This window comes from Leptodactylus fuscus, chromosome 6, assembly GCF_031893055.1.
Source record: "Leptodactylus fuscus isolate aLepFus1 chromosome 6, aLepFus1.hap2, whole genome shotgun sequence".
Lineage (NCBI taxonomy): Eukaryota > Metazoa > Chordata > Amphibia > Anura > Leptodactylidae > Leptodactylus > Leptodactylus fuscus.
The window spans coordinates 46,159,288-46,222,599 of NC_134270.1; the positions used below are offsets into that span (position 1 = coordinate 46,159,288).

The 63,312-nt window shown below is 43.6% G+C and overlaps 1 protein-coding gene across 1 annotated transcript; it reads right to left on the reverse strand.

The window, feature by feature from the left end:
- Positions 1-18,945: 18,945 nt before the first annotated feature.
- LRRC38 (leucine rich repeat containing 38) lies at positions 18,946-39,922 on the reverse strand. Its single transcript, XM_075278502.1, has 2 exons — positions 39,020-39,922; positions 18,946-19,322 (listed from the first exon to the last, which is right to left on the reverse strand). The coding sequence occupies exons 1-2, from the start codon at positions 39,645-39,647 to the stop codon at positions 19,081-19,083; spliced, it is 870 nt and encodes a 289-aa protein (XP_075134603.1). The 5' UTR covers positions 39,648-39,922; the 3' UTR covers positions 18,946-19,080.
- Positions 39,923-63,312: the final 23,390 nt, after the last annotated feature.

Here is a 63,312-nt window from a genome sequence, read left to right on the forward strand (position 1 = left end):
TATATGTGTACTTTTCCATTAGAAGCAATGTCAGTACACGTGTAACCTACAACTAGAGGTAAATGTATGTGACTGGGGGCAGAGTGAGTAGGATTGTGATACACGATGTACCTGGATGCTGCATGATGTGAACCAGGCTTACGAGGTCTCCTGCACATAAATGGCACGGATATGGTTATCACTGACTTATACATTAAAAATGAATTGACAGAGCCAAAATTGCAGACAGCTATAGGATAGATATAGGATAGATATAGGATCTGCTTCATAATTTGCAGCGCTTCAGTTTGTCAAAAAAATTCCACAAAAAGAATGTCTGTCTGTACAGGACCATTGAAATGTACAGGTCCTTACTTTTATCCTCAGTTGTGGATATAGAGTCAGGTCATGTGTATTACAGCTTAGTAACTCCATGTGCCTCATAGTAATAGCAGTTAACCCCATCATGTCCCTCACATTAACCCCTGTGCTTTACATGTGGGTTACTGATGTGAGATATATGGAGGTAATAAGTAAGGACCTTCATTAGTACCCCATATATCTCACATATTAGTAACCCTTATGTGAGGTACACAGGGGTTAATATGAGGGACATGATGGGGTAAATTGCTATTAATGTGAGGCACATGGAGTTACTAAAACTAAATTAATAACCCAAAATGCCTGACATTACTAGGAATAGTAACCCCCACATGTACCTGGTGTGTTTTTCTTTTTTACTTTCAATTTCCTGTACGGCGCTCTCCTCCTCTCCTCTCCCCCTGGGGGAGACTTTTCATACAGCACCCGCAGGCCTTGCTGAACTGGAGGCTGGGGCGGAGGTGGGGCTACTACCTCATACAGCATCTCATACAGAGCCTTTCCCGGAGTCCCTGCTAGAACGGCCGCTGCGCAGCTACAAGAGATTACACAGCCCAGAGGCTGCTGCACAGAGAGTGACCCGACTGTCTGTCAGTGAGAACAAACGGTCCGTCATTCCATAATAATAGTAGTGAAATATTAGGCAGAGCAGGGGGCCCCCTTAAGCTGTGGGGGTCCTGGGCTATAACCCAGTTTGCTCCCCCCACTAACGCCGGCCCAGGGACCACCACTACAGCTACCGTCACCAGTCCAACAGCTCAGCTATCAGAGGTACCACTACCCCTATTAGGTCCTACTATAACACCTGCATCCTCTGGGATACCACATTTTTCCCCCCATGGACACCGTAAAGTAGCGCTTCTGTTCTGCATATGGACACTGCACAGTGCCACTTCTCTTATTCTGTAAATGGACGCTGCACTCTGCACTGTAAGCTACACTCTCTAGTTGATTTGATAAATGGGCTAATACTACTATTATCAATGTGAAAGTTTGTATGTTTGGATATTTGTTACTCAATCACAGCAAAATGGCCAAATGGATTTGGCTGCAATTTTACACACATATACAATGGGTCCCCGTTTGAAACATTGGCTGCATACTAGCCCGCTGCATGCCCGCACTTCCTGACCACAAACAAAAATTTGCAGGTCGGGCTACACTCAAGGACCTGACATGACGTCATCACAGGTCTTTGAGCTATTCCCCAATTGGCTGGCCCTACTGTGTGGGCGGAGCTATCATCCAGACTGCGAGCCGAACATAATGGCGTCTCTGCACACGTTAGGCTGTGGAGCGCACATACTAGCTTCGCTAATGGTTGGCCGAGCACACGTGCGGGACTGGATCGCACATGCCGGCTTAGCTTGCGGCTGCGCGAGCACACGCTCGGGAAAGGACTGCACATTCCGGCATAGGTAGCGGCCGCAAGAGAAGTGTATCGCCTCAACTTCTTTTGTGAGTACACCGGGGCCAGGTGCTGCCCAGCCTGGGCCGTGGTTGGTGGTGCTGCGCAGCATAGGCTGTGATCTAGCAGTGCCGACACCCGGTGTAGGAGTGGGGCATGTATGGGGGGGGGGGGGTTGGGGTGGTAGTGGTGTGGGGAGTTTGAGGGGGTTGCTTGGGCGAGTGAGGGGGGTTGGGGTGTGGTGGGGGGAGTTTGGGGGGGTTGGTGGTTTGGGGGGCCTCCAAGGGGGGGGAGTTAACCAGTGGGGGCCAATGCCGCGCGCCTCAGGGGGGAGGGGGAGCCTGTGAGTGGGAGGGGCAGCTACAGTTGCACCAGAAGGGAAAGAGGGGCATGGGCGCAGGCAGGCGTGCGGGGGGGAAAAGGGTGCAGGAGCGCGTGCAGGGGGGGAAGGGCCCAGGTGTGGGGGGGGAGTGGTAAATAGGGAGGGGACCCAATGGTGTAAGGAGTGCGGCGGATCATAACCACCATGAGTTCGCTACATATAAGCGGCTCAGCGCCACAACCAACCCACAGACGAAGTCGCGGCACATGCTAGTGTTATATAAAGTACAATTGTCTGTTATCTTAGATCTCTAACAATCTCAAACTAGTAAGTCCCAGTCCACTATTAAGTTTAGGAGGTGACATGGCCTTGCATATGTGAGTAATGTGCTTTATACCAATAGAAAGAACATAAACCTTTCTTAGATCTCATGCTTACTCTTCTCTTTTGTTTTCAAGCCTATTATGACAATGTGGTTCAAGCCCTGTACGAAAAAATGCACAACAAACCATGCACTCGCTCCGGCTGCGACATTGTGGACAATGACTGTAAATGTGAAAGTAGCGGATGTAACCGTACTTTTCAGTACCCGGACAGAAAGAGTTGCCACAAAGTGATGAGTATGACATTTGTTCCCTACCTGATGTAAAGTGTTATATACAGTATGTAGCTAAAGTGCCAGACTGTAGTCAGTAGAATGAGGACACATTTAACCTTGTCCTTGCTGGAATACATCTCTCTTGGTGACTCCCAATTCATTCCTCTCCTTGGAGCAATTACCAATACTATCAATCAGGACAATCAGACCTAAACGAGATCAAAGTGGAGAAAATAATCAAGAAATGAAGGTTCCAATTATTACTCAATATGCAAATAGTGGGGTTCTCTGTAAGACAATAGTGAAGAGGCATTGTCACATGTAAAGGCAAGATAAGGTGATGGGGAAATATTACTTAAAAGGCTTAGCAAAAAATATTGGGAGCTTGGGCTTGGTGCAATATCTTTTGACATATCCATATTGGAGCACAGTAGAGTTGTGCCTATATCTCCTTATTTATTTCTTAGAATTGTAATGTTATACAAATATATCTGTTCTTACCTTACAGTGGAGCAGCTCTGCGCCAATGTGACTTGTCCTGAAGTAGTACCACTGACGTGCCCACGTGATTCTGTGGCTACAAAGCCCCATACTCCTTACAGACAGTGCTGTCCAACTATACCCAGTCAATGCACGTGCAACTTCAAATTATGCAATGATAAATGTCCCAGAGGAAAAAGGAAGACGATCATTTGGAAATCAGATGGGGCCCCTGGAAGATGCTGCGATAAAATTCTCTGTTTGCTTTAAATAAAGAACTGGGCTAGTCCAGAAATATAAGGTGGATCTATATAAATACATCAAGTGCTTACATACAGACACATCTTTAACACTGTAGAACCTATAATTCTAATTCATTTTGTCATGTATCGTCCATTCTCAAAATTACTAGATGGATGAAGGGTAACCTTGCTGCTGATTTCTATGGTCACATATTATGTTCAACCTGTGTGATAGTAGCTTTAAGACATAGCTCTATATATCCAAAGATCCGAGAGGTTTCTACATTTCAATAAAGCGTTATTGTATAATAACAAATTTTGCTGCTTTCTACTTTGTGTATCTATTTTAACACCAATTCCCCTGTTAATTCCTAGATCCTGTTCGTATCTAATCCTGATCATGTACACCTCTGATAGGGCCCATTAGTGAATATTCATACCTCTGTTACATTTTACTTATGTTTACGTACTATTGGCTTCTACTAAAGGATGTACATACCTTACATGCTGCAAAACAGTGCTTGATAATGAGGACCTCACTCCTGGTTGTTTCCATCCACCTTGTTACTGTGTAGCGAGAATCTCTACAGGGATCCCCATTCTGGAGGATTTGCCCTGGGGATACCAAACACCAAGTCCTTACAGCTAGAGACTAAAACATGGAGTCATAATATTGGAACCTATTTCCATCTTACTTTGGGCTCCCTGCATTTCTAAACACTTTGCTTTTTGCTTCTGCTACCCTGTAAAGAATATAGTTTGCTGCAAGCCACCACCGTTAGTTGCTTATAGTCTTAATGGGCAGGATCTGGTGTGATGTGCTACACTGTTTCTATATGGAGCCATATAAGGCTGCCATATATGCCCCACTGCATCACCAATGTGATCAAGCCTGAGGAATTTCATTATTGTGAAAGAAACATTGTGTGAAATAAACCCTGATCCTACATTACTATTCTGTTACTATATAATTATTTAACATGGTGTTGTGATGCATGAAACCATTTAACTTAGGCCTGGTTCACATCTGTGTTCGGTATTACGTTCAGGGAGTCCGCATAAGGACGGAATATAGAACGCATTGGCAAGCAACGCGCTTATGAAAGCACACGGACCTCATAGACTATAATGGAGTCCGTGTGTTTTCACGTGGGCAGGAAAGTACTTCATGAACTACTTTTCTGTCTGCATGACTCGTGCGGACTTCCTGCAGAAAGCACACGAACCCCATTATAGTTTATGGGGTCCGTTTACTTCCACTGCTCACCACTTGTCAATGGGTTCAGTATTCTGTTCAGGGGGTCCCCATGCAGACTCCCTAAACGAAATACCAAACCAACACCAATATGTGTCCCCTCTCTGTAGACTTGTATGAACTAGAACCTGTCTGTGGGGATAACGTCTTTCCTTAGGGAGAGACCACCTTCTCAGGTGTGTGGAGACTTATACAGCCATAGTTGCTCCATTGCAAGTGGAGCAACTATGGCTGTATAAGTCTCCACACACCTGAGAAGGTGGTCTCTCCCTAAGGATAGACGTTATCCCCACAATCTGGTCTTTCAGCCTCTCACTTAAATCAAATCAATTCTCTCTAGGCTGCGCTGATGAAGTCCAAGGAGACAGAAACGGTGCCGTCCGTAGCTGAGAAATTGATTTGGTTATAACCTCGCATCATGCAGTAAAGGCTTCTGGGAAGTCGGGCATGTTGTTCAGGGTGCTTGCTATAGAGGGCAGCATAACAGAGGCACTGTCTCCCTGTTTTCATCTTGGGAGACAGATTTGCATATTCTTCCCTAGAACCTGTCTTCAGTGAAGTCAGATTTGGCAGTGAATTGAGCAGTTTAGTAGACAGGAAAGGGTTAATATGAGGATGTAAAAAGCATTGTCCACTGATAAGATTTATTACAAAGTTTCTTACATTCACCTGAACTATTAATTTACAAAAAAATACTTTAAGAAAAGTGTTGAAAATAAACATGAAGAGGCCAAGATGTAACAGGAGGAGTATTATGCTGCGAATCATGAAACACCAGATGTCAGAGAAGTGAGGATTTATTTGTACAAATAAGGGCAGGTTCACACCTGCGCCCGGTCTCCCGAGAAACTGTACAGGAGACGGAAACCGGCAGGCAGTTTTAAAACCCATTCATTTGAATGGGTTTGCAAAGTGTCCGCCCATGAGCCCCCGTGAGAGTCTTCTGCCTTCCGCGGCGAAACCGTTTTTTTTTTTTTAATTCAGAAGTTTTTATTGGTTTTTCAAAAAATTTTATGGGGGTACAGAAAAGAAAAAGGGAGGGGGAAGAGAACATTACAACAGAAATTCAAATCAGCACACATAGAGCCATCTCTAATATAGACGGTACATAGCTACAACTAAATGGGCCAAGAATGTCGGATGTCAAAATGTACCTAGGAACCAGAAACTAAATAAGGTTCATACCTAGTTAGTTTTACTGTACCGGTGTACAAGCAAATCGGCAGACACGAAAGAAAGAAGTGGTGAGGGGAGGTGGGGGGGGGGGGGGTAGGTGTCTGTTCCAAGAAAGGCCAAAATAGCTTGGCGGACCTGTCAGAGAGGTCCATTCTGTCATTGCGTACAACTACTGGTAGCGCGTGTTGTATTCCAGTATTCAAGCCATGGCTTCCAGATCTTGACATATTTGTCATGATTCCTTCGAGACCAGCTGAGTAGTTCCTCCAACCTCGAGATCTCGTTAACAGTGTTCTCCCACAGTGATAAGGGGGGCGTGGCGGTTTGCAACCAGTACCTTGGAATCAGAAGTTTAGCTGCAGCAAGCAGTAGCGTAACTAGCTTGTCTTTTTCAGGCTTATAAGTGGGGTTTGGATGAGCCAAGAACAGTGTCGCAGGCGTGAGGTCAAAGGGTGCTGCTGTGATGGTTCTAATACGATCTGTCACCTCAGCCCAGAAATCTGCAATAGAAGGGCATGTCCACCACAAGTGTAAGTACGTGCCTACTTGCTGCGAGCATCTCCAGCAATGCGGATTATCACTCAAACCACGTCTAGCCATCCATTCAGGTGTCTTATACCACCTCGAGAGAATTTTGAAGTGGTTTTCTTGCATGCGCACACATGAGGACGCGCCGTGTGAAAACTTCAGGATGTTAGCTATTTCTTCAGAGGAGAACTTGAGTTCTAGGTCCATCTCCCAGGAGGTAATGTAGGCCGGTTTGTAATCTGCAGGGGGTGTAACAAATCTGTGGAGCAAGGACGAGATTTTTCGCAACATCCTAGTGCGGGAGGTTAAAACTTTCTCAAAAGCGGACAGACGAAGTCTCAAGTCAGGAGTGTCTTTCAGTTGCGTAAGGAAGAATCTAATGTGCTCCTTGTGAAGGAAAGACAATTGTGACAGTTGTGGGAAGCGAGACGGGTCAGTGATCAATTCCTTTGCATCTTCATCCCATAGGTCTCTCAGTCGGAGATCCCCAAGGGCCGTCCACGCTGAGGCATACTGCCTGACTGGATCACCGTATAGGGCTGGAAGGAGGGCGACAGGCAGTAGTGGCGAAGGACCTGGGGCTAGTTCTGGTCCAATAGAACGCCAAGTTTCGATCGCACCTCTAAAGAGTGGATTGAGGGAGTTCGTGTGTGGTTTTTTCTTGTGAGGTAGCCAAAGATCTCTCATCAAGGAGGGGGGTAGGCAAACTGTGCTAGTGGAGATCGGGAACAGCAGATGCGACCACCAACCCAGTTGGATTGCCCGGTAATATAGTTGGACGTCCGGGAGGCCAATCCCACCTTGCGCTTTCGGTTTCACCATCAGTGACCATGCTATTCTAGGTGCTTTGCAACGCCATATGAACTTCGTGAACATGGAGCGTATAGCAGTGAAAAAGTCTCTCGGGACATAGATGGGGAGCATAGACAGCTTGTAGACGATTTTCGGCAGTAGGTAAGTCTGTATAAGCGCTTTTCTGCCAAACCATGAAAGTGGTAGTTGCTGATAAGAATCGAGGTCAGCTTTGAGAGACTTAAGGAGGGGCTGGAAGTTCGCCGCATACAGGTCTTCAATGGCTGGCGTAAGTCGAATGCCTAAATATTTAAGTGAAGTAGTGGTCCATTGGAACGGAGTGCTAGCCTGAAGGAGGGAGGCGCGGTGCTTCGGGAGCGAGACATTTAAGATCTCGGATTTTTCTAAATTCGCTTTGTATCCCGAGATTCCCCCATAAGCCTGTAGGATCTCCATAATGCGTGGTAAGGCCTCTTCTGGGTTCGAGATAACGAACAAGACGTCATCTGCGAACGCCGTTGCAGAGGTGGTGACTTCTCCGGTCCGGATGCCTAGGACGGATGGATCTTGGCGAACCCTTTGAAGGAGCGTTTCGAGGACTAAGATGAATAAGGTCGGTGAAAGGGGGCAACCTTGTCTAGTCCCGTTACGAATCTGGAACGTTTCCGAAAGCGTTCCATTGACCTTGAGTCTGGCGTAGGGAGACTCATAAAGAGTCAGAATCGCATCTACAAAAGGCGGTGGAAATTGGAAACGTAGCAGCGTCTCTTTCATGAATGTCCAGGATACCCTGTCGAAGGCCTTTTCCGCATCTACGCCCAGTAATATGAGGGGGATGTTGTCTTTTTTCGCCTTGAAGATCAGCGGTAGCAGGCGTTTCGTGTTGTCCCTGCCTTCTCTTCCGGCTACAAAACCGGATTGCTCCGGGTCAACCAGCGCTGGTACCAGCGGCTTCATCCGTAGGGCCAGCAGCTTGGCCCAAATTTTCAGGTCTAAGTTTAGCAGGGAGATTGGCCTATAGTTGCCACAGAGGGTGGAATCTCTACCTTCCTTGGGGATGAGAGTTATATGAGCTTCCAGCGTCTGGGATGGGAGAGAGTCGCCAGAGAGCAGGGCATTGCACATTTTCGCTAAACGAGGTACAAGGATGGATTTGAACTTTTTGTAATACAATAGCGGGAGACCATCAGGTCCTGGACTCTTTCCTACTGGGAAGCTATTGAGAACGCCAGATAGCTCTTCATGCAAAACCGGGTCCAAGAGTGAAGACACTTCGTCTGAAGACAACTCAGGCAACACTAGAGAGGATAGGAAATCTCTGATCAAGTTCCGCCGCTCCACTTCCACATATGGGGCTTCACCATCTGCCAAGTTGTAAAGCTTGGAGTAAAACTGTACGAATTCCTTCGCTATTTCAGGCGTATCAGCAGTGGGCGTACCCTGGTCAGTCATAATGCTGGTAATATACGATTTCTGTTTTGCCTTGTGGAGGAGTGACGACATGAGGCGGCTGCCCTTATTGCCATGGGCGTAAAGCAGCTCCCGAAAATGGAGATGATGTTTGGCCGCTCTCATGTTGAGTATGTTCAAGAGAGTCTCCCGAAGACTGAGCAAGTCTGAAAACGCAGCTTCCGCCTTGGTTCTTTTATGAATGCGCTCCAATCTCGCTATATTGGCGAGAAGAGAATCAACCTCCGCTTGCTTCTCTCTCTTCACTCTCACCGCTAGGGAGATAAGTACACCTCTAATGTATGCTTTGTGTGCTTCCCAGACTATTGGCGGGGAAACCTCTGGCGTCTCATTGCTGCGGAAGTATTCTCTCAAGTGTTCCTCCAAGAAGTCGACATTCTTCTGCGAGTCAAGCAAGGATTCATTCAGGCGCCAAGTCCACTGTCCCTTAGAGATCTGCTTGAGTTGAAGAGAGATGAAGACCGCTGAATGATCAGACACTGCTATTGGACCAATTTTAGCGTCTGAGGAGAGAGGGAGCAAATCTTTGGTGATGAGCAAATAATCGATCCTGTGGTAAGTCCCTGCGGTGGTAGAGTAAAAGGTGTAATCTCGCCCAGTGGGATGTAGCATGCGCCATGAGTCCACTAGGTTCAGCTCTTGTAAAGCCCTATGGATCGTGCTAATGGACCTCTGCGATAGAAGCGACTTAGGGGAGGAAGAGTCTAATACATGGTTCAATGCCACATTGAGGTCTCCGCCTACCACCAGCTGTCCTTCCGTGAAGAGGCTTAGGGAATGCAAAGTTCGGACAAGCCATGACGTCTGGTTTTTGTTCGGGGCATATAGGGATGCAAAGGTGTATGGAACTGAGGCTATGCTGCCTTTAACGAATAATGCACGACCATCAGAGTCAGCATATTTTGCCTTGAGGGTGAAAGGCGCGGAAGGATCTATCAGGATGGACACTCCTTTTGACGCTGAGTTGGGATGGGTACTGTGGAAACACTGGTTGAAGGCTTTAACCGGAAATTTGGGAATCTTGAGACCCTTGAAATGTGTCTCCTGGAGGAAGACTACATTCGCCTTCCAACGTCTGAGCAGGAACATAATATGATGCCTCTTATTCGGGGAATTGAGGCCATTAGCATTCAGTGTCACACATTGGAGGGTAGCAAAGATGGAAGCCGATGAGGAAGGCATTCCACCGCAGTAGGTTTACAAGACACCTAGGGGGGGGAATAAGGGAATCAAGTACAGGAAGGAAAAGATGGGCTAACAAAGAGTGGGAGGGGGTAGGAAAAAACAGACAGGAGCGAGGAGAAAGGGGGATAGGGCAATTGGCGTAAGCTCAGCAACAGTAAGATAATAGGTTAGGGTTAGCACAATCTAATCAACTTCGGCTGAGACGAAAACAAGAGTAAGATATTAGACAATGCCACTTAAGGTGACTACGAGCTAAACAGTATCAGAGTAACTTAGATCTATAGAGATCTCAAAAACAGGTAATACCAAAGAGGATACAACTAAGGACGCTGACCCGTCCACACCTGGCTCATGTTAGCACAAACACTATACTAGACATTGCAATGGTAAAGAGAAGAGCATAACAGTCAGCATTGGGATACGACAGAGAAAAACACCTCTAGAAAGCGAGGGGTGTACTAGACTAAATGCGAAAAACTAAAGTCCAGATGAGAACCAACTCGATCTAGGGTAAAACCTAAGGTAAGCTAGGGAACATATACAGTTCACAAATATAAGGTAAGAGCAAACCGTGGTGAGCAAAATCAGCTGGAGTCCAGTCCACGCAGGAGCTGCTTCCTGGATCTCGGGGATCGGAGTCTACCTGGAGTACGTGGTGGGTCCATCAGCGGTAGAATAGAGGTCGGGTCCGGCTCTCTCGGAATCGGCAACCAAGACGGCACTGGAACAGGAGGAATGTTGAGTACTGTCCAGACCTGGTCTAGATCTCTGGGAGTGAAGACATTGTATCTCCTGCCATTCTTGGTGAACGAGAGTCCAAAGGGAAACAGCCAGGCATATGGAAGATTATGCGCCTTCAGGACCTCCAGTAGTGGGCGCATCAGGCGGCGTTTTTGTAACGTGGCAGGAGCAAGGTCTTGATAGATTTGTACCGGGGTGCCATCATATGACAAGTCTTTTTTGTCTCTGGCCGCTCGGAGAATCTCAGAGGCATGGGCGGAGGATAAAAGGCTGCAAATGACGTCTCTCGGCGGGTCATTACCCTCCGGCCGTGGGCGGATTGCTCTATGTGCTCTCTCAATCAAAACAGACTTCGCCTTTTCCTCACCAAGCAAAACTTTGAAAAGTGCTCCAGCTACAACAGACAGAGATTCCGGAGGAAACGTTTCCGGGAGGCCCCGTATGCGAACATTCTTGCGCCTGTTGCGATTCTCCAAGTCCTCCAGTAACAAATACGTTTTATTGAAATGCTCCGTGTGAGAATCAAGCGTAGCCGCCATGGTAGAAGTGGTTTTCTGAGTCTTTGCCTGTTTAGATTCCAGGGAGTCAACTCTCTTCCCCATTGCTTTCATGTCAGCTCTAAGTTCGGCAATCTCGGACAGGACCGGGACAAGCGCATGGGAGAGAGCCTCTTTGAGGAAACCTTGTGTTATAACTGTGGAATCAGAGTCCATATTAAAGGAATCCTCCTCCGAGTCCGGGGCTCCAGCGCCCTGTAAAGAGCTGTCAATACGCTGTTGTTTATTAGATTGAACAGAATGTGCAAGGTTTTGTTTCTTCAAGAATTTCTGCATGTTAGCCGGAGATACAGGCGTTGTCTGCTGTGATTTAGGATCAGCGGGTCTATCTTTCCCAATCTTGACCATTTCTAGTAGAAGGGAGCTAAATAGGTGTGTGTCAGCGTCCTATAGCGATGATTTACAGGCTCATGAGGGGCAGTGAGCCAGTGGACAGAGACAAACTGAAGAAGATATGCAAAAATTAGTGTAAAGTAGCGGGCAGCAGGAGGGAGAATCCGTTGTGTAAGGGCCAGGTAGGTTCCAGAAAATCAGAGGTGCCTATGGCAGGATGGTAGGCCGCACAGCTTGAGGCACAGGGAGGGGGGGGGGGGGCAGGACAAGGCGGTAGGGGGGGTAACCAGGCGGTATGAGGAGCCTCCCTGATGGATGTGTAGAGGCTCTGCACTCTACCGCCTGGTAGCCAAAGTCCAGTTGCAGGGGCAGTCTATGGCTGGGTCTGTGGGAGATATGCTGGGGCTGCAGTGCTGAGAAGCAGGGGGGGGGGGGGGGAAGGGGGGAGAAGATGGTTGAGGAAGGCAGGGGTAATGGGGGAGCCGCTCCACTTAACTTGCCCTGGAGTGTGTTCTCCTCTTTCCCTCAGGGACGGCACCGGAGACCAGGTGTACCAGCAAGAGGGGATGCGGCAGCTGTCTGTGTCCACTCCGGCCGTCTGGAGGCGTCTGCGCGGTGGTGCTGTAGCCGGCGGGACCGGAAGTAGGCCGGCGCGGCGTTGCTGGCAGGAGAGGCCGGGATGCGGGAGAAGCCGCCCAGCGACGGGATGAAGCGTCTCTGATCGGGCCGCCGGAGAGGACGGAGGTAGGCAGTGAGAATGAGGCAGGTCCCCTTGAACCTCCGTAGCGATGTTCACTCTCGCGGCGGAAGCGTACAGCCGCCGAGAGCCAGGCTGCAGGGATGTGAAGTAGGCCGCAGCTTCTCCTCCCCGAATTAGGGCCGAAAAACAAAAAGTAAGTGAAAATGTCTCTGGACAATTGTGCTGTAGGGGTGGGGGAAAGGTCCCTTGATGAAGGTCCAGTGGATGGTGGCTCTGTAGAGGCAGATGGAGATAGATAATGTGCCGATGGATCCGCTCATCAGCGGACATTGAATGCCAGGCTTCCGTCTCCTGTCGGCAGAAGACGGAAACCCACAAAGCTGAGACTGGGCGCAGGTGTGAACCCGCCCTAACAAATATTCCATCCATCAGGGCAACTATGAGAAGCAAGCTACATTTTTGGGTGGATACTGGTGTTTCACACTTATGCCGGTGACCCACAGTGTAGCTTGTTTCTCATAATTGACCTGATGAAGGGAATAGTCATTGTCCAACTATACTTCTTTGATATGATTAGCAGCACAATGCTACTTCTGGTACATTTTGGCCTCCCCATACCAGTACGCGATCTGCTGTCCCTTTTTGATATAGGGTACTAGAGGAGGATGCAGCTTATCTATACTACGTATCTCTGGCTTCTACCCTTCAGTAGTGTTGCGTCTACTATAGGACAATAATGAGCGTGTTTTTCTTGGCTTACATTTTTATCGTCTTCATCATCACTACACCATGGGGCACCATGTTTAATCCCATTGCCTTTGTAAAGGATATAAGTTATACCCTATTTGTTGGGACCAATGAGAAATTGTGACAAATGACCAATGATATATGAATGATACTTGAGAGCTCCACCACAACATACACAGAACAGGCCATTATTTTATTAATAAAGTTGGACAAATATGTACAACATATTTGTGACCCCAGAAGTAATAAATACGAAGAGCGACAATCACACCAGATTGCATTGTGCAATATAAACATATACAACACATGTATAACACAACAGGGTAATAAAATAATGGGGGGTCGTAGTACAAAACATTTCTCATGTATAAATATTTCTTTACATATCTCACAAATGGCACTAGAATAATAGTAAGTTCAAAGAAAACCTGACTCCACTTGTTCTCCAATGAAATAGACATTCATTGTCTACAAAAAAAGTATTTACCCCCTTGAACTTCTCCCCATTATTGGACGTCAGTATTGGTTCACCATAGTTTATCTTTACATAGATAGACAGAAAATTACTCTTTATTGATAAAGCAAGCGCCAATCTCTACAAAGATTATTAAGAAATAAGATTATTAAAAAAATAGAAAATAATTAAATGCATAAGTGTTCACACTCTTATTGGGCTTGTGCCGTTATAGACACTTATCTCCTATCCACGGAGGATTAGTGACTGGTGCTCCATTCACTTCTATGGGGCTGCTTGTAATCTTCAGCAGTGCCCGCAGCCCCATAGAGGTGAATGAAGCTCCAGCCATACAAGCGAACTAGTGCTCCATTCACTTCTATGGGGCTGCCTGTAATCTTCAGCAGTGCCCGCAGCCCCATAAAGGTGAATGAAGCACTAACCATGCAAGCGCACTAGTGCTCCATTCACAAAAGGGTTTAAGGGGGACTTTTGATCTCCCTGTTCCCCTCATTGCTGGGGGACCCAGCAATCTGTCCCACAGCAAACAAACACTTATCCCCAGTCCTGTGGACAGGGAATAAATACCCATGACAGCATAATCCCTTTAAAGAGGACCTTTCAACACTTGGGTCACATGCGGTTTTATATACCGCTAGAAAGCCGACAGTGCGCTGAATTCAGCGCACTGTCGGCTTTCACGATCTGTGCCCTAGATGAAGAGCTATTGGTGCCGGTATCGTAGCTCTTCACCGTCAGAAGGGTATTCCTGACAGCCAGCCATTAAATAATTGATTAACTTAAATAAATTAATTAACTTTATTTAAAAATGTTGATGTTTTCAGAATAAAAAACCCTTTCTACAGTTACTGTCACTATGTGTCTCCTTCCCTGCTAATTGACTGTTCAATCACTGTTACTAGGGAAGTGCTGTCTTTAGAGACCTAGAGGCTCAAGAAAGAACATAGGAAGTAGAAGGGGGAGAAGCAGATCTCTCTTCATATTAGATGTCATAATGGTGTATGTAAAATAAGGTTCTGCCAGGTCTGCCTTAGATCCAGTAGGTGGCACTGAATTTCGTGACTTAGTAAGAGTCACCCGCGCTGTGTCCAGTCAAACCAAGTGGGTTAGGGTTGCATTTAGTCTCTAGTTGGACCATGATGCCCCCGAAAATGCTGAGGTGGAGTGTGTGTTAGCTGTGATGGGCTGGCAGGTGGAGTCAAACTGCATAGATAATACTCCAGGACCGAGCACCACCTACTGGAATCATACTATACCTTATTTTAGCCTTAATTTTTTTGTCTGCTCTTTTACAGTTTCTTCTGGCAGGTCTTGTTGTATGTAACAGCAGAGAGTCTACAGGTTTCAGTATAATGAGTGATTTCATTGTTTAGAGGGAGCTGCAAAGCCTCATGGGATATAGGGGACAGGAAGTATGGAGCAGTAAACTACTGGAAGACATTGTACATACCCCCTGCATCAGAGAGAAACGCAAAATGTGCTGTAACCATAAAAGAGCGCTAGGGAGCAGAACAACAGATACAATATAACTAATAAAAGGTGTAGACAGCCATAGAACAGATTGCACCTTTCGATGAAAACTACCATTCAGGGCTCGTTCACATCTGCGTCCGGTCTCCATCCTGCAGGTTTCCGTTTCCTGCACAAAACTGAGCAGGAGACGGACACCTGCAGGAGTCTCTCTCACCCATTCATTTGAATGGGTTCGAAAGATGTCCGGCCGTGAGAGCCGGTGAGCGTTTTATGCTCTCTGCCGCAAAACCTTTTTTTTTTAAATCGGACAAAGAGTCGGACATGCAGTACTCTGTGTCCCGTTTTAAAAAAACAGTTTCGCGGCGGAGAGCATAAAACGCTCACCGGCGCACTCGACCAGACCTGGTCTGACAGCTTTCCGTCTTCTGCATGCAGAAGACAGAAAGCTCAGAACGGACTCCGGGCGCTAGTGTGAACCTAGCGTCAGGCTAGGGTCAAGCGGCAACTGCCATTGTGTGGACAAAGTTCGCTTGTCACCCTGTGGCTCCTTCTGTCATGATAGTGAATAGTGAGTGACAATGCCAGGCCAAGAATCATAATACTACTCCATTCACTAACATGAGCGAGGACGACATGGCGATCTTTGGACATATGACAAGAGTTGTGGCCAAAGTGGTCATGTAGCCCTAGTCTTAAAGTTTAACTTGTATGGAGCCAATGAATGAACAGATTTCTACAGACCGATACATTAATTATTTGGACGTACCATGTCTCTTAGGGTGTATATATTGGCATATACCTGACTCACAAGCATCATTAATGTATTCAGATGTATATTCAGGAAATTTTAATGTACTCTGTGTTGGACAGTTGAATAGTTGTACATTGTGGGTGAGATTTATCAATACTGGCATTTCTTTTGCCGTTTTGCTAAGCTCCACCCATGCTATGCCCACTTTTTGGAAAAACATTTTATATATTTTTTAAGTAAATAAGTTTCTGCAAAAATATGTAATTTTTCTGTGCCAGAAAACTGCAGTAGATACAACATGTATAATTCCCAGAGTAGGTAAGCTGCAGTTACAGTTACACTTACTGGGACTAGTGAGCGGCCGGTGACTGCTGATCACAATCATAAGATCTTAGCGGTTCATACTGTTCTCACTTGGCTCCATTTAGACTGGATGATGTCCGCAGGGTACTGTGGTGATGTGGCCGGTACATAATGTCCGCTGTACTAGGCTTTCAGGAACATGCCACGACTGAATGTGGAAATTTTGCATTTAGCAAGATTACAATACAGTGCAAGGCTTAATTCACACTTGTATCTGATAGTGTTCTTTCAAAAGTTTAAAATAGTACATGGCTCTATGCTATCCAGTAAAGAAAACATTAGAAGACCATTATACAGCAAGTCAATCGTATAAAACTGCTCATAATGGACAATAGGTTTTGTCATATCCTTCATGGGACGTTGGGCCATTAAGGCTCAGTTCTCACAGAGTAACGCGCCGCTCATTTAGACACGTAAACACGTGTCAGAGCGCTATGCTTCAAAACAGATCCCATTGATTTCAATGGGTGCCGGCATACGTGCACTACACATTGAAATCAATGGGTTACAAAGCCTTCTATTGATTTCAATGTGTAGCGCACACATGCCAGCACCCATTGAAATCAATGGGATCTGTTTTGAAGCGCCGCGCTCTGACACATGTATACGTGTCTAAATGAGCGGCACGTTACTCAGAGAACGGAGCCTAAGAATGGAAGTATATTTTATGTAACTGCGGGACATTTGGGGCCTTCTCTGCATCTAAGGCCTGGTAGTGACTGCTACCACTGTACCCCCTATAGCTGGAAAATGCACCAGAATTGTCAGAAACTAAACCAACTAATAAGTGTTGTAAAGTTAGACTAGGCAGTCTAAAAGTCCAACTTTGCACTGTCTAAAATTCAGACTGTATTAGATTATTATCTGCCCTATTAAGTCTTCCTTGTACTAGTTCCCTGTGTGTACTGACTTGGAGTGTACTAGAGAAGAAACTTACAGGCTTCCTCTACAGCATCTGCCTAACACCAGAATGCCATTGTATTTTAGGTAATAATAAGCTATTAGGGAACATTAGTCCACAATAAGGTTTTAATTACTATAAGAATATAGAAAAATTAGATATCAGCAAGTATATACTTAAGGTACAGTAAGCACTATGTATGGAATTGGAAGCGGGGTCTGCTGTCCTTATGTTTATATTTAAGAGACATTAGTCACAGTCTAACCCTTATTGCGAAAGAATTAACAGTCATAATGTTCAGAAGGATTTTTAGGATGAGGTTGTTCTTACGTGTAAATCGGATCCAGGAAGCACTTTTTTTTCCGATGTTATATGACGCACAATTGATTAGACCTGTTAGATAACCCATATAGTGTTATCCCTCTCCATAGCCATAAATAAAAACATGAATAACAGATCATTAGACTGAACTAAATAAGCACATTATGGCTAAGGCCCCACATATCGAGCCGCAGCCAAAAATCCTGCACATTGCGTTTTTATTCCGCAGAGATTTCCTCAGACGACTTTCTGTCTCTATTAAACCTATACAGAAAACGCCATGTTGAAAATAACATAATATACTTTTCTGTAATGTGTGGATGGAATTAGCAAGAATCCCATCTACTTTGCAGGTACTGTGAAACGTCGCAATCTTTGCCGCGGTGTTTACGCTACGTGGGGCTTGGCCTACAAGTCTTATTCACATTCCTATTCATCTTTATGAAGATGAGTGGCACTTGTTTGTCTTGGTCTCCAGTCAAGAACAAGAAGTTAACCTGCATTCACACGACCGAGTTTTAGTTGTGAAACTTAGTCCGTGTGTTGGCCTGATTTACTGACCTGGACAGTATCCCAGGAGAGAGACTGCTACCATAATAGTTATGTATGATGCTAGGAGTCTCTGCGCCCAGCGACATACTGCCCAGTACTATAATCACTATAGGGCGGTATGTCATTGGGAGGCAGGGACTCCTAACATCATAGATAACAGTATTTCAAGGATTCCCTTTCCATGCATACTATTCAGGCTGGTAAATCCAGTCAACACATGGCTGAAACTTGGGTGTGTGAATGCGGGGTCAGAATACCTCATACCTCAGCAATTATAAAGGTAACAGAGATCACCCCATGTAACTAACGTTTATGATCAATCTCATTGATCATCATTAGAAATGAGCAAACACTGTTCGTATCAGCCGATCCGAACAACACGCTCCCATAGAAATGAATGGAAGCACTAGTGACGCCGGCCGGCCGCCGGCAAAGTCAGCGTCACAGGTGCTTCCATTCATTTCTATGGGAGCGTGCTGTTCGGATCGGCTGATACGAACAGTGTTTGCTCATTTCTAATCATCATATGCCAGAAGGAGTCTTAGGACATGACTCAGGTATTAGCTAACTAGAAGGACCTTACTCTAGACAGGTCTATTTCAGCCGGTTAGGCCTCAAGCAGGGCTCTTCTGGCTAGCTATGCACATTGGCATTTAACACTGAAATACGATTTCTCCTTAATGAATAAAAGGGGAAACCCAACTTAAAATATTTTTTTTATACATCACAATGACATATCAGGGATTGGCATTTTACCAAATTGAAGAGGCCAGTGGCGCAATGTAAAGTGCTTGTACACCTGTGGACCTAGTTAGGGATATGGACCACAAGAAGCCACCATTGATATCAGGGTTTTGGAAAGTAAGGGTTTTATGTATATTGGGAGTAATTAACATATAAAGACTTTACCACCTCCACCATTTTTTTTTCTTTCTATAAAATAGGTGCCCCATCACTTATTCTCTAGCCATCACCATTCCTGAGCAATAAGTCCAGGTAATTCTGGTGGCTCATATGATAATTCACCTCTGTACCGACAGGTGGGTGGGTTCAGGCAGAAACATGCAAGAGGGCTCTGGCCCAGGACCACCCACCTGACCATAGACAACCTAATTAGCATAGCAGGCACCAAAACCAACTGCACTGATTTCTTGGGTACGGAGGGACTGTAGAAAAAATTGCAAATGCTCTGGAATTAGTGGAGAGGACCTTTAAGTAGACCAACTAGGTAGCCGGTTCTATAAAGTGAAGACAATTCATTCTTTATAACCAATGGGCCATTGTAGATGTATGTGGTCCAACAGGATAATATTCTTGTTATCAAGATGCGCAAAAAGCATAGCGACGTTCCTAGTCATCATCCTCATCCTCATCTTCATCCTTGCTTGGGGCGCATCTTTGGAAACAGTGCACAGTGGTAGCCAGGAAGAAGCTTGAAAAAATGGCAGCAATGGATACAGCAACTCCAGAAAATATAATGATTAAAAAATCTGTTAATGATAAGGTGAACTTGCATTCGCTGAAGCTGATGTCTGACAGCTCGTGAAGGAAGACTTTACGATCCTCTAATGTGCACTGAATTTCTTCCACACCTAAGGAGAGTGGGACAAAGGAGAGGAAACTGTTACATTTTTACATACATAATCCTCAAAGGAATTGCCCAAGATTAAAAAAAGAGTCTATTTTATTGCAACAAACAGCGCCACTCCTGTCTATAGACTTTGCCTTGTATTGTAGCCAAATCTTAGTGCTAAAGTGTAAAAACCATTCTTTCCCCTATCATATAGGGGTTCTTTGTTGAACATTTATGTAACACACTTTTAGAGAAAAAAAGCTCTTAAGTATTCCCTAGCAGCCCCCTAATGGAGCTGTTACCAAAGAAAATCCATACACATTTGTACTGGCCAATATGTAGAGTTGTAGGATATGCCAAAGGGGTGGGATTGTCACTTGAAATGGCTGTATCTCTGGTTTTATACCACTTATACAGCGTACAACCCAGTAGAGGAGACCGGAGAGTGAGAGTAAAGATGACACTGGCTGTTCCACCTGCTAGGCCCAGGACACTCCTCACTCACTCCAATCCCTCTCCAGGGCTTGTGCACAGTCAAGGGGGGTCCTGCAGCACTACCGGATAGAGATGATAGTGGTCTTGTTTCTCCACAGGGCACTTCTAGTTGAGAGAGGGGAGCTCTCCTAGCTGAGCCGCTGTAATGGTGTTCAGAAGGGCCCTTGTTGGTGATGCAGGCACGACTCAGGAGTCCAGTGTTGCAGGGTAAACCAAATAACTTTTTATTAACAGCTTGAAAAGATTCACCAGCAGCTTGCAGATGGGTTACAGATATACTTCAATCTCCAAAGCCTTGGTCATAGGAGGGTTGCCAGGGATAACACAGACTCTGCTGAAATACTTCCAATACTCCTCCTCTCGTACCACTCCCAAAATCAGTAGATAGGGGTTGTAGCAGGGCAAAGAGACCTGATAGGGACCTGGGTACGTGGAAACTAGACCCGAACGAACTACTCCTGTCAGAGTGATAGCATTAATTTCTTGATATGTAATGAATGAAGCTGTTGATTCAGTACAGTAGCACTCACTGCATGATACCCAACTGTGATGAAATGAGGTCCCTTCACACAGCTGTTTTCAGTCTGGGAAATACAGCCCAAACATGGCCATGTTTCTGAGGCCCCAAGATACAGCCAATGTCATCAAGACCTATCTTCAGCATAAAGAAGAACACGGAGTCCTGGAAATGATGATATGGCCCCCACAGAGCCCTGATCTCAGCATCATCCAGTCTGTTTGGGATCTGAGCTTAGTTCTCCAAGATGTTTGTGTAAGGAAAATACCCCATGTAGTGAAATGCAGTTAAAAAAAACAGTAGGAAAAAAATTCAGTGAAAACACCTATGATCATGGACTATGTAAGGGTGCATGCACACTACGTAACGCCGGGCGTGTATGAGAGCTGTACACGCCGGCATTACAGCAGACTGCCGAACACTTCCCATTCACTTCAATGGGAGCGCTCGTAACAGCGGCGTTTACGAGCGCTCCCATTGAAGTGAATGGGAAGTGTTCAGCAGCCCTGCTGTAACGCCGGCGTGTACGGCTCTCATACACGCCCGGCGTTACGTAGTGTGCATGCACCCTAACACATGACCATGGACTGATTTTTATCCACTGCGAGTAAACAGAATGAATGACATCAAGCAGAGATCTAGTAAACTGTGAGGAATTGATACAGAAAGTATATTGGAAAATTGTACAACTTTTCATTACACAAACAATAACATTTGTCTCTCAATATTGGTCTGAAACTGGACTGTTAGGATGACGGATATTTCTGCTGGGACTGTGCTTTAATTGCCTTGCTTCCTATATGTTTCTGACATTTCATGGAATCAATAATACCGAAATATATATATCACTTTTAGTAGCATCAATTGCCTCTACATCCATTCATTATGCCTGTAGTATGACTTGGGTTCATAGCTCCCTTTTATATGAATCTATAAATGGTTGCCGTTAATGTGCATTGTGTGACATTCTGCAAAGTTATTATGTTCTGCCACAAAGTCATCTATAATAAAGAAAAAAAAACTGCAATATATTTTTTCACCACTAGAGGTCACTTAACTTGTGTATAGAAAGCAGCTTGTGTTCCTTGCTTGAAAGCCATGCTTCTATAAGGCCTCTGTTCACACGTGTATCAGGGATGTTTAGATGCCTATACTCTCTATATGCAGATGCAAGTCATCTTGTTTGTTTTTTTTCATATAATTTTAAACGGTTGAGGCTGGTTATTTACAAATAGTGAAATAGTGTAGGCGATTGCTGGGGTAGACTGAGGAAACAGTGGGTTTCTGTGCAAAAACTATTAGTGGGTCTAATGTTCCTTGGCCCCTAATGGGACATTTCTTTATGGCCCCCTAGAGCTGGAGCAATATTAGTGGCAATAGGAGGAGGTTGCATCCTAACAAGATAGCATTATATTCTGTGGGGGCCAGTAAAAGTTGCAATATACTGTGAAGGCCAATAAAGGGGGCATTTTACTGTCAGAGTCAGCAAAGGGGAATATACTATGTGAGGGCCAGAAAAGAAGGTATTATTCTGTGTGGGGTCCAATAAAAGGGGTAGTAGTTCTGCATAAAATATGGAGGTGGGTAACTCAGAGAGTCTGTTATTTTACTGGACCAAACTACACAGTATGCTGAACTACTATGTCCAAATTTTTTGACCTGCAATTGGGGAAGTTCCAGTAAAGAGGGTGCATCCTAAATCACAAGCCTACCCCTGTTTATCAGTGCAATGCTTGTTAACATAGGAAAGAAATTGCACCCTTTAATTGTCACCTGGATGGCTCTGCCTGGGCTCCTGCATGCTTAATTGCTTTGGCAGCAGGTACAATTTTTAGGGTCAAATATAAGGGAATTAGATTTTCCATTATAATGATTGTATATAGAAGCTGTCTGTACACCGCAGGTTGATAGAGCGCAGACTACATTACTACTACTCCTCGTGAAGTGGAGCGGAGGAGCAGGGGATTGTGTGACCGGTGCCCATTCTATGGTGCTTCATGATCCTTTAATGACTACTTATAAATGGAAGCAGAGAAACGTGAGGAAAGTGTAATTTGCCGCCCTGGGGTTATCGTCCTGTGTTCTTATGTGACACGTCCTCGGGAATTTAATGGGATGCCACAAGCCCCTGTTTCAGTTCTGAATCCTGAAGAAGCTTTTGAAAGGGTTGGTTTGGTATTACAAAAACATGCCTGGTTTCCATACTTAAAAAGATTGACACTTCAAATATAGGGACATTTAGGTCCCACTCTCAGACTGCACCTGAGCGAGCTCAAATCACACACTTATGGGCATGGTTTGTATTCCCTAAATTGTCAGGATTGGCTCCAAAAATTCTGGAATGTCTGCCCAAATTCTGGATATTGAGGGTAAGTTCAGATGGGGTCTTTTAGATCGGAACCTGAGGTGGAGGCCGCCTCAGGTTCCGATCCAAAAACCGGGTAGCCGCGACTGAAAGCCAGTGCACCGCCATCCAGGCGCGCACTCTGCTCTGGATTAGGCCCAATGAATGGGCCTAGTTGGGAGGAGGGAATGTCTTCAGGCCGTATTGCAAGGCGACTCGGCCTGAAGGATGAGCATCTCTCTTCTTTTTTCCGGGAGCCGGAAGAAACAGCTCCCGGAAAAAAGACCTGAGTGGCTCCCATTGATTTCAATGGGAGCCATCTTTTTGGTCTGGATTTTGAGGCGGATACGGCCTCAAAATCCTGACCAAAATACTCTGTGTGAACTTACCCTTAGCATCTAAGGATTTCTTTCAAAAACATGGCCAAAGCAGCCATATTTTTATGTTATAGTAACGGGGTACATGTCTGTTGTAGTGGATTTGCCTCAATTAGGCAATTCTCATGTCATTTTGGCATAACAATCATATGGCCATTTTAAAAACAAGTATATGCCTAGGGTTGTAACTAGCAAAGACTGGAACCCCCCCCACACACACACGACATAGCACCCACTTTCCTGGCACACCCTTTTTCATGTCCCCCACACGGTAAAACGCTCCCTTTCCTGGCCCTACACATTATAATTCCCCATTAACACACAGTATATTGTACCACAGTGGCCCCTTCAAAAAGTATAATGTCCAACAGTGGCCTTTCCACACAATATAACGTCCCATAGCAACCCTCCAGATAGTATAATATCCCATATTGGCCCCTACGGTTTTCGTTATGAATTTTGCTAAAATTTTTGACTCGACCAACCCTGAAATTTTTGAGTTTTACCACCCACTGAAGAGATCCCAGAATATAATGAGCAGAGGCCCAGGGGAGGTGACCAAAGATTTTTTTTAAAAAAAAAAACCCTCACTTCTCCTGAGCTCTGGCTTGAGTATGCTGACCTCTTCAATGATGTCACAGACTACATAGTGACGCCGGTATGACCCACGAGATCACCAACAGACTAACCTCGCTCAACAAATACTCAGTACTGCCTCAGCCGTACCTTCAGCTTCCAGGAGGACCCATGCGTGCCAAATAATGTCAGCGGACTTCTGACACTATTCAGTGTCAGCAACGTGATGTGGGACGCAGGGGACCCCTGAGGGGAGGAAAGGGGAATGGGGGCAACTGTGGGCAGGAACAGGAAATGGCCTATTAAAAAACAAAAAAGGCAAGGGGCCTACCAGGCAGTTGCTATGGCTGTTATAACGATAGTACCACTAATGGTTATGTCCTTGAAAAACAGAATATACATATGACACTATAATCGAACATTATTCAGGAATTTCCCTCTACTGCCAGAATTTTATCATTTTGGCGTCCATTCCGTTCCGCACGTGAGCAAAACCACGCTCACATATACAGCGCTGCACCTCCCATGAAGCGACCTGAAGCGAGCGCTTCAGGCGGCGCTATGCCAGGGCCTCAGGGAGGGCGGCATTTTTGGTTACCTAAGCCAGTCCAGGACAAGCTGTCCTGGACTGGCTTAGCACCGAGCGGTGGTTTGGGGAGGCCACTGGAGCAGCGCTGCTCCAGCGGCCTCCTCTCACGCTCAGGCAGAGAGCAGGTCGTCTCCGTGCCTGCTCTCTGCCGGCGAACGTAGTTTGCCTCGGGCGGCGAAAGGGGCAGGTTCACCCCTGCACATATAACCTCAAGATTACGCAGCATTAGGAATCTTGCTTTCATGATAGGCCACATGTGGTCGGGGTTTCATCAGCATGTGTCTGCCACTACATTACAGTAAACCTACACTGTCTACAACAAGGATTTTTGGGATAATTTTTATCACCAACCTGTCCATTTCTTAGGGATGTAGCACTGCCAAGAATATTCAGCAATGTTAATATTTGGCTGGTGGTGTTCTTCAAGTGACAGATATTATACCCAACGTTGCAGGGTATATATTACTGCATTGCTAGGCAAATCTGCCCTTCATCTGAAACATTTGGATGGTAATCTACGTAGAACTTCTAATGGCAGTCATACTACCACCCAGCTTTCCTTGGAACAGATAAGACTGACAGCTGAATTTTTAACATTTTTCCAGGAGAGGAGAACTGAAGGACTTATATTTAAACTGGTGTAAAATATTGACTTGCAGGGAACAAGACACCACTCATGACTACAGTAGGTACTGAGATTTTCTACATCCTCAAATGTCTACTTATAATTGTAAAGGGAAATCTGAGAAATGTGAGTTTCTCCTGACCTGGGATTGTATTTTGCAGTTGCTCCCAGGTGACTGAATTCTTAGAAATCCTGGAAAGGTCATTGGTATAAACGTGTCTGGTTTATGTCTCACATGATTTTGTACTTCTTAGAAAGATCAGAGCTCAGTGGGTAAGAGCGCTGACAGCTGTGACGTTGGCTGGAGACCTGAGGCTGTATGTGGATTGGGACAAAAACCTTATTGATTATATTAATAGTAAAGCGGTTATATCTTCATCGTGGATTAAACCCTATTTACTCTCTGGTTGTAACCTGAGGCCAAAAATCACAAAAGAGCAAAGTTTAAAGGGGTTTTCTAACACTTAGGATAGATCAGGGGTAGGGAACGTACGGCTCTCCAGCTGTTGCAAAATTACAACTCCCAGCATGCATACTGGCTCTGCTGTTCTGGGAACTCCCATGGAAGTGAATGGAGCATGCTGGGAGTTGTAGTTTCACAGCAGCTGGAGAGCCAAAGGTTCCCTACCCCTGGGATAGACCATCAATATCAGATTAGATTGGTAGGGGGCCAACACATGACATACCCCCACTGATCAGAGAAAACCAAGAGGTCCCATCTGCACACTGAAGTTGTTAGTTGTATTTCTGCTTTGTACATTATTTGTGTGTGAATTATCTATGCACACTATTTGTGAGTACAGTGCACATTATCCACAACCATGTCATCATCATGTGCTTAATTCTTGTACCTTTGACATCCCTTTGGGCATTACTGCCTTGTTGTAATATACATTAGAATTATGCATTAAACTAGCACTGTGACATCACTGTACAGTCTGTGTGCATTAAAACAGTATTGTGACATCACTGTGTTTATATTCCTTGTACTGTGACATCACTGTGCACAAAATCTCACTATGTACTATGAGATCACTGGGGCTATTATCCCTGTACTGTGACATCACTGTGTGCATTATCCCTGTACTGTGACATCACTGTGTGCATTATCCCTGTACTGTGACATCACTGTGTGCATTATCCCTGTACTGTGACATCGCTGTGTGCATTATCCCTGTACTGTGACATCACTGTGTGTATTATCCCTGTACTGTGACATCACTGTGTGCATTATCCCTGTACTGTGACATCACTGTGTGTATTATCCCTGTACTGTGACATCGCTGTGTGCATTATCCCTGTACTGTGACATCACTGTGTGCATTATCCCTGTACTGTGACATCGCTGTGTGCATTATCCCTGTACTGTGACATCACTGTGTGCATTATCCCTGTACTGTGACATCGCTGTGTGCATTATCCCTGTACTGTGACATCACTGTGTGTATTATCCCTGTACTGTGACATCACTGTACTTACAGTATTCGTTTTTAATCATCTGCTATCTATTGTTTCATTGCAGTAGGTAGTGGCTGATAATTTGCTCACCTATCCACACTTGTGTCCAGTCCGGCCTCCACTGCTGTATGTATTACGTTACATTCAGCAGTTCTTCAGTGTCTGGTACAGTGGAGGCTGATATAGACAGGAGAGTGGATAGGTCAGTAAATTATTGGTCACTAGTCATATACTGTAAGGAGAAAAAAGGGGGTCATATGCTGTGTGGGGTACAAAAAAGAAAGGGGGCCATATACTGAGTGGGGGGGGGGAGAAAGGGCCTCATATAGTGTGGTGGGACCCTATACTGTGCTGGGGCAAAAAAGGTGGCTTATATTGTGTGGGGGCCAAAAAAAAAGGGGCTAAATTATGGGTTTGGGGTTAGAAATAAAGAGCGTTAGTGGTCACAGCAGTCGCCCTTGCGACCGGGCCTCTAAAAGTGGGCCTCATAGGCCCTTTCAACTCACTACTGTCTCCAGGTGTAGGGAAGACAACCATAAGGATAATATGGCCATGGTGAAAATAAGTTTGACATCCCTGCATTAGAGAACAAAAGTTGGCAGAGGAGTGGAGACAAAACATATGTATTTCATGTTCTAATCTCACTTTTGAAGCTGTTTAATGGTGTTGTCTTTTTACAAGTTTCAATATGGGGCCCCTTACACCACTGAAAATAGGAAATTATTGACAATGTGATTCCCAATACCCAGCATAGCATAAATGACTTCACTGCACCTCTACATTTAGCAATCTTCTGGCATTCAGTACCATAGACACATGTCTGGACACTGAGTAACTGAACCTTATAGGGTCTCTCCAGTGATCGATATCCTATAATATTGCAAAACCCAATAGTATAATGCCTACAGTATTGCATATCGTACACAAGTGAATACTTTCTATATATTCCGCTCCCTGGCGGTGTGAGAACGACTGTAATTAAATAGAAGAAGTCAAAGTTCCTTGAGATGTGACAGATCAGCCATGTTCAGTATCAATAATTCACCGGTCTGGCCTCCATTCCCTGCAGCAATTTCCAGACCTGCAATTCTGACCAAGGCTATTTGCTTTTTTCCTGGCACAGTCCATGTGTCCATACTATAGGGGAGGAGGATTTACATCGAATTCTGATCTGCTCTAGCTGGGGCTCATTTACTGAGTTGTCAAGGTTTATATGTAATTTACAAAATCCTTACAGGGGTGTACGAGGTTTAGAAAACCATGGATGTTATCCCCTGCAAACAGTGCCACCTGTTTGTGTGTGATATTTGTTTGTTTGTGATATTAGACACTAGTGTAAATGTGGGACACATTTTGATACTTATTTACTTATATTGTAGTATTGCAGCAGGAGGCCGATGAAGGTGAAAAAATCAATAAATAAAAACATACTCACCTCTCCCCAGTGCTCTGGTGTCCCAGGCTGCTGTCTGATCCCCGAGGTACCCCAGGACTTTACCAGTGATAGTTCCCACCGCACGTTACTGCTGTGGCCAACCAGTGGCCTAAGGAAAGGACATAAGACATCATTCATGTGCCTCAACAGTCACGTGTGGTGAGTACTTCCGCCGGAAAAAAAACAAACCTCAAGATGCCTTGTGGTCCAGACAGTAACATGGTACACTGTAGCATCGGGGATGGGTGAGTATTTTTTTTCACCTTCCCTGGCCTCCGGCTGCAGTACTATTGTCACAATGTAAAAGCTATAACTTTTTCATTATAATGCCGACATAACCATATGGGGGCTTGTTTTTTGTGAAAAGGGTTGTGCTTTTCTATTGCAACATTTTGGGTAATATTTAGCTTATTAACTGTTTTTTAGCAAGATGGCAAAATAATTATTTTCTAAATTTTGCGTAGTGCACTGGTCATCATAAATGACATTTACCTTTATTCTTCTAGGCAGTACAACTACAATGATAACAAGCTTATATTTCTGTAGTTTTTATGCTGTACACAAAGCTGTGTGGAGCTGTGAGGGCTTGTTTTTTTTATTTTATTTATTTGTTGCGGGATCAGCTGTCATTTCTATTTGTAACATCTTGGGTTATATGTGTTACTGAAAAACAGGAATTTTGTTGCGGAATTTTATTTTTTATACTGTTCACCATGTGGGATAAATGACTTGTTACAGATGCATCAATACCAAATATATATTTTATCATTATTATTACCGGTATTCTGTTACCAAAAAAAAAATAATGTAAAAAGAGCTCTTAGGGCGGGTTCACACCTGTGCCCAATCTCCGCTTTGCAGTTTTCCGTCTTCTGCCCGAGAAAAAGGACAGGAGACGGAAACTGGCAGTCAGTTTTCAAACCCATTCATTTGAATGGGTTTTTCAAAGTGTCCGCCCATGAGCGTCTTCTGGTCTCCGCTGCGAAACCTGTTTTTTTTTTAACCGGACACAAAGTCGGACATGCAGGACTTTGTGTCCGGTTAAAAAAAAAAAAAGTTTCGCCGCGGAGACCAGAGGATATTCAAGGGCGGACACTGACTGCCGAGTTTTTGTCTCCTGTCTAGTTTCTCGGGCAAAAGATGGAAACCCACAAAGCAGAGACCGGGCGTAGGTGTGAACCCGCCCTTAGTGGGTTTTTTAATTTATTTTATTGTTTTAGTTCATAGTCTACAACATTTTTATTTTATCATACATTTGTACTAGGCCCCATGCTGGGATTTGAAGACTAGGTGGCACAATTTCCACTATAGTACATTGCAATGCAATAGCATTGCAATGTAGTATAGTTTACAAACTGAAAGTGAAAGTATATCCATAAGACTCTTCTATACGTAGAGTGATGTGGGGACCTTCAGTAGCCACCCCATCACCATGACGTCGTGAACAGCGTTTTCATCCCTTGCAGCTTTGTGTTACAGCTGACATCCTCTCCCAATAGTGTTGGCTCAGCACTGGAGCTGTGCTATCACATCAGTTGGCGGAAACAGGGACCTGCCTCTCGACAAAATAGCACGTTACTGCACAGCAAGAGGTCCATAGCTGTTATCACCAACCTTTACAAGGCTCCAAATGACATACTGTTTTTCAATGTACTATTACTACATAACTAGGTCATATTGGGAAACAGTTCCCAAAATCCTGCACCAATCTGTCTCAAAAACAGGTGGGGTTTGTACATTTCAGTAGGAGGCTTTTTGTTTTCACCAACCAAAAGTTGCTTTGAAGACTTGCCAACAGAGGACTGGGAAATCTGCAGGAGAATAACCTGAAGTTCTAGGGCCGCAGGGCATAACCTGTGCATAACAGAGACCCCATCTACCACATGATGCCCTATTGCATAGCTTTTCCAAAAATAAAGGAAATATTTTTCTTTTAAGTAGTGTACTAATGCTTGCAAAGAATAGAAATATGAATATTAAAATGCGTAATAAAAATCCAATAACTTACATGCAATTTAAATCTCCCAGTGCCAAATATATATTAAAAAAAATCAAGGGAATATTGCTATAAAAAATTCATAAATTAATATAAAAGTCCCAAACAGTTCCAATATTACAAACCATAAAGGAGAAAATAAATGTAGAAGACTGTGATGTACTATTCTGTAATAATGTGCATAGTCATAAAAATACAATGTATAAAAAAGCATTACACAATAGGAAGATCTTGTCCTGATTTGTATGCTGTGTACATTGCCCATAGAGTAGATATAAATCTAATGTACTTGTCTTCACCTTTACGCTGCTGATTATACTATTATTTACATGCACACACATCCTTTTTAGACGTCTTGCAATGTTAGCAGGATTACATCCAATGCCAGGAAGGGTCGCGCCAACTGATGACCAGATTGTGTTCCGCTCTACATCTGCACAAACAGAACTTCCTCAAGGTTTAACCTTGAACACAACCTCAAAAAAGCAGAATAAACAAGGTTTCTGTTTCACGTTGACTGTACTGTATGATAAAGAAGTTCCCAGTCCACAAAGAGATTTTGTACTATTCCAGTACAGTAGTATGGAAAGATGTCAGGGTTCCAAGTTTTAGGGTTACCGGTCCTTCACCAACCACCATGAGTCATGGTAGATGAAATAAGCCCCAAATACCCAAACAATACTGCAAGAGAATGCATTTATAATACTGCCATAAATTAGCAAAACATTGCAATATAGTGCTCAAATAATATACCGTGCTCAAATAGTAGCAAGAAGATGCCAATCTGCAACTGATTGAAACTACCCATATAAAACCATAAAATATGCTCAAATTACTAATGTGCATAGCTGAAAAATTGTCATGTAGCACAGAAACAATTCAGTCATATATTGTATACACGGTAGTATATCATATATATATATATATATATAATATATATATATATATATATACACTATCATACAATATATATATTATATATACATACAGCTGATCATTTAGTACATGCTGAGGTCATCGAGTAAAACCATCTATCCATCATCATCCATTAGATTGTATATGTATATTGCCATTCTGTATTGTCACAGTAAGAGTAGTTTTCCTTTAATAATTTGCCTCATAATGTATTATAATAACAACTCAATGCCTAAAAATGTTATTTCCCAAAATTTCACTTTTACGATTCCCAACTTTGTCAACATCCTAAAGTAGATATAATCTCATTGTGAGCTACAATTCTATTAGAGACAATCTAGAAATGTGACTGTACATAGAAATATGTGAAAATGGCTTCTATTGTTTCTGAATCTTTTCCTGGATTGGTTTTCAAGTTTAAAAGCCGACTACTGAGCCTTATAATGTGTTTTAGGATATGGAGCTTGAAATATTGCCCTTGTGGGATTTAGTACAGTGCACTATGATGATGGCATCAGGGTCAATCTGGCCCAACAGAGTCTGGACACAAAAGTTCAACAGAACACAACAACATTGGGACAGAACTTCGGAGTTGTATATACTGGTAGTCCTTGGGTTACGACGGTCTCGGGTTACGATGTTTCGTGGTTACGACTAGAGATGAGCTTGAAAGTAAAGCTCCCTCGTAACAGAAAGCTGCCAGCACTCCTGACTAGCAAGGACGAGCCTGCGGCAAATCAACGCTGGTTCTGCAGCAGGCTCGTCCTTGTTAGTCGGGAGAGCTGGCAGCTTGCTGTTACAAGGAAGCTTACTTTTTCTCATAGGAATGAACTGACCAGTGTTGATTGGCCAGTGTACAGCATTCGGCCAATCAATGCTGGTTCTGTCAGAGGCTCGTCTGTGAGGAGGCGGAGTCTAAGATTGGACCACAGCAGTCTCCATTGTGGTCCGATCTTAGACTCTGCCTCCTGGCCAGCGTTGATTGGCCGAATGCTGTACACTGGCCAATCAACGCTGGCCAATGCATTCCTATGAGAAAAAGTAAGCTCCCGCATAAACGTAAGCTGCCAGCTCTTCCTGTACAGTACGTGATTTAGTGTGCAGCGGCTCGGAACCGAGGAAGACTGTACTGTACTGTACTGTATATGGTAAGTCTTCCTCAGTTCCAAGCCACTGCACACTAACTTACGTTGATCCGTTCCTATGCGGTGTCGTATGGTATGTTTCCGACTTACGTCGAAATTCGGTTTACAACGCCGCGTAAGAACGGATCAACATTGTAAGTCGAGGACTACCTGTATAGACAAAAACACCAGATCGTACGTCACCTACAAGCCTAGTATATAGCAATTCCAGAAGATACAATACTGATATCCGAGTTTAAAACAAGTATTGTCCATCATATCTACCGCTCAGAAGTGGAAATGAGAATCTGGTCCGATATATGGCTGCAAAACGTGCCGTTTTTGAAGAAAGGTGTGCAGCATTTAACCCAATTCAAAAAATTGATGTGTGAACCAAAGAATGGAGCAGCTGTCCTATGACAGCAGGTTTCTTCACCCAACTGCTAACCAGCATTTATGGGGATCAGGCTCATGTTCAGTTCATTGACTGATATATGTTGAAAATCTATGAACCATCCTTTGAAAAAAAAAACTCTGCTTGAATGACTACAGTACAGTTAACCTCACTATCCCAACTTCCCAACATAGGCCAGTCCAGATGATTGACATGTGGACTAGTCAGACTAGAGAACTGCATGTGCAGCAAGAGTAGTCAAACATAGAAACAGTATATCACTGGAGGCTTAGTGATGTCACAGTACAGGGTTAACAGACATTGATGTCACATTACAGGTATATGCAAAGAGTGATGTCAAAGTACTGAGATGATAAACACTGATGTCACAGTACAAGGATAATGTTCACTATGACATCATGGCACAGCAATAACACAAAGTAATTTCAAAGTACAGGGATAATGTTCACAGTGATAGCATAGTGATATCATAGAGGGAAAAAAGACACAGTGATGTCACAGTATAGGAATTATAGACACAGTAATGTCACAGTATAAGGATTATAGACACATTAATGTCACAGTATAGTGATAATAGACAGTAATGTCACAGTATAGGAGAAATAGACACAGTAATGCCACAGTATAGGGATAATAGACACAGTAATGTCACAGTATAAAGATAATGTTCTCAGTGATATCACAGTAGAGCGATAATAGCAATGCCACGGTACAGAGATAATAGACACAGTAATGTCACAGTACAGGAATAATACACACAGTAATGTGACAGTATAGGGATAATAGACACAGTAATGTCACAGTATAGGGATAATAGACAGTAATGTCACAGTATAGGGATTATAGACACAGTAATGTCACAGTACTGGGACCTGCGATAATGTCCACTATGGCATCATAACACAATGATATTACACACAGTGATGTTACAATTGATTAGAAGCTATACTTAGTATTATTGCAGCTCAGCCCCATTCATTTGAATGGGGCTGAGCTGCAAAGAGCCCATATAATGAAGGAGTGTGACATCACTGACTTGTGAGTACCACTACTGCTTCAAGCAAATACTCAGGTGTCGGACCCCCACCAATCAGATTTTTTTGACCTTTAATAAGGAAAGGTCATCAATCTGTAAGTCCTTGAAATCGACTTAAGGGTGCATTCACAGGGAGTAACGTGCCGCGTCACCTGGCACGTATATGCCGTGTGAGATTTTGAGCGCCGTATACGCTCCCATTGATTTCAATGGGAGCCTGGATCGTATACTACAGAATGTAACATGAACAATTCCTTTAAGCCTCCAGTCCTCTGCAGATTTCCAGATGGTTACTTGTGTTTCTGATACATTTTTTATAAGAAAAAAATATATAATCAAAATTTTATAACCTAAAATTGTTCTTTAGAGTTTGATTGTCTGTTTCCCCCTCTGTAGCTTGCACTTTATTAGGGACCCTGCAATAACAATGTATCAAAAGATTTAGCAACATAAAACTTGTCACATCTCCTTGACAGTTTCCACGGCAACTGCAGTTCAGTCGAACTTTGCATGCAATTGATCTCTCACAGGGGTCTTAAGCCTGCACCAGCTGAATATGAAACACAGAGCGTTGAATATACCCAAGGCAATGTAGCGAATCTTTTTGTATAGTTAAATGGCGATTTTACAGCGGTATTTTGTGGCATCTACTAGAAATATGTCTCTGGAACAGCGGACAGATATCATGGCAGAAAACATAGAGACATTTAGTATCTGCAGTATTGCAGTCTCCTAGTAAATGCACTGCCCAGATTGTAGATCAGACATAGGCTGGAAGCCTAAGAACCTGCAGATAAAGGCCTACATACCTGTCTACATACCTAGCATTAGAGCAGAGCACACAACCACTAGGGGGCACATGACCAGGAGGATTACTAAAGGTTTGCAGGCCCGGGTGCAGGCACGCAGTTTGAGCCTCGCTGTGCTCCTGCCTGACAAATGTAAGCCTCTTCCCATCCATATATTTTAGCAGCATGTATATTTCTCTTTCTTTCTCTATCTGGGCACAGTACACCATCAACATGTGTGTGTGTACAAGCTCCTGTTCATTCCCATCCCCTATTGGTGCCTTCCACACAATAATTGTGCCCCCTTTTATGCCACAGCCTTATTCCACCAAATACCTCTTTGACTATATGCTATCTGGTCCAATAAAAGGTTCATTTACTTCTTTCTGACAGTGGAAGTCTGTGTAGTCTAAATCTTCATCTTGTCTCACACCAGTGCACTAGATGTCAGGGGTGCACAGTCTGACAACCATAGGAGGAAATCACAAAGAAGGTCAAAAAAGTTTAACCAGCTTTAGGCCTGGTTCACATCTGTGTTTGGTATTCCGTTCGGGGGCTCCGTGTACTTTCATAAGCTCACTACTTGCCAATACGTTCGGTATTTCGTTCGGGAGGTCCCCATGCGGACTCCTTGAACAGAATACCAAACGCAGATGTGACCCGTTCAGTGGGTCCCTAAGCAGACCCCTAACCAGAAACCCATGCACAGATGTGAACCGGGCCTTAGGCTCCATTTCTGAGATCTTTATGTTTTGGTCAATATGCAAATAAGCTCGTTACTCTTTGCTCCAAACGATATAATTTGCATACTGATAAAGAAAGCAATATCTCAGCAGGGGAGGCATCGATTCACAAGGGGAAAGCTCTGCTTGATTCAGGGGACCCCAAGCTTTTTCACACTGTATAGGTCACTATAGGTCATCAGTGGGGTTTATAAGTCAGATCTTGCACCGATCCACTACTAAGATTTACTGAGATATTAATCAATATAGAATATTGCATCTATGTAGACTAAGCGTTTACTTGTGGTGACAGGAGAACGGTATGGCCAGTGACAGGAAGGGTATGACAGGACACAATTAGCACTGCTTTAATTAATATGTCCAATGTGGCGCGCACATCCATCAATCACGAGGGCTAGGACACTGGATTATGGGATTTCCACAACCTGTTACCATTGGACATTCAATCTTAGGAGCTTCGTGCAGATAATGAGATAATATAATTGGGATCCATATACAAAGCTGGCGGTTATTTAAAGGTCCATAGGACGTCGAGAATATAATGATTTTCCATCTCGCAGCCCTTGGATTTGCTGATTTATATATCCATGGCTGAAACAGATGGTTGAGCCAGTACTGCACAAGAACAAAAATCATCAGCTAGTTGTTGCAGATTTTATGCAATACACTGAAGTTATGGAATATTAGTACACATGTAGCAGAGCTGAGTGGGTTATTTGGCTCGTGGCTGTTTTCTTTATGCATTGTCAGATCTCACTGTGTTGAGGATTTTTGCATCCAGCCCTAATTAGTAATATCATGAGTTGCGCCAAATGACAAACTCGGCTGTACTGTGTCCAAGCACGGTATAAGAGGATTAGGTAACCTATGTAACTTACAACATGTAGTCCTTCTATTAGGGGTGTAAGTGATAGCCCATGGCCCTGGAGCAAAAGCTGCATAAATTATCTTCCCAATTGCCTCCCATCTGTACATTATAGCAGCATTTACTTTTCCCTTTCTTTCTCTGTCTGTGCCCACTGAAGCTTCCCATCTTTCCTTCCCCTTTGCCCCCCCACATAGTAACCATGCCCTCTTTTGCACCACGGCCTCTTTCTTAGGATTCCTCCTTTACTATATGCTGCTGAAAAATGGCTGTTCTACCATGAAATGTTAAAATTTCTCCTTTCTGGCAGTGGAAGGCTGTGTATTGTAAAATTTCTCATTGCAGTGCCCCAGAGGTCAGGAGTTATAAATTTACAATGCACTGACGGGCAGCCAAGGAAACCAGAAAGAAGAGCAAAGAAGTTTATCCAGCCCTAGTGTGGTAAGGGTGACCTATGGACCTCCCTACTTCTAGGCCAAGTTGCAGCTGCGATCGCTGCAACCCCTATAGTTATGCCAGTTATAGTTAGGCAATTTTAAATGAAAATCTTATTAGACAATGTACTTGCAAGTTTCATGAAGATCTTCCATAAGTCCTCCATGAAAAATTGTAAAAAAAACCCAACCCTTCTACACTGCTTGTAAGTGACCAGGACCATTTAGTACTGAACAGGATTATGTCAGAATCAAGAGGACCTAGACCCTGGAGTCTGTGGAGGCGGATATTCCACTGGACATCAGATATGGGTTAACCCTTTCCTTCTCCTTGACCACTAGAGACGCTGATGCTACATTAGACCACTAGGTATATGATCATCAACACCTCCACTACCCTAAATCCCAAGGGATGATGTCAGTAATGCTTAAACTACTCTAGACCACCAGGGACATTAACCTTAATACCTTTACTACCCTAGACCTCTCAGAATAAAATGAACAACACTTTATACCAATATCTAAACCACTAAACCATTGGCAGCATTTAGTATTAACTAGGAAATAATAGATGTTACCATCTATAGTACGTATACCTATCTATGGTTGTGGTCTCTGATCTCTGGGCTTGCTGTGATGATACTTCAATGTCCTACTGATGTCAGGGTGTTGCAGTTTTACCAGGATGCAGACCACATTGCTTCAAACATTACACCTGGTGCAAAGAGTAATGTCCACTAAGATGTGACGACATCTTTATAGTCTCACCCCATATGTCATTAGCTCCACCTAGTGGGTCATCTTACTCCAAAATAGGCAGAGGGTGACACGTGGATCTCAAACCTCTGGTAGGGTTCCAACCAGGTCAAAGAACCAGCTATATTAAAGAAGGTTTGGTGATATGCGAAAAAGAAGAGAACATGGCTGCCAGTCCCCAGTATGCAAATGTGGCTACATCAGAAAAAAATGTTCTTGATCCTACACGAAAAAACCCTTAGGAGGATTCCCCCTTTAATTGTAAATCTGGTTTTCACTGCCAATATTTAAAGACAAGTTGTCAGAAAATCTATTCCTAAAGGTCTTGCCCTGTCAAACATTCACTGAAACATTGATGCAGTATCCTAAGGGAAAACCCCAGTAAAGGGCACTTTGGCCCATGCGTATCTAATCGGGACGTCCCCTACTTGGGATTCCCCATAGCTAAGATAGGCATTGTAAATTCCATTCATATGAAATAATGGAGCTACATAAAGCTCCCCTGTTCTTGTTATATGGGTACAAGACCAGGAGAAAAATTCACAAGAGATATTTAGAGAAGCCCTTGATGTTCTTCTACGTACACTTGTGGAGTGAATAATATGCATTTGGGGCTGATATCAGTATATTCTGTGCACAGTCTGGAATAAAGACATGACACATGTTCTAGTCAAGATTATAGCGATAGCCGACTGTCCTGGAGATATTGTACAAATGCAATACAAACTTTAGCTTTAAGTAGGAACATCTAACCACAATGTACTTAGCACTGTGTAATAGGACCTTAGTGTTTTGTCTCCATCAGTAGGATCACAGAGTTAGACTGGCGTCTTGAATTATAGAATGCAAATATTCTGTTAATCTCATGGTCAAAAATGAAATATTCCATGACTATGTTATACAATATTTATGTTTAAGCTCGCTTTGAGCAAGGTATCCATAGATGGTGGCCATAGGCAGAAGTACAGTTTGGCACATCACTATGTAAATCTACTAAAAGTTAACAGACGGACAGACAGTGTACGTCCTGATCCATCCCTATAGCACTTTATCTATCACAGGCTACAGCAGAACATGTAACAACACTAAGTCCTCCTTTCAAGCTACTTTCAAAGTACAAGGACATCTACAGAGCTCATGTGACAAGCAATTGATGTTCTCCTTGTCTTTATAATGTAAATGGATCTGGCATTGAGGTTGTAGGGTTCTAAAAATGGAATAAAATAATAGTGATTAGAATTTTGATGCGTTCATCTAGGTGTAATGTAAAACAACTCTCATACCGGTTATGTGGCACATTTATGGGTTAGTGACCCTCTTACTAAGATGTTACTGGCGATGGAGATGGTTCCCAGTCCATCTTGTATGGTGTGGACAATATTGGCATATGGAACTAGGTAACAAAAATAAAATTGGGGTTATTTATTGGGTCAGTGAGTTCATAACTAAGTCATAAAATTAGCATATTTGGGGTTTTTACTTCTGGGATCCCAAGTTTTATCAGGCACTTTATCAAATGTGCGATGAGAGACAAATTTAGGGTTTTTAGGAGTTAAATTAAAGAGGCGGTAAATGTAACGGGGTCTCATGGAATTTTATAGATAGACTGTGATCATGTTGTTACCTTCAGTGTGAAAATGGGGAAATGGATCTTTCATTTCTGAAATTGGTTGAAGTCTTTAGTTGTCCTTAGAAATTAATATATGGAATTTTGCGATCAATGTTATATTTGGCAACGTGTTGACCAAATTGACTATAGGATTAACCTGTTGGGATGTGTTCTGGGGTGATAGAATTTACTGATCATATTCAGAAATGGTAAGTCCTTACACTCTGGGCCTCCTCTCATTTCATTCTAGTAGGTATTTTAGATGTTCTTATAGTCAGTTAGCCACAGTTATTTTTATTACGTAGCATTGCTGACATAGGACTAATGTATTACACAGTGCTATACCACCATTCACATCAATCCCTGTCTCCATTGGAGCTCACAATCTAATTCTAATCTCAGGCACACACATTATGGCAAATTGTACAGGTATGTTTTTGGAGTGTCAGTGGAAACAATACAACCCAAGGTAAACCACACAAACAGGGGAATAATATGAACCCCATGCAGATGTCGTCCTTGGTCAGATTTGAACCCAGGACCCGAGTGCTGCTAAACAACAGTGGTGGTAATGATGATGATGATGATTGTTATAAATTATGTAGATATTTTTACCCACCTTTTTGTAGTTTATTAGAATTTTCATCAATCCAAAAAAACAAGTTGGCAAACTCACAGTCACATATCCAGGGGTTCCCCTCTAATCGGATAGTCCGTAGCGATGGCAAGGATTCTAATGCACTGACACTTAAACTTTGTAAGTTATTGTCATTCAGTTCCAAGACTTGAAGAGACTCCAAGTTCTCGAAGGCATCCTCATGTACCTCCGAAAGATTGTTGTTCCCCAAGCTTAACTTTATCAGCTTCTCCGCCGACTTAAAAATCCCAGCATCGAGCTGCGTCAGATTATTGTAACTTAAATCCAGGAACACCAGCCTGGTGGAGCTGCTGAAGGTGCCCTCTTCCAGAGAGGTCAATGAGTTGTTCCGGAGATCCAGATAGACCAGATCCGCATAAAACAAGAAAAGATCCGCCGGGATCGATTGGATGTGGTTGTTGGCTGCAAGGAGTTTCCTTATATCCAAGGGGAAGAGATTGGGGAGGCTTGGAAGTCCTTGGTCCCTGCAATCTATTGTGTGATAGTCCAAACATGTACAAACGGAAGGGCAAAGAAGACCCAGAGGTAAAATGAGCAAACAGCAGAAGCAAAAAAGAGGTGAAATGCAGAAATGGAAGCATGGCAGCATTGTAAAGGATTTAAAGCAGAGAGTGGTACTAAGACAGAGACATGGTGCATAGCTGAGCAGCAATGCCCGGTACTTGTGTGTGAGTGTATCCTAGAGATCACATATCATCATAGATCAGATAGCAGCAGACTTGGGGGAGGGGAAACAAACAGTGGGAATGTTCTATGCATGGAAAATGTATCTCCACTATTGTCGAAATGCAGCCAGAGTCTGTGCTTCGCTGCTGACCAGCTCTCCTCCTTACATGCTTCTGCTCAGGTTCCAAGGATCCTTTTCTTCTCGCTACAAGTCCACATTTACTCGCATCATTTGATCACCTGTGGTGACATTTAGGGTGACATTGTGCTTTGTACACAGCATTTAAAGCAGGAAAGTGTTGTAACAAATCACACATAGAGAAGGCTTGATAATTCATCACATGCAAACCTGCTGCCCCCAAGCTTCCCAAAATGATCATTTATGACGGGCATAGACGGCAAACACATTACAGCTTTTGGGCCTGCAGATCTAGGGATGTTTTCGATGCCAGATGTTTTGCATTGAATTCCCTCCACTATCACCAGAAGCCAAGTTTACATGGTGTTAAGAGAATCTCACTTGGGTCGGTGATTGGTCGAATGAATGTTCATTCCCAGTCATTGCCCCTTCTAAACATGCAGAATGATCAGGCGGCGAATAAAAAAACCCCACTCACTGGTTATTTATTGCATCTTAGATCTGTATACAAGGGAAGAGGTTTAGACAATGTAAACAATGCACCTCCAGAGGAAAAAGGTGTTTGAAAGACCAAGCCCAAGAACAGGCGATGATTGACAAGTGAATATTAAATTAAAAGAGCATCGATCGATTCCCTACATCATGAATTGGTGCTTGGTGCAGGTAATTCATCTGCTTGAGTAAAAGCGCCTTTACATTGACAGTAGATGTTATATAAAGCCTTTACATTGACAGTAGATGTTCTGTAGAGCCTTTACATTGACACTAGATGTTCTGTAGAGCCTTTACATTGACAGTAGATGTTCTGTAGAGCCTTTACATTGACAGTAGATGTTCTGTAGAGCCTTTACATTGACAGTAGATGTTCTGTAGAGTCTTTACATTGATAGTAGATATTCTATAGAGCCTTTACATTGACGGTAGATGTTCTGTAGAGCCTTTACATTGACAGTAGATGTTCTGTAGAGCCTTTACATTGACACTAGATGTTCTGTAGAGTCTTTACATTGATAGTAGATATTCTATAGAGCCTTTACATTGACGGTAGATGTTCTGTAGAGCCTTTACATTGACGGTAGATGTTCTGTAGAGTCTTTACATTGACAGTGGGTGTTCTATAGAGCCTTTACATTGATAGTAGATGTTCTGTAGAGCCTTTACATTGACAGTAGATGTTCTGTAGAGCCTTTAGGTTGACTGTAGATGTTATATAGAGCCTTTACATTGACAGTAGATGTTCTATATAGCCTTTACATTGATAGTAGATGTTCTATATAGCCTTTACATTGATAGTAGATGTTCTATATAGCCTTTACATTGATAGTAGATGTTCTATATAGCCTTTACATTGACAGTAGATGTTCTATATAGCCTTTACATTGACAGTAGATATTCTATAGAGCCTTTAAATTGACAGTAGATGTTCTGTAGAGCCTTTACATTTACATTAGATGTTCTGTAGTGCCTTTGCATTAACCTCTTCAAGACCAAGCCTAAAAGTACCTAGATGACCAGGCTTCATTTTTCAAATCTGACATGTGTCACTTTATGCGGTAATAACTTTGAGACGCTTTAAGTTATACAAGTGATTTTTTCAAAAAATAGGAAATTTGTTGGAAATTTGGGGAAAAAATCGCAGTTTTCAAAATGTGAAATGCTCTGCTTTTCAAAGAGATAGTCATATCACACAAATACATGAATACATATTATCTACCATATCTCTGATTTATATTGGTATCATCTTTTAATTGTCCCTTAATGTATTTTGGACATATAAAGCTTACAAGTGCAACAGCGATTTTTCCAAATTTATAAGAAAATTTCCCATACTAATTTTTTAGGGGCCACTTCAGCTCTGACAGAGATTATAAAGGCCTATATAATAGAAACCCCCATAAATCGCCCCATTTTCAAAACTGCACATCTCAAGTAATGCAAAACGAGTGATTATGAAGATAATCTTGTTTCCCTTAGTCCTAACAGCGGCACAATGTGGGGTATTTCTGCCCCTGTGTGCTGGTAGGACAGGCGGATATTTAATTAGCCAATCAAATGCGTGGCAGGCCCTATAAGAGGGCACAAGAACCTCCCCTCTGCGTGTAAATACAAAAGTACCTCCATTACATTTATATACAGTTTTATACATAAGATATGATTCCCAGGGTGGGAAATCTTGTGCCGCTGTTAGGACTAAGGGAAACAAGATTATCTTCATAATCACTCGTTCCCTGTCGTCCTCAACAGCGGCACAATGTGGGGATATAGCAAGCAGGTCCCCAAGATGGGTGGGACAAACCCATGACCGAACTTAAACTGGTCTGGGCAAAGGCAGTGGAATCTGCCACTTGGTCCTTCAGGCGGTAATGCCGAATGAAGGTGGATTCAGATGCCCAAGAGGCAGCTGCATATATTTGGTCCACAGACAAAGCACTTCTTTCTGCCCGTGAAGTGGACACTGCCCTGGTTGAATGGGCATGAAGGAAAGATGGAGCCGACAGCCCTTGGGCGGTATAGGCGACTCTAATAGTCTCGGTAACCCACCGTGATATTGTAGCTTTGGCGGCTTTGGCGCCCTTGTTTTTCCCCGTGTAGCTGACCAACAGGTTTTCAGTCACCAGGCCAGCCAGCCTCTTAATTCTGGCCGGCTGGAAGTGGGCGGAGCCACAATCAAAGCAGGTGAGGCAACCTGCCCAGACAACTAACCCTGTAATCAGGGGTCTGCAAAGATATACATTCCCCCCCACCAAGAGGCCCTTAACACGGGCACTTACCCCCACATCTCCCCGTCTTTTCCGGCCTTTAATAAGGCCTGAATCTTCCCTGAGTGAGCGGCCACCAGCGCCAGGCCGTTGCCATGGCGCTATGATACTTCCGGCGAAACCGGAAGTGCGCGCTTACAGCGGCCGGCGGGGAACAGGATACACAACAGTGTGGTTCCACCCGCCGGCAGTCCGCGCGGCCACCAGAGGCGGCATGCGGAGTCCCCGGACTCTCACCAAAATGTCAGGTAAGTCACAAGGAGCAGGGGAAGCGGAGGAGAGGGGGGGCAGGGGGGATAGAGGGGGGTAGCCACACATGGCTAACAAGCACCTTCTCCCCGCAGGGCACAGAAGGTGACAAGAAGAAAACAACCGCTCAGGAGGTGAGTGATCCTGCTGAGCTTCTCTAAGAGGACACAAGTCCTCCCACCTGTCCTCTGTCCACACAGGACAGAAAAAAACACGCAGAGGGGAGGTTCTTGTGCCCTCTTATAGGGCCTGCCACGCATTTGATTGGCTAATTAAATATCCGCCTGTCCTACCAGCACACAGGGGCAGAAATACCCCACATTGTGCCGCTGTTGAGGACGACAGGGAACAGCATATGTGAAGTTTGTTAACCCTTTAAGCATGTCACAGAAATTAAAACAATGTGGAGGTGAAATTTAAATATTTCATTTTTTTTCAATCAAACATTCATTTAGCCCTAAAAGAAACACATTCACAAAGGGTTAAAGGAGAAAATGCATCTGACAGTTTGTTGTGAAAGTTCTCCCGAGCACATAAATACCCCACATGTGGGTGTAAACTGACATTTGGGCACATGGCAGTGCATGGAAGGGAAGGAGCGACACTGAGGGTTTGAAAAGCAGATTTTGCTGGAATAGTTTTCAGGTGCCATGTCTCATTTGCAGAGCCCCTAAAGTACCAGTATAAAGGAAACCCCCCAAAAGTGACCCCATTTTGGAAACTACACCCCTCACAGAATTCATCAAGAGGTATAGTGAGCATTTTCACTCAGCATCCGTTTCACATATTTTATTAACATTGGGATGTGTAAATGAAAAATTAATAGAATGACACTTTTTCACCAAATTTTTCCATTTCACAAGGGGTTAAAGGAGAGAACACACCCCACATTTTGTTAAACAATTGCTCATGAATGTGGCAATATCCTATATGTGATTATAATGTACTCTATGGGTACCTGGTGGGGCTTGGAATGGAAAGAGCGCTATTTGGCTTTTGGAGGGCAGATTTGATGGGATTAGATTTCCGTTGCCATGTCGCATTAGCAGAGCCCCTAGAGTACCAATACAATGGGAACCTTCAAAAGTAACCCCATTTTGGAAACTACACCCCTCACAGAACATATCAAGTAATGTAATGAACAGTTTGACCCTACAGCTTTTTCACAGATTTTATTAACATTGGGACCTGAAAATGAAAAATTTGTTTTTTTTCAATAAACCGTCAATTTAGTCCAAATTTTTTTATTTTTACAAGAGGATAAATGAGAAAAAGCCCCCAAAGTTTGTTACACAATTTCTCCTGAACGCAGCATTACCCCATATGTGGTCATAATCTGCTGTATGGGAACATGGCGGGGCTCAAAATGGGAAGAGTGCGTTTTGGATTTGGAGGGCAGTGCTTTGTATTGGTACTGTTTTGGGGTACATGTGACTTTTTGATCACTTTTTATAGCATATTTTGTAAGGTGAGATGGCGAAAAATCATTACTTTTGCCGGGTTTTTTTGCGTTTTTTTTTTCCGGTATTCACTGTGTAGGTTAAATATAATTTCAGGGGTTTTTTATCAATTGTAATTTTTATCGAAAGGATTTTCAACGAACAAAAAAAAAACAACAAGGCAAAAGCCCAAGAGGGTAAAAAAGGGCACTTATAAAACAATGAAACACAAAAGACAAGGTGAACACACAGCATAAAGAGAAAGACATCAGGGAGGGGGGGATCAGAGACCATTCAATGCACAGTAAGCGTCCCAGGATGACCAAACAGCTTGAAATGCATCCAAGGTGTGGTTAAGGGAAGCCGTCAAGAAGTCCATGCTATGCACGTCTAAAAGACGCGCCACTAAGTCAGGACCAGTAGGGGGTAGAGTACGCTTCCAGTGTAGGGCAATGAGGGTTTTAGCCGCCGTACACAGGTACAACAACAATTTAGATGTATGTTTACCTAAATGAGGGGGGGGGGGAGATTGAGCAGGTAGATAAGAGAGTTCAACGGGACCCCTCGAATAAAGAGAGCCTCTGTAAGGGACTGCATCTCCCGCCAAAAAGTGGTGGATACCTGGACAATCCCAAAAAAATATGGCACAGGGTGCCCATCCCCGCCCCGCAACGCCAGCAAAAAGGTGGAACGCTAGTGTTAAGCGAGTGCAGAAGGGCAGGGGTGAGATACCAATGCATTAACAGTTTGTATTGAGTCTCTCTGAAGGTGATACATGTGGAGGATTTGGCCGCACGGGACCAGATAACCTGCCACTGGGTGGGGGATATCTTCCGATTCAACGCCCTAGACCATCAGTCCATATACTTATGGGAGGGAAGGCCACTCGATTCCGGGGAAGTAAGAAGCCTATAGATACCTGAAATTAAACCAGAAGTGGAAGTACCCTTTCAAAAACTGTGGACCTAGAGACTTTCAAGGAACCAAATTGGGAAACCATAAAGTGAAGACCTTAAGGGCCTTAAGCTCATCTTCTGTAATGGGAGCATTGAGAGCAGAGGTCGCAGAGGAAGGAAGTTTGGGGAGTGGGCACGTGTCAAGGTAGGAGCGAAGAGCAGTAGCACGAGAAGCAGAGTCGGTCCCTTCAGAGAGGGGGAGGTTATAAAGTTTAGTATAGTAGGCCAGGAATAGGGAAGAAATTTGTTCCGGGTGGGGGTGAAGGACACTGTCTGTACCTCGGATAGCATAAAGGACCGAGGAGGCCTGGTGATCACGGAAGACCTTGGTCAGAAGGGTGTGAGCCTTATTACCACTTTCATAATAGCGCTGTTTACTATACAAAAGAAGGCGTTGGGTAGCATGAGTAGCCAGAGAGCGCAGATTCGCCCTAGCCGTTACTAGTTGACGTAAGTGCGAGGTTGAGGGATTCTGGGCCAGCCTCTCAGATAGGGAACGAATTTTAGACTTCAGGTCTACTTCCCTAGCTAGTCTTTCTTCAGGCGAGTGGCAAGGGCAATACAATGACCCCTCATGACAGCCTTATGGGCTTCCCAAAGGGTGGAGTCCGAAGAAACAGACCCCGCATTCGTAGCAAAGTAATCCTGGAGATGGGTACAAAGCACCACGCAGGAGGACTCGGAGTGAAGAAGGGACTCATTCAGCCGCCTGTGACACCACCTGATCGGGGTGGCTCCTGAGAAAGAGAGAGTAGTACAGGGGCATGATCAAACCAGGAAATGGGACTTATATTAGCATCGGACATGAGTCTAAGGGTTAGAGTATTGCCAAAGAAATAATCAATTCTGGTATGCGTCTTGTGGGGGTGCGAGTAGAAAGTGAAGGCTCGTGCGGACAGGTTGTCAACCCTCCACAAATCATACAGAGCTGAGGATCTGATCGCTCTTCGGAATACACTAGCAAGGCGCAGCTGCTGAGCATTAGGAGCAGCCCCAGAGAGGGAAAGTCTGTCTGAGCACTCTGAGAAAACCATGTTGAAGTCACCTCCAAGCAGCAGAGCTGAGCCAGAAAAAGACCGGAGAAGCTTCAGTATCCTCCTCAGGAAGGGGATCTGAGAGGAATTCGGGGCATACACATTGCAAAGAACAATAGGGCTACCATGAAGGAGACCCTCGAGTATAATGTAGTAGCCACCTGGGTCAAGATGGGATACTGTAATTGAGATAGAGCAAGATCTAGAAAGTAAAATAGCTACGCCCCCCTTTCTACGAGTATCAAAAGCAGAGTATGAGAGGGGGAAATAGTGGCGAGCGAAATTAAAGTTCCCTGAGCTATCGAAATGGGTTTCCTGTAGAAAAGCCACGTCCACCCGGAGGGAACGTAACTCGCGGAGAACCATACGCCTCTTAGTGTTGGAACCCAGGCCCTTTACATTCAAAGTAACACACTTAGCCATAATATAAATAAAGATACAGAGCTGGCAAATAAAGAGAAGAGGAGAAAAAGGCAGGTCTCACCCAGAAGGCAGGTCTCACCCATCCAAGAAGGAGAACTCCAGGCTTTCCACAACCAACAGTAGCGAGCGGAGGCCTCTAAACCTAGGGAGAAGAGGGGAGGGAAGAGAGACGAACAAAAACACTACAAACAAAACAAAGAACAAATAGTGTATCATGGACAGGACTAAGTCTCCTGTCCTGGGGTTAACTGCAAAAATACAGGCGAACAAGAAAAGAACAACCAAAAGGGGTCAGAGCTAGAACCCACAGCTGGGCAAAACCCCCACAGTAGGGAGGTGGGAAAGACCGTCAGTAGACGGGCCAATTACAAAGCCAGAAGGAATGCAAGCAAACAAAAATACTGAGAAGAAGCATCGCCACCTACCCTGCCGGTATGCAAACCGGGACCGAGCTAGAGGACCTATTCAGGGGAAAGATAAAATTACAAAAGTACAAAACACAGATAATGAAAAGTAAGGCAACAGGAATCTCTCAGCAGGGGGCCCAATTAAGGTGAAAGCAGTCAAAAAATAGATGGGCACGATGAACTGGACAGTCAACGGGCGGGGGGGGGGGGGGAGGACCATCGCTGACGAGCTGAGGACTCCTCAGAGGGAGAGAGAGGCCGCTTTCTTCCCTTCACTTGAGACCACACGGGGGAGGAGGGGGAGGGGGAATTGCCAGTTCCCAATCCGCCAAATCCAGGGGTGGGGTAATGTCCAGCGCGGAGCAAAAGGGGTGCAAATCCGAGCGTCCATTAAGCCTGGCGGTTAAAGCAAAAGGGAAGCCCCATCTATACAGAATCTGATGGTCACGGAGAAGTTGGAGGAGCGGGCGGAGATGATGGCGTCTTTGCAGGGTGATTCAGGGAAAATCTTGATACAATTGCAGTTTTGCTCCATTAAAGACAATCTCCTTCATGGACCGGGCCTTAGACAAGATCATCTCCTTTAGAGTGAAATCATGTACACAACATATAACATCTCTCGGGGAGGGCCCAGAGCCTCTAGGGCGTAAAGCGCGGTGGGCCCGGTCCAGTTTGATCCTATGGGAGGGGAGCTCCTGGAGAATGGAGTTAAAAATCAACTCCAAGACCGTGTGAAGGTTTTCCTCCTGAGAGGCCCCTTAATCCTAATATTATTCCTCCTACCTCTATTGTCCAAGTCCTTGACATGGTGCTGGAGGTCAAGAAGCAGATGATGTTGGGAGAGGGCAGAGTCCCGGAAATGGGAAATGTAGTCACGGGTCTGATCGTGATCATCTTTGAGTGTCTCTACTCGAGAAGCAATGTGGCGGATATCTTGTCGCAGGGCAGAGATCTCAGCACGGATTTCAGTACGGATTTCAGTGCGACAGGCCTCATTGATTTCAGATATCAGAGCGCGAGTGAGGAATTGTAGCCACTCCGGTGGGGGGGGGGAGGAGCAGTTGTTTCCAATGAGTGAGACTGCGATGCATGTGGGGGAGAATGTAGAGACGCCACGGCATAGGGTGACAGAGATGGGGTAGCACTGCAGCAGAGCGGTCGCCATTAGCTTTGCATACCCGGTGGATGCCATGGAGGCCGGGGCTACAGCATTGCTCCACTCCTGCCGCTGCAGGAAGCCAGCGGCGGCAGGAAGGTTGCGATCCTGCTCCTCCACCCCCTGCCACCCCTGTATACCCGGCGTATAAGACGAACCTCAACTTTTCAGAAAAGGAATGCGTGTAACCGGCCTATCACCAAGGGATTAAGCCGCTTACACGCATTCCTATGGCAGCAAGGTATTTTATCGACTACTACTCGCTCATCTCTACTCATTAGCATATGAATAAAAACTGACTCATTCAAAATCTACTGAGGCAATTTACATACAAAAGGTAGGTGTGGAATAGCCTTTCTAAAGGCTTCGCAAGGATGTGATTACTTAAAATGACTTCTTCCAATGATAGAGCCCCTTTAAGATTTCCCTACACCAGAAATAAGAAGTCTTGGTGAACCCTTGACAACAACCCCATAGCATTATCCTCCTCCACCAAACTTTACAGCTGACACAATGCAGTCAGGTAAGGGCTCGTTCACATCTGCGTTGCCCTCTCCGTAGTTCAGGTTTCCGTTTCCTGCCTAAAACAGAGCAGGAGACGGAAACCTGCAGGAGGCTTTCTCACCCATTCATTTGAATGGGTGAGAAAGCTGTCCGGCCGTGAGCGGCGGTGAGCGTTTTATGCTCTCCACCGCGAAACCGGGTTTTATAATCCGGACACAGAGTTGGACATGCAGTACTCTGTGTCCGGATTAAAAAATCCGGTTTCGCGGCGGAGAGCATAAAACGCTCATCGACGCTCACGGCCGGACCCGGTCTGTGCTTTCCGTCTTCTGGCATGCAGAAGACGGAAAGCTCAGAATGGACAGATGAACGCAGGTGTGAACCTAGCGTTAGTAACATTCTCCTGGCATTCACTATGCCCAAACTTGCCAGACGATTAGACAAATATAAAAAAGTGTTATTTAACCCTCCACAGAACAGAGTCCTGTGATGTCATCCTTTACACCACCCTGTACAATATTTGGCATTGTGCTTGACAATGTAAGGCTTGCATGTAGCTGATCAGCTGTGGAAACTCATGTCATGAAGCTCCTGGCAGGACACAGTTTTTGTGCTGATGTTAATGCCATAAGAGTTTTGGTATTGCGTTCTATATTGTGCAAGGACTGAAACAAGCAATCTTGTAGAAAATTGCAAAGAAACAGAGCATTGCATTTCTGATTGTCTATGCAGATTTGTCTATAAGGGTTGGGTTTTGCTTGCTGCTCACCGAAGCCGGAAACAAAGCAGCCTTAGTCCTGCCCCATATCCCAAAACCTATTAATCACATGCTCTAAATAGATTAGGTAGAAGGAGGAGGGGGAGATACAATAAGTGTCCCCATGGAATTATACAGACAGTTTTTCAAGAAAATCAAGGCAATTGAGAGGTATCTCTAACTTAAATGTAAGTGGTATTCATCTTTACCAGACCATTATGGAGACATCAAAGTACCAAAATTTTGTCCTATAAAAGATAATAAAATCATGAGATTACTGCAATGCCTTGTAACCTAAGTGGATCCCTTTAATACAATCTTGCAACCATCATGGAAAATTTTGACCACTTTGTATATTTTGTATCCGTCTACAATGTTGAGGTTACATTATGTTAATCCTGTGACTTCATTGCAAACTTTGCATGTGTGAGAGTCACAATAAAACCGCAGTAGTAAAGCCTTACCACTGATTCAATGATAATAGATGGAAGGTCATATACAGTCCTATGAAAAAGTTTGGGCACCCCTATTGATCTTAATCATTTTTTGTTCTAAATATTTTGGTGTTTGCAACAGCCATTTCAATTTGATATATCTAATAACTGATGGACACAGTAATATTTCAGGATTGAAATGAGGTTTATTGTACTAACAGAAAATGTGTAATATGCATTAAACCAAAATTTGACCGGTGCAAAAGTATGGGTACCCTTATCATTTTCTTGATTTGAATTCCCCTAACTACTTTTTACTGACTTACTGAAGCACAAAATTGGTTTTGTAACCTCAGTGAGCTTTGAACTTCATAGCCAGATGTATCCAATCATAAGAAAAGGTATTTAAGGTGGCCAATTGCAAGTTGATCTCCTATTTGAATCTCCTCTGAAGAGTGGCATCATGGGCTACTCAAAACAACTCTCAAATGATCTGAAAACAAAGATTGTTCAACATAGTTGTTCAGGGGAAGGATACAAAAAGTTGTCTCAGAGATTTAACCTGTCAGTTTCCACTGTGAGGAACATAGTAAGGAAATGGAAGAGCACAGGGACAGTTCTTGTTAAGCCCAGAAGTGGCAGGCCAAGAAAAATATCAGAAAGGCAGAGAAGAAGAATGGTGAGAACAGTCAAGGACAATCCACAGACCACCTCCAAAGAGCTGCAGCATCATCTTGCTGCAGATGGTGTCACTGTGCATCGGTCAACTATACAGCGCACTTTGCACAAATAGAAGCTGTATGGGAGAGTGATGAGAAAAAAGCCGTTTCTGCATGTACGCCACAAATAGAGTTGCCTGAGGTATGAAAAAGCACATTTGGACAAGGCAGCTTCATTTTGGAAACAAAAATTGAGTTGTTTGGTTATAAAAAAAGGCGTTATGCATGGCGTCCAAAAAGAAACAGCATTCCAAGAAAAACACATGCTACCCACTGTAAAATTTGGTGGAGGTTCCATCATGCTTTGGGGCTGTGTGGCCAATGCCGGCATCGGGAATCTTGTTAAAGTTGAGGGTCGCATGGATTCCACTCAGTATCAGCAGATTCTTGAGAATAATGTTCAAGAATCAGTGACGAAGTTGAAGTTACGCCGGGGATGGATATTTCAGCAGACAATGATCCAAAACACCGCTCCAAATCCTCAGGCATTCATGCAGAGGAACAATTACAATGTTCTGGAATGGCCATCCCAGTCCCCAGACCTGAATATCATTGAACATCTGTGGGATGATTTGAAGCGGGCTGTCCATGCTCGGCGACCATCTAACTTAACTGAACTTGAATTGTTTGTCCAAAATACCTTTATCCAGGATCCAGGAACTGATTAAAAGCTACAGGAAGCGACTAGAGGCTGTTATCTTTGCAAAAGGAGGATCTACTAAATATTAATGTCACTTTTCTGTTGAGGTGCCCATACTTTTGCACCGGTCAAATTTTGGTTTAATGCATATTGCGCATTTTCTGTTAGTACAATAAACCTCATTTCAATCCTGAAATATTACTGTGTCCATCAGTTATTAGATATATCAAACTGAAATGGCTGTTGCAAATACCAAAATATTTAGAACTAAAAATGATTAAGATTAATAGGGGTGCCCAAACTTTTTCATAGGACTGTATATGTTATCTGTATAGTCATATACCTGATGTCACTCAGGAAGCAATGGTGATTTTATAGACGTGTCCGAGTTCCTGAGGCTGATGGACAACCTTGTTGTCTCTAGAGAAGACAGTGTGACCAGTGAATTGACCTTGCTGCAAAGAACAAGGTGCCATTTAGAGTGAAATACAAATACAATAAAGATAAAACAAACCATTTTTTTTCTAGCTTTATTTGCATTTCATATGTTTTTAGGTGACCGCTGCTCAGCAGGAGAGTAATGACATCCCAGCAGATCATTAAAGCCGACCATGAAATATGCTGGTGCAAGTATCTATAAAAAGCAGCTTGTCATTAACCTCTGTGATGGCTGGAATAAGCCAGGCCACGGCGGCTCTGCAGTGATTGATAGGCCTGAGCACATTTGGGAACCAGAAGGTAACACTGTTTTCAAGCATTCAATGGTCAAATGAATGAGGCTGCCAAATCATTAATAGAGATGGGGATTTGTACAAGGAAATGTTCCAGTATGTGTTTGGGTTATGAAGATAAATGACTGAAATAACCCTGCTTGTTCAGGTGTGCTACATAGGAAGGCTTATTTATCCCATGCAGTGACAGCTTATCAAAGAAATTTACCCTATAAAGCAAATTCTAACGTTATTCAGATTCCTGCAGGGGTAAGATCTTGTAAGGATCCCAGGGTTTACAATGCAAAGGAAAAAGGGGAAGCTGGAACAGTATCTAGCAATATAACCTAAATCATACCTGCCAACTTTTAGGAACTAGTTCTGGCACCAGAGTATGCCGACCCTTTGCGGCCGCAAAATCACGGCCGTGAAATTGTGCGGCGCATACGATCCCCGCTCCCATTGAAATCAATGGGAGCGTGAACGGCCCGCAAAAGCTCACGCGGCGTCTACGTGCCACATCACAGGGCACATTACACCATGTGAACCCTCCCTAACAGACCATGCCTGCTTTACTGGGAAGCACTGACACTTCTTAAGAAATGCTATTCTTCCCCTATCTTTAGAATTCTTCTCTGCGCCGCTGTTCCATAGATATGCTGGTTTTTCCCTGTGTGCTATTGAGTCTCCACACAGCACAGGGGGCGTCCCCTGTGCTGCTTGAAAACTCTGCAGCGCCGCCGCCTTCTACAGCCACGCCTCTCTGCTGTGTCCTCTGCGTTGTCTTCTTCCAGCGATCCTATCTTCGGGATTTAAATCCGGTGCATGCGCAGTTGGCTCTGCCATCGGGCTTCGGGCAGAGCCGACTGCGCATGTCTGTTCGGCCATTTACTATGGCCGTGCTTACTGTTCCTGTAATCGGCCACAGTAAAACGGCCAAGCAGATATGCGCAGTCGGCTCTGCCTGAAGCTCGATGGCAGAGCCAACTGCGCATGCGCCGGATTTACATCCTGAAGACAGGATTGCCGGAAGAAGACAACGCAGAGGATGCGGCGGAGAGGCGAGGATGTAGAAGATGGAGGCGGCGCTGGAGAGTTTTCAAGCAGCACAGGTGATGCCCCCAGTGCTGTTTGAGCACGGGGGAAAGCCCCCTGTGCTGTTTGGAGACTTATTAGTATACTGAGAAAAACCAGGATATCTATGGAACGGTAGCGCAGAGAAGAATTCTAAAGGTAGGGGAAGAATAACCTTTCTGAAGGCTATTCCTACATAATATTAGTTAAAACAGGGATTCTAATAATAGAATCCCTTTAAAATCCATTTAGATGCTGGGGCTGAGTCTAATAATACATCATCTCAAGCCGCACACAAGAAATGTTCATGAAGCCTTGTGCTACAGGAGATACCGAAGACATCTGAAGTATATTACAACCACTTCTGGGTGTCCAGGCGATCTCCACTTTTTCCAGGTGAATTCTGGGAGATTTGGCAAATATAGCCTAAATCCAAATAATACCTTAAAGTTCAGACGTGGCCGCTATGTACCCCAAGATCCCACTTCCGTGTTTCCCATATTGACAGGAAGTTGAGATATGAGGTTGTTTGCCATGGTCCTCACACCTAGGATATGGTGGAAGCGGTGATGGTCAGTCCCAAAATAATGGGTTTGTAAGGTAAAATGAGGTTGTCTCATTAAAAGGGATATCCACTTGGGACAATTTCTACCACTTATTAAGGTCCCTTGTCAAAAAATCTATCACAAGGAGCTCCCCAATTGGAACAATCTGTGGGGAAACCAAGCAATAAGTGTTGAATTTCTTTGCAGGATCATCACAGGAGAAAAACATGATATTGTGACTATTCAAAGCAATGGATTGGTTGTGTAATACAAGTAGGGTTGAGCGATTGGGATCAAAAAAGATCGGATTCCAATCGGCAATCAAGTAAATTTCACGATCGCGATTGGAATTCCGATCCCAATCTTTTCCGGCGAGATCAAGGTCGGAGATTATCTCAGGATCAGCTCAACCCTATTCATGTATATATCGTAAATAGGGTTGAGCGATCGGGATCAATTCTGATCGGCAATCGAGTAAATTTCACGATTGGGATCAGCTGAAAAATTATTGAAAATCGGATTTTAAAAACGATCCTGAAATCTCAAGATCGGCTCAACCCTAAATACAAGACAGGTCAGGACAGGTCTCTCTGGAGCAAGAGACATGCTGTTTGCAACAGAGGACCACTTTGCTTTCTGGCCAAAAGAGGAGAATCCAGACCAGAGGACTCAGTTCTGTTAACTCAGGATTCCTCAGTAGGTTGTATGAAAATGAGTTTTCTAAACTGAACAACCTTTAAGACAACCTCTATCTATACGACTAATTAAGAAATATGAATGGCATATACAGTCCTATGAAAAAGTTTGGGCACCCCTATTAATCTTAATCATTTTTAGTTCTAAATATTTTGGTATTTGCAACAGCCATTTCAGTTTGATATATCTAATAACTGATGGACACAGTAATATTTCAGGATTGAAATGAGGTTTATTGTACTAACAGAAAATGTGCAATATGCATTAAACCAAAATTTGACCGGTGCAAAAGTATGGGCACCTCAACAGAAAAGTGACATTAATATTTAGTAGATCCTCCTTTTGCAAAGATAACAGCCTCTAGTCGCTTTCTGTAGCTTTTAATCAGTTCCTGGATCCTGGATAAAGGTATTTTGGCAAACAATTCGCGTTCAGTTCAGTTTGATGGTCGCCGAGCATGGACAGCCCGCTTCAAATCATCCCACAGATGTTCAATGATATTCAGGTCTGGGGACTGGGATGGCCATTCCAGAACATTGTAATTGTTCCTCTGCATGAATGCCTGAGTTGATTTGGAGCAGTGTTTTGGATCATTGTCTTGCTGAAATATCCATCCCCGGCGTAACTTCAACTTCGTCACTGATTCTTGAACATTATTCTCAAGAATCCGCTGATACTGAGTGGAATCCATGCGACCCTCAACTTTACCAAGATTCCCGGTGCCGGCATTGGCTACACAGCCCCAAAGCATGATGGAACCTCCACCAAATTTTACAGTGGGTAGCATGTGTTTTTCTTGGAATGCTGTTTCTTTTTGGACGCCATGCATAACGCCTTTTTTTATAACCAAACAACTCAATCTTTGTTTCCAAAATGAAGTTGGCTTCTCCAAATGTGCTTTTGCATACCTCAGGCAACTCTATTTGTGGCGTACGTGCAGAAACGGCTTCTTTCTCATCACTCTCCCTGACAGCTTCTCCTTGTGCAAAGTGCGCTGTATTGTTACCGATGCACAGTGACACCATCTGCAGCAAGATGATGCTGCAGCTCTTTGGAGGTGGTCTGTGGATTGTCCTTGACTGTTCTCACCATTCTTCTTCTCTGCCTTTCTGATATTTTTCTTGGCCTGCCACTTCTGGGCTTAACAAGAACTGTCCCTGTGGTCTTCCATTTCCTTACTATGTTCCTCACAGTGGAAACTGACAGGTTAAATCTCTGAGACAACGTTTTGTATCCTTCCCCTGAACAACTATGTTGAACAATCTTTGTTTTCAGATCATTTGAGAGTGGGCTGTCCATGTTCGGCGACCATCAAACTTAACTGAACTTGAATTGTTTTGTAGAAAGAAATGGTCCAAAATACCTTCATCCAGGATCCAGGAACTGATTAAAAGCTACAGGAAGCAACTAGAGGCTGTTATCTTTGCAAAAGGAGGATGTACTAAATATTAATGTCACTTTTCTGTTGAGGTGCCCATATTTTTGCACCGGTCAAATTTTGGTTTAATGCATATTGCGCATTTTCTGTTAGTACAATAAACCTCATTTCAATCCTGAAATATTACTGTGTCCATCAGTTATTAGATATATCAAACTGAAATGGCTGCTGCAAACACCAAAATATTTAGAACTAAAAATGATTAAGATTAATAGGGGTGCCCAAACTTTTTCATAGGACTGTATAATAGTCCCCAATTGGATCCCAAGCAATGAGCCACAGAGCTACTAAATATCACTGTGTTATATCTTACCCATTAATCTATCACATGGACGTCTACTCATTTGACCTCTGCAAGATAAATGGGCACAGCTACATTAAAACAATTGGTTCTCATGATGAGACAACCCCTTAGAGAGTCAAATATAGATCTGTTTTCGCCCTAAAGAGTCACTATATTGTTAGCCATGGAAAGAAAATGGATACAAACAGTAGTTCTTCATTGGAAGGAGCAAGACAATCAACTTCTCATGTCTCAGCTTCATGGATCCATGTGTAATATGAAGGTATAATATCTGTGGTAGGATGAGATTGTCAGAAGATTCGTTCACAGTTGGTTGGATTTAGCATCAAATATTGGAAATCTATACCCACCTTAAATTTATGGAGGTTTCCTTAAATATAATGCTCATTGTCTGGCCTTAGGAGATTTCTCATTAAACTATAAGGCCAGTTATTATAATCTAATGCCCTGTAAAACATGGCTCAACCAATGCCCAGTTATCTAATCTCTGCTTTTCCCCTACAGATGTTGGGGGACAGTTGGGGGTGTTCCTGTAGACATTACATTGGTGCAATATACTATGAAAATCAGCAAGATCTGCCAGAAATGTAATTCCTATAGCCAATGTAGTAGGACTGTTAACTACACGTGGCATCAAACACCATATCCAATTTGAAAGAGGCCATTGGGCAAAAAAAAATTGTGGTGGTCTCACTGTACCAATGTTATAGTGTTATAAAATGTATGGCTACCTTATTCTAGATATGTGCTGATGTCAACAAGATGTAATAACAACCAATGGTGTATATGGGTTATGGGAAGCAAGGATTGCTGAGTTGGATTGGTACATGCCATATCACTTGTTCATCCAGGAGATAAGCAGAGACAGAAGTATCTGGCAGTTGCTTATTTCTATTTTCTGTGAATTTCTCAGTTCCAAAGTGACTGAAACGAGCAAATCAATATTTCATTCACAAACGCAAATGAAGAATTTTTCTTAAAAAAATCTTGTTAACTGTTTAGTGAACTTCACAGTAAAGAACATACAAGTTTCCCTGTGTATTCATAAAAAAATCCCTTCTTCTGCCTGAGTAGTTGCCGTATTCGCAGGACCCTTTTACTGGTGCGGAACATTGTGACATTACTTAATTTGACATTTCATTCGCTTTGCTAATAAAGTGAGTGAAATGTCAGGAAAAATTAGATCAACTTGTTAAATGATCTCGGCACAAAGAACTCGGAGTTACCTATTTATAGTGCATGAGATTCTGCCATGCTAATCACATAGAGTCATTAAAATTTAGCTGAAGTATAGAGGCAAGGAATTAATGCAGCGTTAAAGTTTTTAATTGCGAATCTCTTGACACCGACCATTATCTGACCATCAATCCCATTAGCCGTAATGAAAACATTGTTTGCCTTATGCCAGCACCAGGCTGAATTATCAGAAGCTTCTAGAAGGAGACCTTTAAATCTAAGACCCTGGAATGTCTTAACAGATTTGGAATGGCAGCTTAGACTTTATGTGAGTACCCACCGCCTTGTCTGTTATGAATTTTAGGAAGACTGAGAGGGTGTGCAGACCTGGGGCAATCTTGCTATTGGGTCATTAAAACCTCAACTTTTTAGAGGAACTGAACTGATGCCTGCAAACTAGGAGTTGGGCAATCGGCTCAAGGGTCAAGGCTATTCTTCACTCACTGCACCCATGTTAGGAGTGCTCTCCTCAAGGTGGAGGAAGAGAAGATTAAGTGACAACTTTAGAATCCAATAAAAGGTGTCCAGAGTTTTTGTCATTTTTATCTCCTAGAATTTCTAAAGACTGATGTCTAATGAAATGCTTTGACGTGCTTTTAGAGTATTTTACCTTCACACAAAGCAGTATAAGCGGAATAGAGGTCCTCTAGCCTGGGAAGAAGACCAGGGCTCTGGGTATCATGGTACATAACTATAGGTGGTGCAGAAGCTGCAGTTGCACCCACACTGGTTCCCAAAGGAGCCTCTCTTCCACATACAAAAACACAAGTATTATATCTGGCACATAGTAGGTGGGGGCCTTGTTATAGATTTTGCATTGGGGTCCAGAAGCTTGAATGTATAAGAGAAAATAAGAGAAAAAGGCTGAGCCTTGTAACAACAGTTTGATTTGTAGGTCAAAGCTTCACAATTGATGTTCTCACCTCTTCGTTGACTGGAAGTGTCAGCTAAATCAACAGCTAAAATTGCTAAGTCCTGGTGTTGTCATTGTGCTGCGGTTAGGAAAATTGTCTGATCCAAGATGACACCGTTGCTGATGTCTCTGAAAACTGGAAGACATCTGTGTAATGTGAATGTCTTCAAGAATGCAAAATGATGGGGAAAATTCTGGCTCAATTTATTAATGTGATCAGATTTTAACTGCATAAAAAACTCTTCTCTTCCTCTGTTCTCTGAGCTAAGACCTCCACAACATCGGGGAATCAATTTGGTATGAAAATCTAAACTTACTCTATGGAGAATCTACCATTGTACATATTAATGTCCTCAGTGCTGTGTGGTTCCACCTGTGGAGGGAATTAGGTCTCCACCATTGTCCTTTGGAGTAGGAGCTGAACTTTCTGGATTATAGCAGGAGTCCCATGATACAATACATAGCATTGTCCAGTGTCCATTATCTATCTATCTATCTATCTATCTATCTATCTATCTATCTATCTATCTATCTATCTATCTATCCACTATCTATCTATCTATCCATTATCTATCTATCTATCTATCTATCTATCTATCTATCTATCTATCGTATCTAAAGAAGTTGGACTTAGGGCTGGGTGATTAATCTAATTAATTTGAATAATTTGCCCCAAAGGTTGACTTTGGATAATGGATGTCCCTCACTCCTACCTAAAACCACGCAAACTACGGTAAATAATGACTTTGGAATAAATGCACAAAACACTTTATTTTGGTTGTAAAAATGGCCACAGCTTTATTAAACTCACAGAAGTAAAATAATGACAGAAGGAGTCAGGTGAAGTGCTAGACCATTGGGATTCACGAATACTGTGAGATCCCCAGCTGTCTGACATACAGCACCCGGCCAGACAGCAATAAATAAATAAAGGGGGGCAGCACGCTCCGGCTTGCAATTCTAGCAGAGACAGTACACTTTAAGGGCACCAACGACCCTGTGCTTAACCACTGTGCCCGCCTCTGGATGACGTTACTATTACGACATCCTTCAGGCTGGCCATTTCTAAAGCTCAGCCTGTTCACCACCATGAGGTTTAACCTCCTCTATTAGTTAAAATAAGTCTACAATAACTTGCCTGCAACTTCCACCTGACTCCTCAACCGCAAAAGTAAAGCTGTGACAGTTTATCAATGGACCATGTGACACGTAATACTTTATTACACACGACTGACTAAATAATTGCAAACCCCCGACTCACAAAGAGTCATCCTACAGCACTCAGGAGAGGAAAAACCCCCTGTGGAGGAAACCTCTAGGGAACCATGGCTGGAGGACTGCCCTTCCCTTGGGCCTAGAAGGATAATGCCCAACAATAACTCATCAGTCATCTCATAATTGAATATATAGAGCCAAATACACAATTACAGTAACAAAGCAATGATACAATAATACATTAGATAGGAAAATGTGAAAAAAAATAAAAAACAAGTATAACATAGTGATGCAAAGAGGGCGGGAGGGCGGGAAATGCTTCATCCAGGTCTTGTGATGAGAAAGAGGATGAAGATGGGTGAGACAGGAAGTGACATCTATTCCTAACTCCTCCCTCCCTACAGTAACACACTAAGCACCATATACTAAAGCAGAACATACACAGATATATACTCCTACTACAGATATATACTCCTACACAGAACATACAGATATACACTCCTACAGCAGAACATACACAGATATATACTCCTAAAGCTGTATATACACTAAAGCTGAATATACACCGATATATTCTTAAAGCTGACCCAGTCTGTATAAATCTACTCAACTACTGCACAAAGAAGAAACTGCAGGAGTTATTGGTTCCCCCATCCCATGTCCCCCTTTGCTGATGGCTCCGGGGGTGTCTTTCTGATTATTCTGATTTTGAACATAATTGTCTAATTACATTTTTCCCGCCTATTACGGCAGCTGCTGGAACTTTAATTATGGCATCAGATGAGGAACGCCATAGCCACACGGCCTCTGCTGTGTCACACAAACATTTCTAATGGCAGGTATAAACCCCTCAGATGCCGCGGTCAGATCAGACGGCACCTGATGTGTTCTGTGCTTTCTTGTAGCACTGGAGTCCTGGATTTAAATCCAAGAGAAACAACTGCAAGGGATTTGTATGTTGTCCCCGTGTTTGCGTGGGTTTCCTCTGAGTACTCCAGTTTCCTGCCACACTCCAAAGACATACAGATAGGGAACTTATATGGGACAGTGGGATAGACAAAATTTATAAACTGCTGCAGAATATGATGGCGCTAAGTAAGCAAAACAAATAACCTCAAAATGCAGCAATAAAACGTGCCGCCATTTAAGTCCTGCCATGTTCCCTCCATCAGAACAGTACAGCCCTCCAGCCCAATTAACTAGCAGTATATTCTATGCAGGCTTTCTCCTCCTGCCACCAGCTATGACCAACAGTTTCTTCACCTTGGTCAGTAACTGGGTGCAGGACAAGGAGGCGGCATCAAAATGACCTCACTACTCCGCTGCGCACTGAACTTCAGCTTTTTTTTTTTAAAACAACAACAAGAAAATTCAGATTTAAATCCAAATTTGCCCAGAATATAAAATACACTGATATATACTATACACACACACTATATATTATATTATGACTTTTAAGCCAGGTACACATCCGCATTGGAGTCACCATAGAAACTCGAGGCAGGCCTATGGGCGTGACCAGGCGGGCTTATGGGCGGGATGGGGCATTTCTGTGGGGATCGTGAGAGCAGAAGACAGCGGCGTTCTGTCGCCGCCCAGGGACCCCCGGTGTCTGTTCACAGCGCAGGCTGAGAGTTATCTCTGGACACTGGCAGGCTGGGGCTGCGGCAGCCCCACCTGCCAGTGTCAGGAGATGACTCTCAGCCTGTACTGTGAGCAAGCAGACACTGGGGATCCCTGCATCCCACGATCGACCCATACGTCCTTTGTGATCTACCAGTAGATCGCGATCGACGTATTGGGAAACTCTGTTCTAGACTGTTCTGAAAACTTCTAATGTCTACATCATTCTAGCCATGTCTAGACGTCAGTAGAATATTCTAGATGTCTGCCTGTTTACTACATAAGCAGGTCTGCTGGACAGTTGTACTTATTGTAATTGCAGTTATAGTGGGAGAGTGGATAGCGATATAGTGTGAGAGTAAATGCAGCAACTGAATAGGACTGAGGAATATAGTGTGTAGATAGATGCAGAGATGGCATCAAGAGGCTGTAAGCATTCTGCTGATTCGTTTTGCTACATATGTGGCGAATTCATCAAGATGCGAGACAAGAAATATTCAATGAGAACATCGGTCAGGATGTGTGAAGCCTATAAGGTATACTTCGGAGTACAGGTTGGGGACTAGAACAAACCCTGGGCACCTCACTACAGTTGTGAAAACTGCAAAAAGAACACTTGAGGGATGGTTCTGAGGGGAAACAAGAGCCATGAAGTTTGCTATTCCAAGATTTTGGCAAGAGCCTACCGACCACTCAACCAACAGCTACTTTTGCATGGTCGATTCTTCCAAACGTCAAAGTGGCAAGAATGCTCCTCCAGTGGCGTATCCTGATATCCCATCATCAATTGCTCCAGAATCACAGTGCACTGAGCTCCCCATGCCTGCACCTCCTGAAAGAAATCAGCCATTATCAGAAGAAAGTGGCACATCAGATAGTCAATAAATAGATGTAACTGATCTAGTCTATAGTTTTAGTAGGGGAGAAACACAGATACTACCCCAATCAAAAGGATCTCACCGACTTGATACGAGATATGGGACTCCCAAAGTCCAATGCTGAGCTACTGACATCTAGATGGAAGCAGTGGAGCCTTCTGGACGAAAGTATTCAAGTTGCCGGAAACGGAATCGAACATTTGCTAGGTTCTTCAGCAATTGTGACGGTTTGTGCTACTGTCACAACTGGTTTGTTCCTTGCAATTGGTATTGTCTTTAACCCACAAGAGTGGTGACTTTTTATAGATAGCTCATCTAGACGTATAAAGGCTGTGCTGCTACATAATGGGAACAAGTATCCGTCTATTCCTTTGGCTCACTCCATACACTTAAAGGAGGACTACAACAACATCAAGACTTTGTTGGAGATGCTGAAATATGCTACTCATTGTTGTGATCTTATTGGAGATTTTAAGATGGTAGCGTTTCTTATGGTGTTACAGGGTGGTAGCACAAAATATCCTTGCTACCTTTGCCTATGGGACAGCAGGGACAAGAATGCACATTACCACCTGAGGGACGGGCGACGATGTACTGAGTTCTCTTTCATAAAGAGCAATGTAAAATGGGAGTCGCTGGTGGAGCCCCACAAGGTGCTAATGCAGTACTTACAGTATGATGACATTATTTTTCTATGACATTTTGTAATTGTATAACAAGACAGCTGAATATAGTCGTTATTTTTACTACTATCAGACATTTTTATTGTTTTCGATGCCCTGGTCATAAAAACAAAGTTGATTAATAAAAATTTGTATTTTCTGTAATGCCAACCTATGCACTGTTAGGAAATAACATTTGATGAACAAGGACAAAAACTCTGTTACATAGTGTTATCTACAGTATATATTGTAAAAGAGCACCAAGACCTATGAATAGAGCTGAAAATGCACTGCTGCTATTTGTTATATACAGATCTAAATTTACTACTATTAGTTACTATCTATAAATATATTGTACATTTAATATTATTAGTTACTATCTATACATATACATTTACTACTATTAGTTACTATCTATGCATATACTGTACATTTACTACTATTAGTTACTATCTATACATATACATTTACTACTAATAGTTACTATATATACATTGTAAGCCGATGGCTGGTCAGGTAATGGAGGGGGTGTACATCTCACCCAGACTACTCAGGTGGGTGAGATGAGAAAACTCCAGGAATGTTTGTTCTTTGCAGACAACTTTCGTCTGCTGAGCATTTTGGTAAATGCTCAGTATTGGGCTGGATTTTTAGGAATGACAGGTAGGTTGGTAGTGG

What these genes read in the sequence shown, in the direction of transcription:
- LRRC38 (XM_075278502.1), bottom strand. Translation starts at nt 39,647, where the DNA reads ATGCTGCCATGCTTCCATTTCTGCATTTCACCTCTTTTTTGCTTCTGC. An exon ending in TTCTAATAAACTACAAAAAG is followed by an intron (nt 19,323 to 39,019) that starts GTGGGTAAAAAT and finishes CACTCTCCTTAG; the next exon opens with GTGTGGAAGAAATTCAGTGC.